The sequence below is a fragment of the Amblyomma mixtum genome, chromosome 2, assembly GCF_055824585.1.
Source record: "Amblyomma mixtum isolate Tamu chromosome 2, ASM5582458v1, whole genome shotgun sequence".
In the NCBI taxonomy this organism is placed as follows: Eukaryota; Metazoa; Arthropoda; class Arachnida; order Ixodida; family Ixodidae; genus Amblyomma; species Amblyomma mixtum.
The window spans coordinates 201,571,088-201,643,176 of NC_143013.1; the positions used below are offsets into that span (position 1 = coordinate 201,571,088).

Genomic DNA, 72,089 nt, shown 5'->3' on the forward strand with positions numbered 1-72,089 from the left:
AAGCAACTGAGGCTATGATGCGCCAAACACAAGGTTAGAGTTTTTGTTAAAGGTGAAGCTTTCTATACTTAGAGTTTGTTTAAAATGCTTGCTTCCTTGAGAAACCTAAAAATACATGAGATGTCAACCAGTGCTCGATCACCTAAAAGTAACATGGGGTGTAATGGGATGGTTTCCCTGTAAAATGTTGTAAAATATTTCTTTCTTAGTTCTTCTAGCTTTATACATGAAATTAAAATGTGGTTCACTGTGAGTTCAGCACCACACATGTCACAGAGAGGTTTGTTTTGTTTGGTTAGCAGAAAGTTGTGCGTGAGGTGGGTGTGTCCAATGCGGAGCCGACATAAAATAACTTCGGTAAAACGTTCTTGATGCCTACACGATTGCCATTCCCCTAAAATGGGCTTAACAGAATGTAATTTGTTGTTTACATGCTCTTGCCATGCAGCCTGCCACTTATTTCTGAGTTTACTGTAGATAAACTTTAAACAATCCCTGTGCGGTATGTTCACTTGCTTTATTTGGCCATTCCGGGCTTGTGCAGCACATACATCTGCTTTCTCATTACCTACAATTCCAACATGTCTAGGAACCCAGCAGAATTTAATGTTGTGCTTTTGTTTTGTGATTTTAACTATGTTATGTATGATGTTTCCTATTATGGGTTCAGTAGCATTCCTGGAGTGCAGTGCTTTGAGCATACTGAGGGAATCGGTGTAAATGATGCTATTTTTGATGTTCTCTCTTACTATTTTTTCTACAGCTACAAAGATGGCATAACACTCAGCAGTAAAAACCGATGCGCATTCTGGTAATCGCATTATCTGTTTATTTGGTGACAACTTGGTGACAACTGGATGGCAGAGATGTTTCGGAAGAGAACGGATTTTTAAGACGTATGTGCATGTTAGTGCGATTCTTCGGTCCTCGAGAGCGGGCTCATTAGTTTCAACGTATAGGCTGGCTACTGGTGATGTTCTGTATGCTCCAGATGATAGGCGGAGACCAAGATTATGAATGGGGTCTAATCTTTTCAAGTAGGATGCTCTTGCCGAGCCATATAATATGCACCCGTAGTCCAGCTTGGAGCGCACCAGAGAGCGATATATTTGTAAAAGGCTAGCTCTATCGGACCCCCACCGCTTCCGTGAGAGCACTTTTAAGACATTGAGGGCTTGAGAAGCTTTCTTTTTAAGGTTGTTAATGTGTGGTAGAAATGTGAGTTTCTTGTCGAAAGTTAGGCCTAAAAATTTGTGTTCTTGTTTAATTGGTAGCGCAGTGTGATTCAGGTATAGACTGGGATCGACCTGTAGGCCTCGTCGCAATGAGAAAAGAACAGCTACTGTTTTTTGAGGGGAAAATTTAAATCCATTTTTGTCTGCCCAAGAACCTAGTTTATTTAGTGTGATTTGTATTTGTCTCTCACAGGTTGATATGCTGGAGGACGTGCATGCTATTTGTAGGTCATCTACATAAACTGAATACATTATGGACTTGGGTATTTCTTTAGCTAAGGAATTCATTTTTATTATGAAGAGTGTCGTGCTTAGAATGCACCCCTGGGGTACGCCGTTCTCTTGGGTGAAAGTCATGGAGAGAGTTGCTCCTAGGCGGACTCGGAATGTGCGGTTAGCCAGGAAGTCGTTCAAGCAGTTCAACATCCTGCCGCGGATACCTAGCTCTGCTAGGTCACGGAGGATGCCGAACTTCCACGTAGTATCGTAGGCCTTCTCCAGGTCGAAGAAGACCCCAATACAGTGCTGCTTGTGGATGAACGCCTCCCGGATGGTGTTTTCTAGGCGGACAAGGTGATCTGTGGTGGAGCATGTTTTCTTAAACCCACATTGGTGTTTATCTAGTAGTTGCCGAGATTCAAGTACGAAGGTCAGTCTAATGTTTATTACACTTTCGAAAGATTTAGCAATGCAGCTGGTGAGGGCTATTGGTCTGTAACTGCTAGGACTTGTTGGTGGTTTTCCGGGTTTGAGAAAGGGTATTATGACGGCTTTTTTCCACTCGTCAGGTATATTTCCAGTTATCCAGATTTTATTAAAGAATTTTAACAGTGCCTCTACAGCAGCCTCGGAGAGATGTGCAAGCATAGCGTAATGCACGTTGTCTGGTCCTGGTGCTGTCTTTTTTCCAGAAGATAATACCTTATTTATTTCTTGTAGTGTGAGAGGCTGGTTGTAATCCTCATGAACACCTGCTCCAGATGGAAATTTTTGTTTTTCAGCTATTGCTTTGTGTTTTTGAAATGTGCTTGTGTAGTTGGATGAGCTTGAGATCTCAGCAAAATGCTCGCCCAGTATGTTGGCCTGTTCTTCTAAAGATGTTTGTGTCCCGGGTGCTGTCAAGAGAGGAAGTGTGAAAGGGGTATGGTCACCAGTAAATTTACGCACTTTTTCCCACATTTTCTTTGATGTTGTTGAGCTGTTTATTGAGGAGACATATTTCTGCCAAGAGGTTTTTTCTGCATTTCTTCGGACATACCGCGCTCTGGCTTTTGCCTTCTTAAAGGTAAGTAAGTTCTCTGCAGTGGGATATCGACGCAGAGCGCTCCAGGCTTTGTTTTGTTGTTTTTTTGCTAATGTGCATTCTTTTGTCCACCACACTTTGTGTTTCTTTTGTGCAAGTCCTGTTGTTTGTGGTATAGCGAGTGTTGCGGCCGATATTATGCATTCAGTAAACTTCTGATTAATTTCATCTGTGCTAAGGTCGTCACAAAATTCCTTTTCCAGAGTGGCACTTTTTGTAAAGAGTGACCAGTCGGCAAGCTGAATTTTCCAGCGCCGTGGCCTTGTGGGGATGATTGGAGTGGATGATGAGAGCCTGATGACGGTAGGTAAGTGATCGCTGCCCATGGGGTCATTTAAAACATCCCATTTAAAATCGTTAAAAAGTAATGGTGATGCGAAGGCTAAATCGAGAGAGCTCATTTTTGCTGAGCTTGGGCAGCAATATGTGGCTTTTCCCGTATTTAAAAGACAGACATTATTCGAAAGTATAAAATCTTCGATTGTTTGGCCTCTAGAGTCGCAGCGTTCGCTTCCCCAAAACGGAGAGTGAGCGTTAAAATCGCCAACTACCAGAAATGGCTCCGGCAGTTCATCGATCAGGCCTTCTAGATCTTGGCATGTTAATGTGATGTGTGGGGGAAGATATACAGAACATATTGTTATGGTTTTGTAGCTGATGACGCTAACCGCAACCGCCTCAAGTTTTGTTTTCAGTTTGATTTCTTGAGCCGGGACGCCGCTTTGGATGATGATTGCGACGCCTCCCGAGAGTCTACTTGCATGTTCGCGATCACGCCTAAAAGTTGTATAATGCTTTAAGATATTTGAATGTTGTGGACCAAGATTGGTCTCCTGGAGACATAGAGCTAGAGGCATCACGGACCCTAGAATATGTGTGATATCACTGTAGTTCCTTAACATTCCTCTACAGTTCCATTGAATCGCAAATATCATGTTTGTTTTTTTGGGTGTGAATGGAACTGAAGGAATTTACTGTTCTGGGCCCGTTACCGGGGTTTTATCTTTTCTTCGCTCGTGAGAGCCGGTCCGCCGCCGTAAAGCGGGCGGAGTGGTAGTTGTATCCATCACCTCACCAGAGGTGCTGGAGGACCGCGAAGCCGCGGATGTGTTGGTGTCAGGCCTCCCCCGACGGGGGGAAGTCCTGCGGGATGCTGGCCCATGGGCCGGCACTCCCTGGCTTGGAGTTGGCAGAGCAGCCTTGGCTGTCTCTGCCTGGGGCGTTGATGGCACTACCACAGGCGCGGTGGGAGTGGCCGCGGCAGATGCCGGAGTGCTGCGTGGTGCACCGCCCCTGCGCGCCACGTCAGCATAGTTTGGTTTGGCTGTGAAAGAGAATGTATTTGTCAGTGCAAAACGCCTTCTGGCTTCTTTGAATGAAATGTTTTCCTTGGTCTTAATGGTGATGATTTCCTTTTCCTTCTTCCAGGACGGACACGCCCTGGAGTACGCAGCATGTTCTCCTTCACAATTAGCGCAGCGTAGAGCTGCGTCGCATTCCTCAGAATGGTGTTCCTTCGACGCGCATTTCGCGCAAGTTTTGTGGCCGCGGCAACTCTGCGATCCGTGGCCAAACCGTTGACAATTAAAGCACCTTCGGGGGTTAGGGATGTAGTGTCTTACATTTACTTTGAGGTATCCAACGTCGATGGTTTCGGGCAATGTGCATGTGTTAAAAGTCAGGACTAGGTGTTTGGTATCTATTTCTTTGTTGTCCTTGCGGATCTTGATTCGATATACATCAATGACATTTTGCTCGGAAAGCCCTTCCAGCATTTCTTTCTCGGTAAGGTGTAGAAAATCATTTTCTGAGATGACGCCACGGACAGTGTTGAGGGATCGGTGTGCAGTGATCGGTGTGAGGGTGTGAGGGATCGGTGTGTCCCCAATAGACACTATGTTACAGAGTTTGGTGGTTTGGACATTTTCTCGGAGTTCCAGCAATAAATCGCCACTGGTCATTTTGGATACTTTGTAGCCGGGGCCCAAAGCTTCTGTTAAGCACTTCGATACCATGAAGGGGGATAGAATTCTGGCCTGTTTATCTTGAACTTCACTGTGGATGACATGGAATTTGGCAAATGTTGGTTTCTTTTTGGAAAAAAAGTTCTCTGCTTCGTTCCGCACTCTTTTAAGAGAGCGATCAGGTTTGGAAAGGGGGGGAGCCATAAAAAATTGATGTTTTTCGGTCATGGTGCCAGCCACCCACCATGGAGTCCAACAAGGGGACGCGACAGGAACTTGAAAGAAAGTCCTGCCCACGCCAGCTGTACACCTTAACTATAACCTAATATGACTCAACACAGGGTAGTTGGTCACACACGGTTAACCCTCGCCGCCAGGAAAAAGAGGAAAAAACCAAGAAGGGAGGATACAGGAGAGTTGTAAGAAAGGAGATAGGAAAGTGAAAGATGGAGAGGAGAACAGGAAAAGGCGACTGCCGATTTCCCCCGGTCGGGTCAGGCCGGAGGTGCCGTCTACAGGAAGCTGGGGCCAAAGTGGTGTGTTGCCTCCGCCGAGGGGCCTTAAGGGTCCAAACGCTCGGCATCAGCTCAACCACCAGGATCCCCTTTTCCCCGGACACGGCGATGCCACGCACGGCTAAGCGCGGATGCTCGGGTCCGTGGTGACGCATTGTTCACCATCATCCCCCTGCGGGGATGTCCCTGCGGATGCTCGGGTTAACCCCGTGGTGTCGCCACTCACCAACTTCTGCATGCTGCAGACGCCTCCCTGCGGGGAATGATAGACCATGTGAGAACGTATAAGTATCTAGGTGTATGGCTAAGTGAAGGAAAAAAATATCTGGAAGAGCATGAGAGGATTCTGAAGGAAAAAGGAATTCAGACATTATGAAGCATAGAGCACTATGGAACTATAATAGGTATGAAGTGGTTAGAGGGGTGTGGAAGGGAATCATGGTACCGGGCCTCACATTTGGAAATGCAGTCCTGTGCATGAAATCAGAAGTACAGTCAGGGCTAGAGGTCAGACAAAGAAGTGTAGGAAGGCTAGCCTTGGGAGCCCATGGGAACACTCCGAATGAGGGAGTCCAGGGAGATATGGGTTGGGCGTCGTTCGAGGTTCGGGAGGCCATCAGCAAACTGAAATATCATCAGAGGCTAACTCAAATGGAGGAAACAAGGTGGGCAAAAAAGGTGTACAAGTATCTGTACATGAAAAGTATTAGCACAAAATGGACTAATAGAACCCGAAAGCTAAGAACGAAGTAGTTACGGGTGAGGGATGGGACGCAACAAAAGACTAACGTGAAAGCGGAGGTAAAGGAGACGGAAAGAAAGATGTGGAAAGAAAGAATGCAGGAAAAATCGGCGCTAGGCATATATAGGACACGAAAACAGGACATCAAAAAAGAGCGATTATTCGATAATTCGCGGGGCAGTTCACTGCTTTTTGAGGCTAGGACAGGGACTCTGAGTACAAAAACGTATAGGTCCAAATTTGAAGAAGTGGATATTTTGTGCTCTGCTTGTAAAACGGAAACGGAGACCATAGAACACTTGGTTCTGAGGTGCGCAGAACTCCGCCCAGCCCTCCCAGAGGGGACAGCAACGACCATAGAGATAGCGCTGGGATTTACTGGGGAGGACGGGCGAGTGGATGGGAAAAGCGTGGCATTGACGAAGGGGAGGTTGGAGGATTGGTGGCGGAAATCAAGGGAGGCGTGAATTTCGAGGGTAAAAGGATAGACAGATTAGATATTGTAAGAGCGAAAGGGAAAAGAAAGTTAAATTAACAATGGGGTAAGTATAGGCTAGGCGGCGAAAGCTACCGCCCGGTACAAAGGGTAAAGCCATTATCATCCAGCCATCCATCCGTTCAAAAGTGAACGGCCGTATCGCCATCGACATCACCCGCCGTTGGTTCGGCGTCTCGTGGTTTTGCGTTGCACGTGCGTACGCTGATGTTTACTCTGTGCAGCCGTGCCAGCCGTGCGTTCAGACAGTTCTCTGCGTGTGACTGCAGCAATCCCGCGATCCGCAGAAATGCCCGGAAAGTGCAAATTTCAAAGCGCGTGGCTCAGTAACAGCGCCTACAAGGATTGGGTGGCACCAGATGCTACGAATCCACATCGAGCAAAATGCAAACCATGCGGGAAGTGCTTCGACCTGGTTGCTATGGGCCAGTCTGCACTGAAATGCCACATGAAGAGTGCAAAGCACAGCGCCTATATGAAGAGAGCAGCGGCAGGTTCGGTGCGCGAGTATTTTTCCGCTAGCGCGAGCGCGCGACCCGTAGATACTCCATCGCAGTCGTCTGACGTCAGTATCGCGTGCAAGGTAAACGAGCTGGTGACAGATGCCGAAATTTTATGGACGCTGAAGTTAGTCACATCCCACTGCTCCTACAGATCGTCGTCGGAAGTAGGCGAGTTGTTTAAACGCATGTTTCCTGATAGCGAGATCGCTAAAGGCTTCTCATGTGGCGAGAAGAAATGTGCTTACATAACCTGCCACGGCGAGATCGCTAAAGGCTTCTCATGTGGCGAGAAGAAATGTGCTTACATAACCTGCCACGGCCTCAGACCTTTTTTTCTGTCATCGCTGCAACGAGATATAGAGCGGTGCGAGAACTATGTCGTACTTTGTGATGAGTCTGCTAACGAATGCCTTCAAGAGAAGCAAATGGACGTGCACATAAGATTTTGGGAAACGTCCAGAAAGGTGGTAACGAAGTACAGTCTAGCCCGGTTATAATGAAGTCGGCGGGAATCGGAAATCACTTCGCTATATCCGCTACTTCGTAATATGCGGACTACGAAAAAAAACTGCAAACATCGGCATACCGATTTATTGCTGCTGAAAGAAGTCGTCCAGCGTCCCCTGAACACGTTTCGCGAGTGCGGACTTCAGGATTGCAGCTTCCATACCATCCAACTGCGAACCAAAGATCTGGTCGAACTCCGGACTCCCGAGGTACATCCGTAGCGTGTCAACAGCTGCGATGGCCGCTGCGGAGGTGACAGGCTTAGGGGCACAACTAGCATCGTCGCATTCGCTGTCGGAGGCGCTCTCCGCCAACACTCTAAGAACTGCTACTCCTGCAGTAAGAGTAAAAGAGCCTCGCTACTCCTGCAGGCCTCAATCTACTCCCTCTACATACGAGAAAGAGTGAAAGCGTCTTTTCACTCCTCTTCAAAAAAGAGTAAAATGGCTTTTGCACTCCTGCATGCCCTGAGAGAGTTCGGGGCTTGTTTTACTCCTCCACCAAAGTAACTAAACAAATGATAACGTTCATGCGGTTCTGCGGGCGGCACAATAGATAGCATCGCATACCGTAGCAAGCAACTGGTATTATTTTGCTTATGCCGCAAAGAAGAATCTACAGCGAGGCAGTTGTTCTTCTTGCTGTGAGAGCTCGCCATGCATTCCTTCAAATTTGTGTTTAACTGTATTTTCGCGGAAGTACGGACACATCTGACTGGCTTTCTATAGGATCTCTCATTAGATGCAAAGGCTTTGGGAAACAAATATAGGCTTTCTTTGGTCACTGAGTCCACCCCGAACGTCGGCAAAAGTCAGGGAACTAAATACAAACGCTATGTAAAGCAAGCTCATGCCCGATGCTTGCTGAGGGCATGCACCAACGACATCAGTTTTACTTAAGCGATTCGCACGAACGGGGAAGAATTAATGCGTCGAAAACATGCACATTTCCGTGCCGCGTGAGTTGGATATGGTTAGATATGACGGGCGGTAAGTGGATATATATGAAGCTTTATCTTGCGACTGGTTTTTTATACTGTGCATGGGTTAATCGTCTGTATACATACCTATAGCGGCAGCTTTCTAAAAGCTGCGACATCATGTATTAGCGGCAGGGCGAGGTAAATATTTTCAAAAGCCCATCAACCACGCGAATCCCAAGTATTTATGACATTTTTTTTTTCTCTTAGCGTCGAACATCATAAATTGCGCCGCAGTTGTTTTCTGAATTATTCAAAGTATTCGGCATCGAACTCATTCACTTATCTCATGAAATGTATCATTATAAGGCACGCAGAGTAATATTTTTTAGACACCTCTTCGGGTAGTTGCTCACAAAATAACATAACTAATGATTCCGCAAATTTAGTACTCATCATGCTAGTCTGACACTTAACCACTTAATTATTTACTCTTTTTTTGCATATGAGAAATTGCTTTTAGTACAATATTCTCCTGCAAATGTATTCAATTAGAGTTTGTCAGATTTTGAAATAAAGTAATAAGAATCATTTCCAATGCATTTGTGATTGCCTGATTACATCTCGCTCAGAAAACGGCTCTATTACCATAGACAATTAACCCACATAAAATGTGAGCATCATGCTCTGAGAACAGAATAAAATCTAGGTGTTCCTATGCACACAGTATGCCTGGTATAACTCACAATCCAAAGGCTTACAACAGTGTGCGTGCTGAGAAACATATTTCAAAGTGGTGATTGAGGAGGTAGCCTCGATATGCAATACATTGTGATGAGCATAGTTGCTTGTTCATACTTAAATTACAGACTATTTCGTATCTTTATTCATTAATTATTCTCATTGCTTCAAACTCAGTCTGCTCAACGTATTGTATGTAAATTTCTTTTCATGTTATGTTATTGGCTGTAATCCCATTTATATACATTTTTAAACGTTTACTTATGTGTGCACTAACATGCACATGTACGCAGTTATGAACACTACAGAGCCTAATACCCTCATCTGTTTTGTGTCTGACTTTCCTGTCAGAATGCAAAAAGCTCACTAGGGCTGCGATGTGTGTGAACTTGACTTGCCCATACATTAAAGCTTCGTCAAGCTGCCTGTATAGCACTCGTTGTGTTCATCCCCACTATTTCTCTATGTCATGCATGATGGTGCACTGGTGCAGCTCAGTCGAGCATTTCTTCTAGTTTATATGCTAACTTGAGCGCTTATGTGCATGTGTGTGAAGAGACAGAGCCTAATACCTTCATTTTTGTCTCAAATTCCATCAGCATCTAAAAAGCTCCATTTGTTCTGGCAAACTGTGTGGGTGCTTGATTGCTTAATTGCCCAAGCAAAGTTAGGGAAATATTTGCAAAGCTGCCTGTAGTGGCATTGCCTGGGCTCGTCCCAGCGACTCTTCCCCGTCTTGTCTGCTGGCATAGTTTGTATGTTTTCGAGCATATCCTCTCATTTATATGATTATTTTTATGCCGCATAAGCTTTTATGTAATTTATCTATGTTGATATATAGTCTCCCTGTCTGAATAAGAACAGTGCTGAATGATTTCTGACTCGTTAAAAAATACAAAACAGTGTTTTGCCTTTATCTCAGTAACAATGATTCACGTGCTTAAGTTTAGCAGGAAACCTTTAGCAAACCTTTTGCAGCACTTAGGAGGGCAATGATGGTTAAAAATAAATAGCTCAAAGCGTTTAGTACTACTGTCATGTTTTTTGAAGCAGTATGTGCAGCATCAACAAAAAATGTCACTGAATTGCTAGCTGTGCAAAACTCAACATGAAATTACTTCAAGTTGCAATGCTTCGACATCAAAAACACTATGTTTAATTATTTTGTTCAATGAAAACATTTTATTTCAAAAAACAAGAGTGCAAGTTCAGCAATGAAAAATGACATGTACACTTCAAGAAATTGCAATGTAGTAACTGATAATCAAGTTCAATATTTGAAAAATGTTAGTAATAAATATACAACAGCCTCTTATTTGAGTGGTGTTAACTTGTGCACGTGGCAATTACAGGCTTTTCATCTGTTCTGTACCTGTGCCATCATTAAAAGATTTCACATCGCGGCATCACTTCCGCTTGAAAATAAAGGTCCAGTCGCTGTGGTGAAACTTCTTGTCCAGAATGGCTGATGAATAATTCTTCTTTTCTAGCCACTTGATAGGAGTAGCGGTGCCGCCTAAACTGCACCACTCTCAGTGGCACCATTACAAGGAAAACTTTTTGCTAAGTCATATATATGGAGTCCACAAGGGCAAACCTAGGGGGCTCTCCTTTTGCCATGATGAGAATATCTTTTCTGTACGTTGAATTATCCAACGTGGCAGATGTTGCTTGCCAGATTTGCTCTTCCCCGACCATGTCTTGGAGCACAGCAGGGAGATCATTGTGCTGCACTTTTTTCGCACCAGTAGATGCCATGTTGCTGCCAATGCTCAGGCTGTTCAATTGATATGATTGAAAGAGCTGATGCCTGGCCGCCAGTGTCCTGCAAATATTTCTGAAATTCATGCAGCGAGAAGCCAGCTTTTTGAAGTACTGGTGCTTGGCTTCAAAACGCATGCACCAGTACTGTACGAGTGGCCCAAGCTGGCTGATCATTCTTGGGTAGTGCACCATGAAATGCATCTTGGGCGTTATGCCCGAGTTGGGATATGTGGCCACAAAATGCTGCATGAACTGTTCGATCTTTTGCTGAAGATAAGGCAGCCATGAGACTGGCACCTCTTCAGCCAACACCATATCACTGATTTCTCGAAATTCCAGATAAATTTCCCAGTGCTGGTTGCGCTCAGGTATCTGAGATGAAAAAATGAAGGGCAAAAGCCTTAGAAGGCACCATTTCTGGGCTGCTGTACCTTTCAAGCTTCCTTTTGGAGACAAAAAAGACTGCGTTACAGGTTCTGGTCGGTTCTTCCTGTCATTGTACCCGTAAGAAAATGTACTAACCTTGTCTAGGTCATCCATAGACAGCACAGAATCATTTATAAGGCCACTGACAACACTGCGAAGAACATGAGATGCAGTCCCTTCAAAGATGTCATGCATTAGATCAGGTGGCAGCTGATTGCACACTGAGAAGTACTTCAAGGACAAGAATGGTGAAGGCCCACTAACACCATACATACGCTTCAGGTCTTCATTCACGGCAATGGATGCAAGATGTTCTGCGTGAATGTCATCTGTACGCAAATTGCATGCTGACTCGTTGGTTATGCATTGTATGTCTTCAGAATGTGCCATGCAGAAACGGCAGATCCTCCCCCTTGAAAACGAACCACTAAATCCACCTATACTATGCATCGAGAGGTTGTCTCCACAAAAAGCAAGCACCACAACTTTTGCTTGAATGACACCACTTTCTGTTTGCAGTGTGAGGCCTTCACTTTCTAGCCGCTGCAGATCATTTATTAAAGGTGAGAAAACCTTGTTGTGGCCATGCCTGTTCACATCTTTGAACCGAGCTACAAGCACAAGGTGAATGGCTTTGAGTTGTGAGCGATAAGCAGCAGGAATGTTCAGAATAGTAAAGTAGACAAGAAAAAGCTTATGTAGGCCTCTCTTGGACCCTAAAGGATTACAAATTTCAACTTCATCAGCATACATAGACAAAAAAATAGTATCCGCTTCTGAAGTGGTTAGCACGTCCTTCAAGTTGTTTTTATAGATTGTTCCATCTCTGAAATCATTCAGGATTTCAGTGCCTTCCTGGTAATGTGATGCAGATGACTGCGAAGGTGAAGGGTAGAAAACTATGTTGGCAATATCCGGCACTTCAAGGACATTCTTCAGCACTCTTGTTATTGGCACATACTGAAACGTTGGTACACTTTGTGGGGTGAACTTGTGCTGTTGTGGTGCTGTGTATGGCATATTCTGCTTGGCAAACAGTTCTCGGGTGTAACTGGATCGACAGCACGAAAACATCTCGTCGACAAAGTCACAGCTGAGGAGCTTAGTAATCTCTTCATTCAAACTGAAACTTGGTGGCAAGTAGTTTTGAACTGCAATAGAGAAACCGTGCAGCGTTTCTTTCAATAGGTACCTGAAGTCGGCGAAAACATTCTCTGCTGCCGAGTACGGGATTTTGTGCTCTTCCGTGAGTTTAAAGAAATATGAGCACAGTTTCTTTGGCATTCGAGCAAGGAACTGCGCGAAAGCAGCATCTCCGCTTGCACGACGGTGGCTTTCAAGCGACGCGTCGTTATAGACTTCATCAGCAGTGACGTTACTGGTGTCTGCTGAAGGCGGAGACTGTTGAGAAGGCTCTGCTCCCACCTGGTCTTCACTGCCGATATCCGTGCGGCTACTGTAGGCATTGCCAGAGTCTTGCGGCAGCGCGTCGATGCCAACAACGCTCCGGTGACATCGGTAGACATGTTTTTTCAGGGAATCAACAATGACGTACGTTTTTGGGCACCCCTCAATACCGCACGTTACGCGGAAGTTCGGCTCCCAGCTATGCGCGTCACGAATATGCGCTAAAAGAAGCATGTACTTTGTGTCGAAAAACGCACATTTCTGACAGCGATACAGCAGCACCTGCGGCGGAGCCGCCATTTTGAACGCGTCTACAATTTCTCTCTTTCGCTTGTATCTGGCCTTGGCCAAATGGCCATGGGCGCGTGTGAAAGCTTTTCTTTTTTTTTATAACTTTCTTTCCCTTTTCCTTATGTCTAATGGCAAACAGCACGAATAATAAAAGAAAAAGCTTTTCTCCCTCTATCTATCTGTCTATCTTCTTTCTCTATCTATCTCCGGCATCCGTCGCGCTGGTAACTGTAAAACATACGAAACTGCCTACCGCTCTTTCAAACTTTATATCTGAAGTTTCAATAACCATAACCGTTTTAATTTTACTAACTGTTTATTCAATAGTTTGAACAGAAGTCTAGTAACTTGAATTGCATCATAACATTTTTTCATCATAATTTCCCATTTTGCGCGGCGTAACTGCGGCTCTGCTTACTCAACTTTGATGCCGCGCTGGTTGTGTTGGCTGGTTTCGCGCGCGTTTTTCCCCGCTCTCTCCGCTGCACCGTTACCGCTGCCGTTACCTGGCAGCGCTGGCTCGGCCATGGCTATCCAATGCCTCGTTAGCCGCGGACCTTCGAACTTTTTGATTTCCGTGTGCGGCACCAAAAGAAGTGACCTGCAAGTGGCTTTTAAGGCGCACTCGTCGTTGAAGTCCGTGGGTGACAATGCGATCATTCAGGTACGGTTCGTTGACTTTGTTTCACAACTGAAAGTTCTAAATGCGCGCGAAAGTGTATTCTGCATTCGCACGTATTTTGAAAACTCAATTTTTGCAGCGTTAGGTTTTCGTAATTGAAGCTATAGCATTGCCGCCACAGAATCCTGCGCGTTAACAAAGCGCACATTTAATTGCTAGGTATATTGCTTCGGTATACCGCAACCAGTACGCGTCACTGTTTCGAAGGAACTGTCGCAAAATTGCTAATTGTGCAAGGTAGCTTTTCTTATAAATCCAAGTGCTCTCTATTTGCTTTTTCCTGAGCATATTCACCGGCCGCTTCAATTCTGAAGCGTTGGTGCTACAAGACATGCATACGCGGAAGCTACGTTTGTGTCTAAAGCGCCTGAATTTTTGAAAGCGCAGCTCTGAGCAGTTCTCGTTGTCATAAATAAGTGCAAACAGATTTGTTCTGGAAGTGCTTTAACCACAGTTTCTTGCGCATGAATTCTTGTGCATTAATTTTGTGACAGCTGCTGATTTTTTTTATCATCGCGCACATACACCGGCCTTTACTGTCACACCCGAGGGAGTAGTGGTATGGCCAGGGCATTAGTTTTATTCTTTCCACTTTCAGGTGTACAGCAAGGCGTTCGACACGCATGTCGACGTCGACGAGAACACAGTATTAGAAGACGGCTGCAAAATCAGGGTAGTTGATATATGTTTGGTTGCTGAAGGCACCCCTTCAGACGAAGCCGCAGGAAGCTCGTAAGTGTCGCAAGTGTGTTCTCCTTCCGCAAGCGTTCTCAAAGATTGTGCTACTACCACTGATGTTATCAGCAGAAAAGTTTTGTTGAGATAAGCGCCACTTTATTTGCCTGCATATACTGTACAACCTGATGAGGCAAATAACAAGTCGTTTAGGAGCCGCTTTCTTTTTGTGATTTTTCCTGTTTCGATTACTTCGTCAGAATTTGCCTACTTATATTAAAGGGCAGAGCAACTAAATGTGCTGGACAAGTTCACACTGGGACAGAACTTGCCAGGTAGCAGGGCGGCAGAAATGTAGCGTGCCATGGGTATCACCTGAAGTGGGGCATATGTACCATTTCAGATAAACCTATGTAAGCAGCCTAAGAAAGTCATATTTGTCACCTGCACTCTTTCTTTGTGCAAAAGAGCTACTACAATTAAATGTCTATCCTGAGGTGAATGTAGTTGTGACAAGCAAAATGATAAGCTCAGTCACAGCTCCACAGGTGCATGACCTATCACTGTGTGGTTTGGCATGAATAATGCAGCTCAGCTGCTACCTTGTGTGCTGTGTGCATGTGGGTTAGTTATTGCTGTCACTTTTTAATCTTACATGAATTATTTATGCTTGCGAATGCATAATATGGTTAATTTGGTTATTGTGAGGACTGATATGTTGCTGTTGCGTTTGTGCAGCGTGTGGCTCTGGAATTCAGTGCAGACTTCTCCAACACTTCCTTCCAGCCAATGATCAGTTTGACAGCATATTGTCACTTGTTCAGCTGAAAGCGGCTGAATGTGGCTTTCTGCAAGGCACAAGCTGCAGAGAGAGTTTTCTTCTCAGCCACTCATGGGATACGGTTAATTAAGGTGCACCAACGGGGCAACTTCGTATTGTGAAGCATGAAAGAACGAAAGAAAAGGGCCATCGCTTAGTCGTTTACACTTTTTCTCAGCTTTCCTCTGGTGTCCTGCAGTCGAAATGCATAAAATTAAACATCTGATCGGGGCAGTAGAGATTTTGTTCTATCACAATCTATATTAACATGGCAAAAATGCATGGGCCCCATTAGGCTCTGTGCATTTTCCCCCTTCTATTGTACAACTGGACAGCAAGTTTCTATGTTAACAAGGCGGAAATATATTGGAAAATTTGGTTCCCAGAAAAACTGTTCGTAGTTTAAGTTGTCCATATTAATGGTGGTCGTATTAACAAGGCACGAGTGTATATGGCTGCGTGAGCGTAGCACAGCTGTGTAGCATCAGTCACTCATGTCTTACTTTGCATTGTTGTCACTACGGGTGGCCACTGCTATGAGGTTGTCATGAAGGTTAAAAATGCCTCTACCATGGCAGATGCATCATTGTGGAAGCATTTGAGAGGGCACAATAGTAAAAGTTATTTTAGTATGTTTCAAAAGTGCTGTGGAAAAAAGCTGGTATATTTGGAAGTTGTACGCACACAAGTTGAGTGGCTTGTTAATGTAGCTGCTTTGTTTTACAATTTAGAAGCACTTTTTTGTTGCAGTCATCTGCTGTTTCCTATATATTGTGCTTTGAAGCCTTTTGTATACAAGGTGTTTCACCTGAGACTGTACACAATTTTTAAAAATAGGCTTTTTGTGTTAGAAGCGCGCTTTTTTTTTCGGCATACCATTGTCAGCGGTGTAGTACATCAGAATACAGCTAGGATATGCTAACTACCTGGCTGGCTCACCCATATTGAATAGTTAACTTGTTAATTATTGCTGTTAGGCTCCTTATTTATTGACAGGCGTGTAGTCTGCTGTAAGTAATGTCCATATCAGTTTTTAGAATTTCGAAGATGCGGCTAACCTCACCGTTGTGGCCCAACAAATTTTGGATATTTCGACGAGTTAGTGCACTGCAGAGGTTGCTTTGTGTGCAAGCTTCTCAAAAGTGCATGGATTTTGAAGTGATGTAGCCAAAATGTGATGGGCAACAGCGTCAAGGGTAACTGTAGTTTCGAAATTCTAAAACTGATATGGGTATTACTTACGGTGGGCTACATGCCTGTCAATAATTAAGGACCCTAACTGTAATAGTTAAAAGATAACTATTCAATATTAGTTAACCAGCCTGCTAGTCGGCATGTCTTAGCGATATTCCAATATACTCCACCGCTGACAATGCTGTGCCGAAAAAAGCGCTCTTCTAACTCAAAAAGGCAATTTTTAAACTTTTTTGCAGTCTGAGGTGGACCACCCTGTATGCACAGTGACCAGCCCAAGTGTACAATCGTCAGCACGCTTAACACGAACGCTGGAGCACGTGCCCTCCACTGACATTAGCGCCGCTGGGCGCTGGCCACTGCGGCTGAGACAATATTAAAGTGGAAGCAGGGCACGAGCTGTCTCCAACTTCCAGAAACACACCATGCAGCATGGTCTTGGACTCAGCGCCCAGCGCTCAGGGGCTGTGATACCAGTGAAGGACACGCAATCCAACGTTCGTGTTAAGTGTGCTGACGACAGTACTCATCGATTGTGTCTAGCCAGAGTGCCTTGCTCACAAACATATACAGTAACAAGAAGGCAACTGTGATCAAGTTATATATGTCTATTGTCATAATAGCCATCATGGTCCTGTCTGTAACCTTTATTCTGTTTGCATTTTCCATTTCTGATTTTGTTTCTTTTTCCCTTCATGTGGCTTTCTGTCTAGGGTTGCCTCGTTCATTGCAGTGTCTGAATGCAATGATGAACCAGAGATAATGGCTGCATCATCAGGAAACCATTATCAGCAAAAAGCAATGGTGCCATTCACTTTTCCAAGGACACCAATTGACATTAGAGCTCAGCTGTCTCTTTGCAAGCAGGGCGACGTCCCTTATGCTCTACGAAAGCGTATCGTGGATTGGCTGTGGTTTGAGATGTCATCATATACATTGTTAGTTAGTTATATTGATTTTTTTATGGCGCAAAAGCAACTGAGGCTATGCTGCGCCAAACACAAGGTTAGAGTTTTTGTTAATGGTGAAGCTTTTTAAAAATACTTAGAGTTTGTTTAAAACGTTGGCTTCCTTGAGAAACCTAAAAATACATGAAATGTCAACGAGTGCTCGATCACCTAAGAGTAGCATGGGGTGTAATGGGATGCTTTCCCTGTAAAATGTTGTGAAATATTTCTTTCTTAGTTCTTCTAGTTTTATGCATGAAATTAAAATGTGGTTCACTGTGAGTTCAGCACCACACATTTCACACAGAGGTTTGTTTTGTTTGGCTAGCAGAAAGTTGTGCGTGAGGTGGGTGTGTCCAATGCGGAGCCGACATAAAATAACTTCGGTAAAACGTTCTTGATGCCTACATGATTGCCATTCCCCTAAAATTGGTTTCACAGAATGTAATTTGTTGTTTACGTGATCTTGCCATGCGGCCTGCCACTTATTTCTGAGTTTACTGTTGATAAACTTTAAGCAATCCCTGCGCGGTATGCTCACTTGTTTTATTTGGCCATTCCGGGCTTGTGCAGCGCATACATCTGCTTTTTCATTACCTACGATTCCAACATGGCTAGGAACCCAGCAGAATTTAATGTTATGTTTTTGTTTTGTGATTTTAACAATGTTATGTATGATGTTACCTATTATGGGTTCAGCAGCATTTCTGGAGTGCAGTGCTTTGAGCATACTCAGGGAATCGGTGTAAATGATGCTATTTTTGATATTCTCTCTTACTATTTTTTCCACAGCTACAAAGATGGCATAACACTCAGCAGTAAAAACCGATGCGCATTCTGGTAGTCGCATTTTCTGTTTGTTTTTTCCTTGGATTACTGCACTTCCAACGTGACTTTCTGTTTTTGAGCCATCGGTATAAAATTCAATGTAAGTGTCATACTTTTCTTGTAGTGCAAAGAATTCCTGTAATATGTACTCATTTGGCGTTTGCTTTTTATCTAAATGTGTCATTGTGAGGTCACATACTGAAGGCAGGCTGTACCATGGTGGTAAATATTCATTCCTTTGTGCAATATTCGGTAGGGCATCTAGTACTGTTAGCTCTTCACATTTATCTTTAAAGCGCAGCAGTAATGGTCTGATAGAATGTGGTTTGTTGATGAATAATCTTTTAGATGGGCACTTGGTGACGACTGGATGGCAGAGATGTTTCGGAAGAGAACGGATTTTTAAGACATATGAGCATGTAAGGGCGATTCTTCGATCCTCAAGAGCGGCTTCATTAGTTTCAACGTAAAGGCTAACTACTGGTGATGTTCTGTATGCTCCAGATGATAGGCGCAGACCAAGATTATGAATGGGGTCTAATCTTTTTAAGTAGGATGCTCTTGCCGAACCATATACTATGCACCCGTAGTCCAGCTTGGAGCGCACCAGAGAGCAATATATTTGTAAAAGGCTTGCTCTATCGGACCCCCACCGCTTCCGTGAGAGAACTTTTAAAATATTGAGGACTTGAGAAGCTTTCTTTTTAAGGTTGTTAATGTGTGGTAGAAATGTGAGTTTCTTGTCGAAAGTTAGGCCTAAAAATTTGTGTTCTTGTTTAATTGGTAGCGCAGTGTGATTCAGGTATAGACTGGGATCGACCTGTAGGCCTCGTCGCAATGAGAAAAGAACAGCTACTGTTTTTTGAGGAGAAAATTTAAACCCATTTATGTCTGCCCAAGCACCTAGTTTATTTAGTGTGATTTGTATTTGTCTCTCACAGGTTGATATGCTAGAGGACGTGCATGCTATTTGTAGGTCATCTACATAGACTGAATACATTATGGACTTGGGTATTACTTTAGCTAAGGAATTCATTTTTACTATGAAGAGTGTCGTGCTTAGAATGCACCCCTGGGGTACGCCGTTCTCTTGGGTGAAAGTCATGGAGAGAGTTGCTCCTAGGCGGACTCGGAATGTGCGGTTAGCCAGGAAGTCGTTCAAGCAGTTCAACATCCTGCCGCGGGTACCTAGCTCTGCTAGGTCACGGAGGATGCCGAACTTCCACGTAGTATCGTAGGCCTTCTCCAAGTCGAAGAAGACCCCCAATACAGTGCTGCTTGTGGATGAACGCCTCCCGGATGGTGTTTTCTAGACGGACAAGGTGATCTGTGGTCGAGCATGCTTTTTTGAACCCACATTGGTGTGTATCTAATAGTTGCCGAGATTCAAGTATGAAGGTCAATCTAATGTTTATTACACTTTCGAAAGATTTAGCAATGCAGCTGGTGAGGGCTATTGGTCTGTAACTGCTAGGACTTGTTGGTGGTTTTCCGGGTTTGAGAAAAGGTATTATGACTGCTTTTTTCCACTCGTCAGGTATATTTCCAGTTATCCAGATTTTATTAAAGAATTTTAACAGTGCCTCTACAGCAGCCTCAGAGAGATGTGCAAGCATAGCGTAATGCACGTTGTCTGGTCCCGGTGCTGTCTTTTTGCCAGAAGATAGTACCTTATTTAATTCTTGTAGTGTGAGAGGCTGGTTATAATCCTCATGAACACCTGCTCCAGATGGAAATTTTTGTTTTTCAGCTATTGCTTTGTGTTTCTGAAATGTGTTTGTGTAGTTGGATGAGCTTGAGATCTCAGCAAAATACTCGCCCAGTATGTTGGCCTGTTCTTCTAAAGATGTTTGTGTCCCGGGTGCTGTCAAGAGAGGAAGTGTGAAAGGGGTATGGTCACCAGTAAATTTACGAACTTTTTCCCACATTTTCTTTGATGTTATTGAACTATTTATTGAGGAGACATATTTCTGCCAAGAGGTTTTCTCTGCATTTCTTCGCACATACCGCGCTCTGGCTTTTGCCTTCTTAAAGGTGAGTAGGTTCTCTGCAGTGGGATATCGACGCAGAGCGCTCCAGGCTTTCTTTTGTTGTTTTTTTGCTAATGTGCATTCTTTTGTCCACCACACTTTGTGTTTCTTTTGTGCAAGTCCTGTTGTTTGTGGTATAGCGAGTGTTGCGGCCGATATGTTGCATTCAGTAAACTTATTATTAATTTCATCTGTGCTAAGGTCGTCACAAAATTCCTTTTCCAGAGTGGCACTTTTTGTAAAGAGTGACCAGTCGGCGAGCTGAATTTTCCAGCGCCGTGGCCTTGTGGGGATGATTGGAGTGGACGATGAGAGCCTGATGACGGTTGGTAAGTGATCGCTGCCCATGGGGTCATTTAAAACATCCCATTTAAAATCGTTAAAAAGTAATGGTGATGCGAAAGCTAAATCGAGAGAGCTCATTTTGGCTGAGCTTGGACAGCAATATGTGGCTTTTCCCGTATTTAAAAGACAGACATTATTCGAAAGTATAAAATCTTCGATTGTTTGGCCTCTAGAGTCACAGCGTTCGCTTCCCCAAAACGGAGAGTGAGCGTTAAAATCGCCAACTACCAGAAATGGCTCCGGCAGTTCATCGATCAGGCCTTCTAGATCTTGGCATGTTAATGTGATGTGTGGGGGAAGATATACAGAACATATTGTTATGGTTTTGTAGCTGATGACGCTAACCGCAACCGCCTCAAGTTTTGTTTTCAGTTTGATTTCTTGAGCCGGGACGCCGCTTTGGATGATGATTGCGACGCCTCCCGAGAGTCTATTTGCATGTTCGCGATCACGCCAAAAAGTTGTATAATGTTTTAAGATATTTGAATGTTGTGGACCAAGATTGGTCTCCTGGAGACATAGGGCTAGAGGCATCTCTGACCCTAGAATATGAGTTATATCACTGTAGTTCCTCAACATTCCTCTACAGTTCCATTGAATTATGAAAGCCATCTTAGTTTTGTGTTTGTACTGATTGAAAAGCTAGATCAAGTTGTTTATGGCCCCGTGACTCGGGGCCTGTCTTTTTTTGACCGATCCAGGGAGCTCCGCCGACCATCCGACGTGGACGGTGAGGGGCTGCCCGGGGTCGTGTCCATCGCCTCTGCAGAGGCACTGGACGACCGTGCAGGAGGCACATTGATTTTTGAGTTAGACCTCGACCTGTGGGAAGAGGTCTTTGGGCCCGCCGACCCGGGGGTCTGCGTCCCCTCCTTTGGGGTAGGCGGAGTAGCGTGAGCTACTCCACCAGACGGCGCGGATGGCCCCGCCCCAGGCTCACTATGTGTGACCTGGACAGGTGCCGAAGCCTGGTGTGGTGCGCCGCGCCCACGCACCACATCGGCGAAGTTTGTTTTTGCAGTGAAGGAGAATTTGTTTGTCTGAGCGTATTGCCTTCGTGCTTCTTTGAAAGAAATGTTTTGTGTTGTCTTGTGTTTTGTGTTGTCTTTTTCTTTTTTCCATGAAGGACAAGCTCTGGAGTAGGCAGCATGGTCTCCTTCACAGTTTGCACACCGTGGGTTAGCAACACATTCTTCGGATTGGTGGTCCTTCGAAGAGCATTTTGCGCAAGTTTTGCGGCCGCGACAACTCTGTGAGCCGTGGCCAAATCTCTGGCAGTTGAAACATCTGCGTGGGTTAGGAATATACGGTCTTACATTTATTTTCAGGTAGCCTACTTCAATGGATTCGGGCAATGTGCTCATGTTGAATGTCAGGATCAGGTGTTTGGTGTCCACTTCTTTGCCATCCTTCCGGATCTTGATCCGGTGGACGTCTATAACTTCTTGGTCAGTAAGTCCTTCGAGCATTTCCTTTTCAGAAAGGTGGACAAAATCTATTTCAGAGATGACGCCTCGTACAGTATTCAGACACCGATGTGGGGTCACAGAGACAGGGATGTCCCCAATGGATACAATTGTTGCAACTTTTGAGTGTTGTATGCTGTCGCGCAGTTCGAGAAGTAAGTCGCCACTGGCCATTTTTGACACCTTGTAGCCAAGGCCTAAGGCATCCGTCAAGCGTTTTGAGACTTGGAATGGGGATATTATCCTTGCTTGCGTTTCTTCTGTTTTGCTATGGATGACGTGAAATTTTGGAAAGGATACTTTTCTTTTTTGGAAAAAGTCATCTGCTTCGGTCCGCCCTCTCTTGAGAGAGCGATCAAGTTTTGAAAGGGGGGGAGCCATAAAAAATTGAGGTTTTTCGGTCATGGTGCCAGCCACCCACCATGGAGCCCAACAGGGGGACGCGACAGGAACTTGAAAGCAAGTCCTGCCCACGCCAGCTGTACACCTTAACTATAACCTAATATGACTCAACACAGGGTAGTTGGTCACACACGGTTAACCCTCGCCGCCAGGAAAGAAGGAAAAAACAAAGAAGAGAGGAGGATACAGGAAAGTTGTAAGAAAGGAAATAGGAAAGTTAGTTAGTTATATTGATTTTTATGGCGCAAAAGCAACTGAGGCTATGCTGCGCCAAACACAAGGTTAGAGTTTTTGTTAATGGTGAAGCTTTCTAAAAATACTTAGAGTTTGTTTAAAACGTTGGCTTCCTTGAGAAACCTAAAAATACGTGAAATATCAACCAGTGCTCGATCACCTAAGAGTAGCATGGGGTGTATGGGATGCTTTCCCTGTAAAATGTTGTGAAATATTTCTTTCTTAGTTCTTCTAGTTTTATGCATGAAATTAAAATGTGGTTCACTGTGAGTTCAGCACCACACATTTCACAGAGAGGTTTGTTTTGTTTGGCTAGCAGAAAGTTGTGCGTGAGGTGGGTGTGTCCAATGCGGAGCCGACATAAAATAACTTCGGTAAAACGTTCTTGATGCCTACATGATTGCCATTCCCCTAAAATTGGTTTCACAGAATTTAATTTGTTGTTTACGTGATCTTGCCATGCGGCCTGCCACTTATTTCTGAGTTTACTGTTGATAAACTTTAAGCAATCCCTGTGCGGTATGCTCACTTGTTTTATTTGGCCATTCCGGGCTTGTGCAGCGCATACATCTGCTTTTTCATTACCTACGATTCCAACATGGCTAGGAACCCAGCAGAATTTAATGTTATGTTTTTGTTTTGTGATTTTAACAATGCTATGTATGATGTTACCTATTATGGGTTCAGCAGCATTTCTGGAGTGCAGTGCTTTGAGCATACTCAGGGAATCGGTGTAAATGATGCTATTTTTGATATTCTCTCTTACTATTTTTTCCACAGCTACAAAGATGGCATAACACTCAGCAGTAAAAACCGATGCGAATTCTGGTAGTCGCATTATCTGTTTGTTTTTTCCTTGGATTACTGCACTTCCAACGTGACTTTCTGTTTTTGAGCCATCGGTATAAAATTCAATGTAAGTGTCATACTTTTCTTGTAGTGCAAAGAATTCCTGTAATATGTACTCATTTGGTGTTTGCTTTTTATCTAAATGTGTCATTGTGAGGTCACATACTGAAGGCAGGCTGTACCATGGTGGTAAATATTCATTCCTTTGTGCAATATTCGGTAGGGCATCTAGTACTGTTAGCTCTTCACATTTATCTTCAAAGCGCAGCAGTAATGGTCTGATAGAATGTGGTTTGTTGATGAATAATCTTTTAGATGGGCACTTGGTGACGACTGGATGGCAGAGATGTTTCGGAAGAGAACGGATTTTTAAGACATATGAGCATGTAAGGGCAATTCTTCGATCCTCAAGAGCGGCTTCATTAGTTTCAACGTAAAGGCTAACTACTGGTGATGTTCTGTATGCTCCGGATGATAGGCGCAGACCAAGATTATGAATGGGGTCTAATCTTTTTAAGTAGGATGCTCTTGCCGAACCGTATACTATGCACCCGTAGTCCAGCTTGGAGCGCACCAGAGAGCGATATATTTGCAAAAGGCTTGCTCTATCGGACCCCCACCGCTTCCGTGAGAGAACTTTTAATATATTGAGGGCTTGAGAAGCTTTCTTTTTAAGGTTGTTAATATGTGGTAGAAATGTGAGTTTCTTGTCGAAAGTTACGCCTAAAAATTTGTGTTCTAGTTTAATTGGTAGGGCAGTGTGATTCAAGTATAGATTGGGATCGACCTGTAGGCCTCGTCGCAATGAAAAAAGAACAGCTACTGTTTTTTGAGGAGAAAATTTAAACCCATTTATGTCTGCCCAAGCACCTAGTTTATTTAGTGTGATTTGTATTTGTCTCTCACAGGTTGATATGCTGGAGGACGTGCATGCTATTTGTAGGTCATCTACATAGACTGAATACATTATGGACTTGGGTATTACTTTAGCTAAGGAATTCATTTTTACTATGAAGAGTGTCGTGCTTAGAATGCACCCCTGGGGTACGCCGTTCTCTTGGGTGAAAGTCATGGAGAGAGTTGCTCCTAGGCGGACTCGGAATGTGCGGTTAGCCAGGAAGTCGTTCAAGCAGTTCAACATCCTGCCGCGGATACCTAGCTCTGCTAGGTCACGGAGGATGCCGAACTTCCACGTAGTATCGTAGGCCTTCTCCAAGTCGAAGAAGACCCCAATACAGTGCTGCTTGTGGATGAACGCCTCCCGGATGGTGTTTTCTAGACGGACAAGGTGATCTGTGGTCGAGCATGCTTTTTTAAACCCGCATTGGTGTGTATCTAATAGTTGCCGAGATTCGAGTATGAAGGTCAATCTAATGTTTATTACACTTTCGAAAGATTTAGCAATGCAGCTGGTGAGGGCTATTGGTCTGTAACTGCTAGGACTTGTTGGTGGTTTTCCGGGTTTGAGAAAAGGTATTATGACTGCTTTTTTCCACTCGTCAGGTATATTGCCAGTTATCCAGATTTTATTAAAGAATTTTAACAGTGCCTCTACAGCAGCCTCGGAGAGATGTGCAAGCATAGCGTAATGCACGTTGTCTGGTCCCGGTGCTGTCTTTTTGCCAGAAGATAGTACCTTATTTAATTCTTGTAGTGTGAGAGGCTGGTTATAATCCTCATGTACACCTGCTCCAGATGGAAATTTTTGTTTTTCAGCTATTGATTTGTGTTTCTGAAATGTGTTTGTGTAGTTAGATGAGCTTGAGATCTCAGCAAAATGCTCGCCCAGTATGTTGGCCTGTTCTTCTAAAGATGTTTGTGTCCCGGGTGCTGTCAAGAGAGGAAGTGTGAAAGGGGTATGGTCACCAGTAAATTTACGCACTTTTTCCCACATTTTCTTTGATGTTATTGAACTATTTATTGAGGAGACATATTTCTGCCAAGAGGTTTTCTCTGCATTTCTTCGCACATACCGCGCTCTGGCTTTTGCCTTCTTAAAGGTGAGTAGGTTCTCTGCAGTGGGATATCGACGCAGAGCGCTCCAGGCTTTCTTTTGTTGTTTTTTTGCTAATGTGCATTCTTTTGTCCACCACACTTTGTGTTTCTTTTGTGCAAGTCCTGTTGTTTGTGGTATAGCGAGTGTTGCGGCCGATATTATGCATTCAGTAAACTTCTCATTAATTTCATCTGTGCTAAGGTCGTCACAAAATTCCTTTTCTAGAGTGGCACTTTTTGTAAAAAGTGACCAGTCGGCGAGCTGAATTTTCCAGCGCCGTGGCCTTGTGGGGATGATTGGAGTGGACGATGAGAGCCTGATGATGGTAGGTAAGTGATCGCTGCCCATGGGGTCATTTAAAACATCCCATTTAAAATCGTTAGAGTAATGGTGATGCGAAAGCTAAATCGAGAGAGCTCATTTTTGCTGAGCTTGGACAGCAATATGTGGCTTTTCCCGTATTTAAAAGACAGACATTATTAGAAAGTATAAAATCTTCAATTGTTTGTCCTCTAGAGTCACAGCGTTCGCTTCCCCAAAACGGAGAGTGAGCGTTAAAATCGCCAACTACCAGAAATGGCTCCGGCAGTTCATCGATCAGGCCTTCTAGATCTTGGCATGTTAATGTTATATGTGGAGGAAGATATACAGAACAGATAGTTATAGTTTTGTAGCTGACAATGCTGACCGCAACTGCCTCCAGTTTTGTTGTGAGTCTGATCTCTTGAGCAGGGACGCCGCTTTGTACGACAATCGCGACGCCTCCCGAGAGTCTATTTGCCTGCTCACGATCTCGTCTAAAAGTTTTATAATGCTTCAGGATGTTCATATGTTTTGGACCTAGATTGGTTTCCTGGAGACATAAGGCTACGGGTGACATTGACCCTAAAATGTTTTTTATGTCATCGTAATTTCTCAACAATCCTCTACAGTTCCACTGAACTAGAAAAGCCATGTTTATGTTTGGGGTAGGGACAATAAAGTGTTTACTTATTTTCTGGCCCCGTTATGAGGGCCCTGTCCTTCTTCCGCTCAAGAGAGCTGTTCCGCCGCTGTAAAGCAGGCGGGCTGGGGGTTAGATCCATCACCTCGTCAGAGGTGCTGGAAGACCGCGGTGAAGCCGCGGGCGTGTGGGGTTCAGGCCTCCCCCGACGGGGGGAAGTCCTGCGGGATGCTGGCCCATGGGCCGGCATTCCCTGCTTTGGGGTTGGCAGAGCAGCTTTCGCTGTCTCTGCCTGGGGCGTGGGTGGCACTGCCACAGGCGCGGTGGAAGTGGCCGCGGCAGGTGCAGGAGTGCTGTGTGGTGCTACGCCCCTGCGCACCACATCAGCGAAGTTTGGTTTCGCTGTGAAAGAGAAAGTGTTCGTGACTGCGAATCGCTTTCTTGCTTCTCGAAATGATATATTCTCCTTTGTTTTTATGGTGATTATTTCCTTTTCCTTCTTCCAGGATGGACATGCCCTGGAGTACGCAGCATGGTCGCCTTCACAGTTAGCGCAGCGTAGAGCGGCGTCACATTCCTCAGAATGGTGGTCCTTTGACGCGCATTTCGCGCAAGTTTTGCGGCCTCGGCAACTCTGTGATCCGTGTCCAAACCGTTGACAATTAAAGCACCTTCGGGGGTTAGGGATATAGTGTCTAACATTTACTTTGAGGTATCCAACGTCGATGGTTTCTGGCAATGTGCATGTGTTGAAAGTCAGGACCAGGTGTTTGGTATCTACATCTTTGTTGTCCTTGCGGATTTTGATTCGGTACACATCAATGACGTTTTGATCGGAAAGGCCTTCCAGCATTTCTTTTTCTGTGAGATGTAGAAAATCATTTTCGGAGATGACGCCACGGACAGTGTTGAGGGATCGGTGTGCTGTGATGGAGACAGGTGTCTCCCCCATACACACTATGTTTGCAAGTTTGGAAGTTTGAACATTATCTCGGAGTTCCAGCAATAGATCGCCGCTGGCCATTTTTGATACTTTGTAGCCGGGGCCCAAAGCTTCTGTTAAGCATTTCGATACGATGAAGGGAGATAGAATTCTGGCCTGTTTATCTTGCACTTCACTGTGGACGACATGGAATTTGGCGAATGTTGGTTTCTTTTTGGAAAAAAAGTACTCTGCTTCGTTCCGCACTCTTTTAAGAGAGCGATCAGGTTTGGAAAGGGGGGGAGCCATAAAAAATTGATGTTTTTCGGTCATGGTGCCAGCCACCCACCATGGAGCCCAACAAGGGGACGCGACAGGAACTTGAAAGAAAGTCCTGCCCACGCCAGCTGTACACCTTAACTATAACCTAATATGACTCAACTCAGGGTAGTTGGTCACACACGGTTAACCCTCGCCGCCAGGAAAAAGAGGAAAAAACGAAGAAAAGAGGAGGATACAGGAGAGTTGTAAGAAAGGAGATAGGAAAGTGAAAGATGGAGAGGAGAACAGGAAAAGGCGACTGCCGATTTCCTCCGGTCGGGTCAGGCCGGAGGTGCCGTCTACAGGAAGCTGGGGCCAAAGTGGTGTGTTGCCTCCGCCGAGGGGCCTTAAGGGTCCAAACGCTCGGCATCGGCTCAACCACCAGGATCCCCTTTTCCCCGGACACGGCGATGCCACGCACGGCTAAGCGCGGATGCTCGGGTCCGTGGTGACGCATTGTTCACCATCATCCCCCTGCGGGGATGTCCCTGCGGATGCTCGGGTTAACCCCGTGGTGTCGCCACTCACCAACGTCTGCATGCTGCAGACGCCTCCCTGCGGGGAGGAAATAGGAAAGTGAAAGATAGAGGGGAGGATAGGAAAAGGCGACTGCCGATTTCCCCCGGTCGGGTCAGGCCGGAGGTGCCGTCTACAGGAAGCTGGGGCCAAAGTGGTGTGTTGCCTCCGCCGAGGGGCCTTAAGGGTCCAAACGCTCGGCATCGGCTCAACCACCAGGATCCCCTTTTCCCCGGACACGGCGATGCCACGCACGGCTAAGCGCGGATGCTCGGGTCCGTGGTGACGCATTGTTCACCATCATCCCCCTGCGAGGATGTCCCTGCGGATGCTCGGGTTAACCCCGTGGTGTCGCCACTCACCAACGTCTGCATGCTGCAGACGCCTCCCTGCGGGGACATATACATTGTAAGTGAACAATTAACTGCATGTATAATTGTGTGTGAGGGTACTTCGGCTTATCAACCTAAATATAAGGGTTATTTTATCATCTTTAAAGTGCTTATTAAAAGAATTGTTGCTCTTTATGGTATTTTTAAATTCAACACTCATATTCCAATCTGGGCTACCGCAATGCGATAAAATACCTTGATGCTGCTGCTCAAAGAATACATTCAAGACGCATTAAAGCAGCAGGTGATCATGCTTAGATATATGTATTAAATATCCAGCCTTGCATAAAAAGCTGCAGCATTAATGGAATGCACTCAATGTATGTGTGGGAACTTCAGACTTCCTATGTTCAAATGTTTTTACCACTCTGCACGCCTGTGAATAGCACACGGCATTTAAAACGTCTAGTCATTTGGTGGTAGGCTGCCATTTTTAGCTGTCATTCGCCTACTTGTTTCTAGGCAGTGGGCTATTGTCAGGACTAATTCCTCATTCTGGGTCGCAGCAGTGATTCCCCTGCTTGCTGCTTCCTTATATGCATCCAATCCATAGTTTTTACTCATGATAAGGGAATCGAGCCATTGTCATTGTTGTACAAACCTTTGGCCCAAGGCTGCGTATGAAAAGTAGGATATGTATACATTGGCTGGGTGACGAGTGTCACATTACTTGAAAAGGGGGAAGCCTCTAAAATCTTTTCATCTAAATTCAACTGCCCCATGTGCCCAGATGAGGAGGGATGAGATTGTCGCTATACTTTTGGTTGTTGCAGGTACCCAGGACCTCTGTATGCTCAGGTAGCAAAAGAACTTGTGCTGCGATATCCCCAGCTGAGGGATGCCTGTGGTGAAGGACATGTGAGTAGTTTTCTTGTTTCCTCACAGTTGTCTTTAAGTGGTTGGACAGTTTGGACCTCTATGCTGTAAATAAATTATTTTTGTGATCTGTTTTTCAAGTTTTTATAAATCACATAAGTTGCAAAAATTGTTCCCACGAATAATTCGAGGCAAAATATTGCAGACGAGATGTGTCTGAGATTGGCATGTTGTTCCTTTATTAAAAAAAATGTGGCAATAACTCCTCATGAGCTCTCTCTTTCCAAATTTCTAAAAATGGTTCCCTTCTCTCCTCATGGCTAACTTGTTCAGTCGGTGAGTGCTGACAGGTAGCAGTTGAAAAGTAATCTTACCTACTGACTGCTTAAGTTTGTTCTTTTTTTTTCCTTTGTGTTGAGTGCCTCTCCTCTCTAAAGCAGCTGCAACGAGCATAAAAGCTGTCAGCTCGTGGTGGCTTTGGCAAAACAAATTGTATTTGCTATGTGAATCAGTTTGCCATAAAAAGGAATGTTTAGGTCTTGGTTCAAGATACAGAGCTTTGCAGGCATTTGGATTACTTTGAGAAATGTCCCCTTTCAGGAATAACAGCCATTGGTGCTTTTCTCTTTATGTATTCTGCCGAATTTCTGTTACGACCACTGCAACAAGAACGAGGCATGATGCATTGCTGAGCCACTTTCCTGCCTATGCAGCATCCAAGAGCTTGCACATTTATTCTTTATCTCACAAGTTGTTTTTGCCGCACATTGAAAGTTCGAGCTCTCAGGGCTGAGGAAGGAAACCAATAGTCATTAACTATTTGAGTGGCATTGTGACTCTTTTTTCAAACAGTTATTGCAGTAATAGAAAGTGTAATTAGGGATGTTGCCTTGAAAGTACAGAGAGTGTTTCATTCACTGATTAAATTAGCAAAGAAAGTTCACACGAACGCAGCACAGCAGAGGCTGGCTGTGAAACGGTGCACTGCCGTTCGTCAGCATGGGGTCTGCCGAGTCAGCCCAGCTTCCTGCTCAGCACAGCTGGTCACTGGTGTTCTTTCCTTCCCAGTGATTGAGCCGCGAGTTGTGGGGTGAGATGCGGAGGAACATGTTTCGCAGTGCACAGCGTTCGAATTGGCTCATATTGCCACAGACTTCACAGCATTGCAAACAGCTTGTTAGGTGTAGTATGCAGGGAAGAAAGGAGCACTAAGGGGCCTGCCAGTTTTGCTTCACGAAATTTAGAACTGACACTTTAACCAAACTCATGAAATAATGAGGTGAGTAATGTAAATAAGTCATTGACAGTGTACATGTCACATAGTTATCATTACCGAAGATCTGGTTTTTTGTAAAATCAAATTACGTAGTACTGATATTATAGTGACTATGGAATTTAGCTCACTGTCATAGTCTTGAGGTTGGCTTCTTTTCAGGAGTGGAAATTATGAGTGATGCATGTAAGTGGCATCTGTGATATGTTCAAGCTGTGCATTCGTAACTGTTTTTTTCAGTCCGCAGCTTATCTAGGATTTCATCTGACTTAATTGCACAGCAGCAGTAATTTCTCTTAAGTCTGAGCTCATGAAAAGTCTGCTTGTACGCCATCCATGACCATCCAATGTGTAGATTTAACAGATGCCTGATACTAGCATACTGGCTTTGAATCTTTTACAGAAACATGTGTAAGCAATGGAAAATGCTTGTGCATTTTTAAGAAACAGTGAAGGCCAATGTTAGATAGCCTGAGTCAATTGATTTGCATATTTTAATGAGAGACAACTTTCACTGAATGCACCGCTCCCATAATCTAGGGAAGACCAAAAAATGAAATACAGACAAGTCTCAATGCCACTGGTCGCTTTCTCAAGCAACCTGCAATGACGTTAGTCTGATTATCTTACTTTTTTTCTTTCACCTCTGAAATGATAGTGCACACCCATGCATTTCCAGTCAGGGTTCATGAAGTCCGCATAATAGTCACAGTGTCATCATCACAAGTTTATGCTGAGTTGCAGTGAAAATATTTCATTTTCAAGATCGAATTTCTCTGTATTGGATATCTTTTTTGACCAAGAAATGTTAGCAGAGCCACAAGAACCAAACGTTTGAATTTTAGTTAGTTATATTGATTTTTATGGCGCAAAAGCATCTGAGGCTATGCTGCGCCAAACACAAGGTTAGAGTTTTTGTTAATGGTGAAGCTTTTTAAAAGTACTTAGAGTTTGTTTAAAACGTTGGCTTCCTTGAGAAACCTAAAAATACATGAAATGTCAACCAGTGCTCGATCACCTAAGAGTAGCATGGGGTGTAATGGGATGCTTTCCCTGTAAAATGTTGTGAAATATTTCTTTCTTAGTTCTAGTTTTATGCATGAAATTAAAATGTGGTTCACTGTGAGTTCAGCACCACACATTTCACAGAGAGGTTTGTTTTGTTTGGCTAGCAGAAAGTTGTGCGTGAGGTGGGTGTGTCCAATGCGGAGCCGACATAAAATAACTTCGGTAAAAGTTTGAATTTTACTAAGAAGAAAAATTGAATGCTGCTGCAGTTTTTCTCAATGCGACTAAGCTTGCTGAAATTGCCCTTTTTTGATTAAGACTACAACATGTTTGATTGCCTTTATCTCCTTGGAACTAGTCGGTGATAAAGAATAATAAATTGCTAGCAACTGAAAGCAATTGTGTGTTGGGTGGGTTTCCAAATCAAGCTTCTTAGTTTAAATGAATGACAGTTGAATGCAGTTACTTATGAAAAGCAAAAATGCGCTGCCTTCCATTGGCTGCAGCTCATCATTGCACATATTTTTGTTTCTTAATGTTCACTTAGTTGCACAACAAAATAATTGGACTTTCTGCGCTTCTTTTTTGTACTCTGAAATTTTCGGGCTGACTTTTCTTCACTGATGCAAGTAGCCTAAAAGAAATATCATGCAACTTTTCTTTTTCTTTGCTTCTGCATCTGTGTCTGGACGTACAAGTCCTTGGCTGCACAGAATACCTTGTTTCTCAAATATGGCATTTTACTGTGTCAATTACTGTTTGTTATATTCTTGATGTAAGCGAAAGTACTGATTTACTGATCTGTCTTCATTTAAAAAAAAAAAACAACTTTGCAGTTCACATGGCAGACTGCCCTAAAGTTCAAAGCCGAAAATACCAGAAGAAAACTCCCAGCAGGCTTCATTGAAGTGGATGCGAAAAGGCGAAAAGCAAAAGAACACAATTCTGCCAGTGGGGAGGATGTGACCAGTACTGAGGGACCACAGTTCCTTGAAAGAAAGGTAAACACACCCTCCGAATCATGCCTTTTTATTAAAATATTGGTTTCTGCTTTAGTAAAAGTATAAAAGATAAGCTTGTAGTCCGGTCTGTGCTAAGCCTGGACTACCCCACTACAGGAATGCATGAGCACTGCACCATCTTTTGTTGCCATTTCATGTGCATCATGTGTTGTCTGTAAGCAAACTTTTATGCAATTGTTTTGTTGCACTTCTCTGGTGGTGTCGCCCAGGATGGCTACCTAGTGATCTGTGTTAACGTGAAGTGAAATCTTGTCCAGCGGTAAACATTTCTTTTTTTTCTTTTCTTTTTTTTTCGTTCTCTTTTGTGCCTTTACAATTTTCACTTTTTTCCCCGGCGTTTCGCCATGATCGTTTTTACCTTCTTCAAAGTTCTTTACCTGTCACAGCCCTTTATATTGTCGATTCTTATTGCTTTTAACTTCAGTTTTGCGCCGTCCTTTATAATCTTTTCACTCTGTGACGTGACTACACTGCTTCCTGGTGACCACGCACCAATCCACATTTTTCCGCTCCTTCCTGCTGCCTATTTACTCATCTTGTACGTAAGTAAAATTTCAGTTAGCGCTCATGTGGATCTTGTGTCCTTATTCGACAAGTTGTTTTCTTTCGGTATAATATTCATAACTGGATCACCATGTCTCTAACATGGCTGCCCCCTTGTCAAAGTGGTCGATATAAATTATTGTGCATTTAATGAAATTTTATTTGGAATTCTGGACTTCTTCTCTTTGTCATGTCCATTCTATGTAGTCTAAGCTTGGCGCGGTAGGAGGACGTCGGTAATAGTCAGCAATTTCACATAAGGGCTGCAGTTGTAATGCATACTATAACAGAGAAATTGTACAGCTATTTTGAAAATTTTAGCCCAGCAGCCACACAATAGGCATGGTCTAAAGCCAATCATAAACCTCAGTGGAACTTTACTGCTGAATTAAGTCTTTTGTGATACCTTTTGTATGTAAACGCATGTGTCATGTCTGCTTTTTAATTTGCAGAGAGCGTTTTGGAATGCCCCTTTTTTGCATTCTGATGACGAAAGAAGCCTTGCAGGGCACATTGAACTGATGAAAAAAGAAATCCGCATGGCAGGTGGGAATGCCGAGAAGATCAGACAGTCAATGGACAAAACTTTTCAGATTCGAAGGGATTACATAAAAAAAAAACCAGCTTTGGAAGAACTACTTGATGTATACCCAGCCCTAGGCACTGAGCGAGAGGCGAGTGCAACATCTTTTTTGATTGCATGAATAAGCTGCTGTCACTAAGTGCCAATGCCATCTTACATTTTACTGTGCTTTAATTGATATGCTATGAATTTTTTTACAGTGATGCTAGAAAGTATAGGAAGTGTAGCTGTTTAGAGCAAAATAAATTTAAAAAAATGCCATGTTTTGCATTCTTAGAGACATTGTGCAAGGATGGAACAAAGACTAAGGTTCGATAAGAATAGAGACCAGCTTACAATGGCAGTGCTACACATGCATAGTGAAACTAAAGCCTGGCAAGGAAAATAACCATGACAAGCACCTCTTCTAAAACAAATTTAAATTCATAGTTATATCTTCTTTTGCAGTGCCATTATTTGTTTTTCATTTTTGAAATTAATTTTAAGTTTGGTTTGGGATTTGTTTTCAACACCTGCTTACTTTCTGGCTTCGGTTTTCATATGCGTGCTGCACCATGTCATTATAAGGTGGTCGCTGTTCTTATGGAGCTTTTTATTTCACTTTTAATGCATTACCTGCAATAATGAGGAAGAACATGCCATTTTTTATGTGCTTCACCTCCTACTGGCATGGTTCTTTTTCTGTTGACTTTTTTCTTTTAACTCTAATTTAACAGCCGTTGTGTATGGGCATATTTTTTGTGCAAGACTGAACTTAAAACACGTGGTAGCTTGGTGCCAGCAAGTCCCTATAACCTGTCCTTGTTGATTGTACAACTTTTTCATACCTTTTACTATTCCTGAATCAGTATGCTTATTTAAACGAAGAGAATTAAAAAGCCAGCCTTTTCATAATGGCTATATTGACAGAAACATTTTTTCTGAACTAAAACTCTTTCATGGCTGAGACGCGAACACTGGCTCCGGTCTCTGCATTCACTAATCAGCATTCACTAACTCAGTAGTTAAAGAGGGTAGCCTAAATACAAGTGTAGTTCATGCAGCTACTCAGTAATGTTTCAAGAACAACATCCAATGTAAGTAAATGCTGAACCATGGCCTCTCTTTTGTCCTTTTCAGCTCCACAGCGAGTTCCAGAGGCTGACTGGTGTGAATGGGAAACAAAAAATGTGTGAACTTGTGGAAAAATACGGCGAAACAATACTGGCTTTAGCTTGCAGAAGCAAGCATACAGTACAAGACTTCGACAATGAGTGTGAGCTTTCCATGTGGTCTGAATATCTAATTGACATTAGGAAAAACATAAAATTAGTCATGATGCCAGCCTCTCTACTGAGGTTGTTGTTGTGCTGTACTGAACATTTAATGGCATCAGTCTTTCAGTAGCAGTCTTGAAAGCTTTAGTGTTCAAAATGCATCTAATCTCATGGAACAATCGTATTAGTACGTTCAGGGAGCAAATTAGAGCCTGTCCAAACTAAAGTCTTCTGAAGCAGCCATAATAAGCATTTAGCATCACTTATGCCCAGCAAAAACTTTGAAAGGTGCCATCTCTTAAAAGCTGCGGCTACTGACACTACTGTTTTATTTTCACAGGCTGACCATGCTTCCCTGCATTCCATATCAAGTCTACTCATCACACCCTTCTACCTGTGGACCTGCGCTTTTCAGCGTGAAACACATCTGCATGCACTAACTCTGTCACTAGCTTCTTATTCTTACTTACCTCTCAAAAAGCATGTTAACAAAAGTTATCGCATGTGTTTCCAATAGCAGTTTTAATGCATGTTTCAGGCGCTTCTTAACATACAAGTTTAGAATTAAGTTTTATGCTTTTCTGTTGTCTCTTATCACTTAACCCAAGAACACAGCGGCAAATTTTCTGAAATGAGGCCTTCCAACCATTGTGGCTGGCCTACAGTCTGCAAGGAGCCAGCGCCACACTGCGGCTACATAAGACACACGGTGGGGGGCGGACGAAGAGAAAAAGGAAAGTGATACTTGGCAGAGAGAACGGGAGAGAAGAGGAAGAGGGCGGTCGGGGACGGATGTGTACGAGCTCTACCGGCTCCCCGAGTACCCAGGCTTGGGCATCAGCCGCAGCCGTCCGGGTGACCAGACCCAGACAGTCGTCATCGGGAGCCTCAGCCACCAGAACCAGGCGCCTCTCTTCCTCTCCGCTGCATACCCCGGCTACCTGACCTGGGGGCTTGCCCGGAGTACACCAGGTGCCTAAAGACTGCCCTGACGCCCAGCCACACCTCCTCACTCTATGCACCAGGCTCATCACTGGGACACAAAAGAAACGTAAGTGTGCTTTTCCTTTTTAACTCTCTTCTCGCAACTGTTTTGTTTTCCCTTTCTTTTTCCTCTTTGTTCTCTTGTCTCTTGGTTTTTTTTTCTCGTTTAATTTCAATACTTAAATAAGAGTTTCCTTTCCTGCAAATGCCGCCTCCTTTATTTCTTTCCTTTAACTCATGAATTTTAATTTTTGAGGGGAAAGACTTCAGGTCAAATTTACGCATTAAAATTCATGAGTTGAAGGAGAGAAATAAAGGAGGCGGCATTTGCAGGAAAGGAAACTCTTATTTAAGTATTGAAATGAAACGAGAAAAAAAAACCAAGAGACAAGAGAACAAAGAAGAAAAAGAAAGGGAAAACAAAACAGTTGCGAGAAGAGAGTTAAAAAGGAAAAGCACACTTACGTTTCTTTTGTGTCCCAGTGATGAGCCTGGTGCATAGAGCGAGGAGGTGTGGCTGGGCGTCAGGGCAGTCTTTAGGCACCTGGTGTACTCTGGGCACGCCCCCAGGTCAGGTAGCCGGGGTATGCAGCGGAGAGGAAGAGAGGCGCCTGGTTCTGGTGGCTGAGGCTCCCAATGACGACTGTCTGGGTCTGGTCACCCGGACGGCTGCGGCTGATGCCCAAGCCTGGGAACTCGGGGAGCCGGCAGAGCTCGTACACATCCGTCGCAGACCGCGCTCTTCCTCTACTTTGCCACGCGTTCTCTATGCCACATATCATTTTCCTTTTTCTCTTCCTCATCCGCCACCCCGTGCGTCTTATGGAGCCGCAGTGTGGCGCTGGCTTCTTACACTGTTGCAGTGCAGCATGACATCACACTCAGTCGGCTTGCACCTGCCAGCCAATAGCTTGTGGCCTGGCAGGATCAAAAAGTTGATTGCAACGTCATAACAGCGGATCACTGCCACTGGTTGGGGGGGTCTCTTGTGAGGGGATTTCCCACTCTGATCTTGAGTTGTATCGAACAGTAGTTTTCATTTTTATTGTGTTATTTTCGTTTGTTTAAATCTTAAGAAGTAAGCACCGTTAAGGCAAATGAATTATATTTGTGATCTTCATCTCCCCAGGCATTTAATACGCTTGAATTAGTGAACTCCACTTCATTTATTCATCCTCATTGTGCATCTGTGTGTGGCCACTTTCATTGACAAACTGAAAATGCAAGGAAATGCCTCATGAAAAGCCGTGCAAGTGGCTGAAAGAGCACAAATAGAGGTCGTTGTGAAGGCTAAATGCTCAACGGTGTTGGTGAGGAGGCAAAAAGAATGCTCTGATGAGTGCATCGAATGCCAGAGGCAAACAACAAATGTCTTTCAAACAGGATGGCAAGAAATGATAGGCAGATTTTGGTTATTGACAAAAGGGAAACGTGTTATGACATGCAATCCCTCAAAAAGCCTCGTCAGTCTCATCAGCCATGCAGGGAAAACAGGACAACATTTATACTCAACTAAAGGCCACACGCCCCAACTTGAGAGCTTGTAATATGGGGAAAAAAATCCACAAATAGCAACTGTGTTCAGCATGCGTAGGCACTTTCCACTGCACTCTTCCTGGGAGGCTGCCAGGTGACTACATATGCCTGTTGCTATCGTAATCTGGCTCTGTGAGAGTTTAGAGTAGAATTTGGATGCGCGTGTAATCTTGAGCCCATGGCAATCGTCGACCACAATATTACACTGACAGAACAGTACACGGGCAGCTTGACTGCAATATTTAGGGTAATATTTATAACAGGTGCAGTGAGCCTTGGAAGCATCTGTTTTGAGGGGTTAACTGCATGTCCTTTGCTGTTTGTTTTGGTAGATTTCCAAATGATGCATGCCAGTGGAGCTTGCCATACCTAGCCATGAACAGGGAGCTCTGTGTGGTTTTCAGCATTGTGGCTCATCACTCAATACTTTCTTTCAGCCATGTAAAGATCTGTACTGTTTGCATGCGGTCCACGTATATTGTTAAGTTCCTTTTTTTGCTGCAGATCACTATGCTGCAGAAGTCTTGATGGCTATACCACGACTAGTCAAGGAAAGCCCTGCTGCAATCATTGCTCAGCTGGTATGCACCTGCTTTTTTGCTTCTAAGACTTAATGTTTCAAAATAGTGACATATAAATGTAAAGTGGTTTTTTGTGCAGTGGAATATTCTTGCTGGTTCACATTTCCTTCCTTATAGGATTGCTCTGATGAGTGCTTGAGTTTCTGGCTTAAGTAAAGGCCCAGTAATTTGATTACAAATGATTCACTTGTAGCAAGTTTTCATGCCCAGATCGCATGCTGCACATGGTCTCCCAGTGTCTTCTGCACGTGGACAGAAATTAAGCTAGGGTGGGGTGGGGTATTTTCGCACAGGGTAAAGTTATGCAGAGGGTTTGGCATATTGAAACCGAGTCTTTCTGGGCTCTTATTAGACATCCCAGCACCAGGACAGTGGTTGAGGCTTTTCATCTTTGTTGTCTAGTCATTGGTTTCCATCACATAAAGTAGCCTTAATTTTAGCTATCCCGTGGCCGTCTAACAGGACGGTGCAGATATACTGAAGTGATCAGTGTTGCGTAAAAGTAGTGAGCACATTGCAAGACAGCTTCATTGGCTTGCAGTGCACTAGTGTGGCAGTCATAGGAATTACATATTACATTTGCAAATCTAAACTGTGCATAATGGTATGAACTGGCACATAATGTGCAAAGTAATCACAGTTCTCGTTCATGCCAAATGCTAGTGTCAAACAACGTCAGTATTGCGTGCTTATAAAGAGCAGACATGCTTTGTCGAAGTTGCCATTTGATAGATTTAATTATTATGAAAGCAAAAACTTTACACAAAGCTGTCGTGTTCTTGCATGGGAAGTAGTATTACCTTAAATGAGTATAAACAAATTTTTGGTTATGTGTGTTCTTTGTAGCGACGTGCTGGGCATTCGTATGCATAGAATTGTTGCATGGTATTCGCCTGTGATTACTAAATAATTACAATCAGATTTCTTTTCTTGCCTGTTTCAGTTTCAATAGCATAGCAATTGCTATTACATCAGTGTTCAGTATAGGTCATGGAAGGCACAAAAAAAGCTATGATATCGCTACTTCATCGTTTTAATTAGTTACTATGCTAAAGCCAGCCCGCCTTAAGAGTTAGAATCACAACGAATGAAGAGGCAGCAATTATATTGTAGTTTTCCTCATGCCTCACCTGGCTTATACTGATCTTTGATGCCATTGCCATTGCTCAGTTTTTAAAAGTGAAGCAGGAGAGAGGAGATATTTAATTACAAATTATTCAGCATTCATAGGCAAATGCTGTGTGGTTATCCATGGATAGTAATGCCTTATGCATCATTAAAAAGAAAAAAAATCTGCAACTGAAATTTGTTGTCTGTACCTTTAAGATGAAAATTTATAATTTTTCCTTCACAATTTTTAGAGCATGAAATTCAGTTAATGGTATCTGAGAAAGAGAAACTGCAACAGCCATTTCTCTTCAGCGAGAAAACTGTCATTGGTTAAAGTGTTTTCCAGATTCAAGGTTACTATATATTTTAAATTGCACAATGTATTATGTCACAAGCAACCATCATGCACAATAGGTGTGGTTTTAGCAATGACTGGAAGTGATAAGGGAATGCATTTACTTAGAGCAGGTAGTGACCGCTGATCCGGATCATGAGAGGGAAATAATTAGCAGAATATGAATGGAGTGGAGCGAATATGGCAGGTTCTATGAGATCATGAATGGCAGTTTTCCAATATCCCTCAAGAGAAAAGTATGCCGCACTTGTATCTTACTGGTAGTCACCTATGGAGCAGAAACGTGGAGGCTAACGAAGAGGGTTCAGCTTAAGTTAAGGACAACACAATGAGCTATGGAAAAAGAAATGATAGGTGTAACGTTAAGAGATCGGAACAGGGCGGAGTGGGTGAGGGAACAAACGCGGGTTAATGACATCCTAGTTGAAATCAAGAGGAAGAAATGTGCTTGGGCAGGGCATGTAATGCAAAGGCAAGATAATCGCTGGTCTTTAAGGATAACGGAGTGGATTCCAAGAGATGGCAAGCGTAGCAGGGGGTGGCAGAAAGTTAGGTGGGCGGATCAGATTAAGGAGTTTGCGGGGATATGGTGGCCGCAGCTGGCAAAGGACAGGGTTAATTGGTGAGACATGGGAGAGGCCTTTGCCCTGCAGTAGGCGTAGTCAGGCTGATCATGTTGATAATTGCAGAAGAGCTTGCTCATGTTGCTGTTGTTGTTGTTGTGTTGAATTTATTGGCGCATAAGCAGCTAAGGCTATCATGCGCCAAGAACAAGGTATGGAAAAATTGGCTTGGTCAGAGTTTGAAAACAAAGTGGATAAAAACGGTGGTGTAAAGGGCCTAAAAGTTATTTTTACTAACTAGCTGATGAAAGACAAGAATTTTAAAAATGTCTGAGAGCAGAAACTTTTAAAGGTTGGGTCGCCTCTGCAGACATCCTTGGCTTGGCAAGGATTTCGAGGCTCCCAACAGCTCAGATAAAGACCTCAGCCTCCCTCTCATGATTGAGAAAGTGGCTGAGGTGTATAACTGTATGTAGTGAAGCACAGGATGAGTAAATTAGAGTCTGTGAAGAATACTGGCTTCCCTTAAAAAGCTAAAAACACAGGGTATACTGACAAGTGCATCTTTGCCTAATATCAATGCTGGATGAAAAGGAATGTGTTCTTTGTAAAAGGTAGTAAAATGTTTTTTCCTTATAGATTCAAGTTCCGTACATGAGAATAATATGTGGGTTACTGTTAGTTCATCTCCGCACTTTTCACAAACAGGTTTGTCTTCTTTTGTAAGTAGGAAGTTGTGTGTGAGATGTGTGTGTCCAATACGGAGACGGCATAAAATAACTTCGATGAATCGTTTTTGGTGTGAGCATGATTTCCATTCGCCTAGGATGGGTTTTACTAAATGTAGCTTATTATTTCTTTCAATATTCCATTGCGACTGCCATTTATTTCTTAGCTTGCACTGTACCAACTTCATACAATCATTGTAGGGGATGTTCACTTTCTTGATTTCTTTGTTTCGAGCTTTTCCAGCACATTCATCTGCTTTCTCATTGCCAGCGATTCCAATGTGGCTGGGAACCCAGCAAAATTTTATGTCTTGTCCCTGTATTATCGTGCTTGTTATGTTGTGTATGATATCCCCGATTAGTGGTGTCACTGCATTGCTATGGTGAAGCGAGGTTAGTATGCTCAGAGAATCAGTGTAAATGATACTGTTCTGAATGTTCTCATTTATTATTTTTTCTACAGCCACCAAGACTGCGTAACACTCGGCGGTGAAAATGGATGTACACTCAGGTAGCCGTACTATTTTTTCCCAATTATTCTGAACTACAGCACTTCCCACGTAGTGCGCCGATTTTGATCCATCGGTATAAAATGCTTCGTATTCTCCGTATTTTTCGTTGAGTGCTAAATATTCCTGTAATATCTGTTCATGTGGAGTATGTTTTTTCTGAAATTGTGTTAATGTGAAGTCGCACACAGATGGTAGGCAGTACCAAGGCGGGAGTGGATCACGTTTGCGGGCAATATTAGGCAATGTGTCCATTATATCTAGTTCTTGGCATTTCTCTTCAAAGCGGAGAAGGAGTGGTCTGATTGCTAGAGGTTTGTTGGTAAATAGTGTTCGAGATGGACACTTTGTAACGAGTGGGTAACAGATGTGTTTAGGCTGGGAACGGATCTTTAAAATGTATGAGCATGTGAGCGTTGTTCTTCTGTCTGCAAGTGGTGGTTCATTGGTTTCTACGTACAGGCTTTTTATTGGTGACGTCCTGTATGCACCAGTTGAAAGGCGCAATCCAGAATTGTGCACAGGATCCAGTCGCTTCAAGTACGATGGCCTTGCTGATCCATACACTATGCAACCATAATCTAAAACGGAACATACTACAGAGCGATAAATGTGTAGAAGACATACCCGATCAGAACCCCAGTGTTTGCGTGATAGGACTTTCAGTATGTTCAGTGCTAGCGACGCCTTCTTTTTCAGTGCGTTTATGTGAGGCAGGAAAGTTAGTTTTTTGTCGAAGGTGATGCCTAGAAATTTGTGTTCGTTTTTTAAAGGCAGCTCGGTTTGGTTGAGGTGTAATGTTGGATTTGTGTGCAAGCCTCGTTTGAGTGAAAAAAGTAAGGCCACCGTTTTCTGTGTTGAGAACTGGAAACCATTCTTGTCTGCCCATGTTGCCATTTTGTTGATTGTAAGTTGTACTTGTCGTTCGCATGTGGATATATTGGAAGATGTACATGCTATCTGAAGATCATCAACATACATTGAATACATAATGGACCTTGGGATTATTTTTCTAATAGAATTCATCTTTACAACGAAGAGAGTTGTGCTTAAAATGCACCCTTGAGGAACTCCATTTTCCTGAATAAAATCCCTCGAAAGGGTCGAGCCTAGGCGGACATTAAATGAGCGGTTAGACAAAAAGTCTTTAATGGAGTTGAGCATTCTGCCACGGATGCCGAGCTCAGCTAAGTCCTGGAGAATCCCGAACCTCCAGGTTGTATCATATGCTTTTTCTAAATCAAAAAAGACGCTAAGACAGTGTTGTTTGTGTATAAAAGCTTCTCTGACAGTATTTTCAAGGCGGACTAAGTGATCTGTAGTGGAGCATCCTTTTTTAAATCCACACTGATGGATATCAAGCAGTTCACAGGATTGAAGAACAAAGGCTAGTCTTATATTTAGGACACTTTCGAAGGATTTGGCGAGGCAACTGGTTAAGGCTATGGGTCTATAACTGCTAGGAGAGGTTGGGGGTTTACCAGGTTTGAGAAACGGTACAATAATAGCTTTCTTCCAGGCTACAGGTATTTTCCCTGACATCCAAACTGTGTTGAAGAATCTTAAAAGTGCTGCTATGACAGGCTCAGAAAGATGTGCAAGCATTTCATAATGTATATGGTCGGGTCCTGGAGCAGTTTTTTTTCCGGCAGACAGTACTCTGTTGATTTCTTGGCGGGTAATTAGACTATTGTATTTTTCATTTGCACCTCCAGTTGTTGGCAGCCGCTGTTTTTCAGCTGTATTTTTGTATTTTAAAAAGGACTGCGTGTAGTGTGATGAACTTGAAACTGCAGTGAAATGTTCCCCCAATATGTCTGCCTGTTCCTGTATGCTTGTTTGTGTGCCAGGTGTTGTTAAAAGCGGAATTGTGAATGGTGAAAAGCTACCGTTTAATTTGCGAACCTGCTCCCACATTTTTTTAGATGTCATCTGACTGTTAATGGATGAAACATAACTCTGCCATGATGCTTTCTCGGCACCCCGACGGACGTACCGAGCTTTGGCTCTTGCCTTCTTAAAATTAACGAGATTTTCATGTGTCGGGTACCGGCGAAATTTACCCCAAGCTCTGTTTTGTAGTTTTTTTGCTTCCTTGCACTCTTTTGTCCACCATATTTTATGACTTTGTTGCACCACTCCTGACGACTGTGGAATAGCTGTGAGTGCAGCAGTTATGATACAATTAGTGAACTTTTCATTTATCTGGTCGATGGAGAGATTATCTAAAAGTATATTTTCTAAATTTGCCTTTGCTCTAAAAAGTGACCAGTCGGCGAGGTGAAGCTTCCAGCGCCGTGGCCTTGTGGGGATTATTTCCGGTGGGGATGTTAAAGTGATTAGTATAGGGAGGTGGTCACTGCCATATGGGTTGTCAATGACATCCCATTTAAAATCATTAAAAACAGAAGGTGAGCTAAAAGACAAATCTAAAAAGGTCATTTTCCCCGAGGCAGGGGAGCAGTAGGTGGCTTTTCCTGTATTTAAAAGACATACATTGTTTGTGAGGATAAAATCTTCGATTATTTGACCCCTAGAGTCACAGTGCTCGCTTCCCCAAAAAGGGGAGTGAGCGTTAAAGTCCCCAACTACTAGATACGGTTCTGGAAGTTCATTGATAAGTTCTTGTAAATCGTGGACTGTTAATGTAGAATGTCGAGGAATATATACAGAACAAAGAGAAATTGTTTTATGGCTGACGACACTGACCGCAACGGCTTCAAGTTTTGTTTTGAGTTTTATTTCTCGAGCAGGAACACCGCTTTGTACGATAATCGCGACGCCTCCAGAGAGTCTATTTGCCTGCTCACGATCGCGTCTAAAAGTTTTATAATGCTTCAGGATGTTCATATGTTGTGGACCTAGATTGGTTTCCTGGAGACATAAGGCTACGGGTGACATTGACCCTAAAATGTTTTTTATGTCATCGTAATTTCTCAATATTCCTCTACAGTTCCACTGAACTAGAAAAGCCATGTTTTATGTTTTGGGGTAGGAGCAACGAGAGGTTTACTTATGTTCTGGGGCCGTTATGGTAGCCCTGCCTTTTTTTCGCTCAAGAGAGCTGTTCCGCCGCTGTAAAGCAGACGGGCTGGGAGTTTGGTCCATCACCTCGGAAGAGGTGCTGGACGACCGCGAAGAAGCCGCGGGTGTGTGGGTGTCAGGCCTCCCCCGACGGGGGGAAGTCCTGCGGGATGCTGACCTGTGGGCCGGCACTCCCTGGCTTGTAGTTGGCAGAGCAGCTTTTGCTGTCTCGGCCTGGGGCGTGGATGGCACTGCCACAGGCGCGGTGGAAGTGGCCGCGGCAGGTGCCGGAGCGCTGTGTGGTGCTACGCCCCCGCGCACCACATCAGCGAAGTTTGGTTTTGCTGTGAAGGAGAATGAATTGGTAAGCGCAAAACGCCTCCTCGCTTCTTTGAATGAAATGTTTTCTTTAGTCTTAATGGTGATGATTTCTTTTTCCTTTTTCCAGGACGGACACGCCCTGGAGTATGCAGCGTGATCTCCTTCACAATTCGCGCAGCGTAGAGCTGCGTCGCATTCCTGAGACTGGTGGTCCTTTGATGCGCATTTCGCGCAGGTTTTGCGGCCGCGGCAGCTCTGTGAGCCATGGCCAAACTTCTGGCAATTGAAACAGCGACGGGGATTGGGTATGTAATGCCTTACGGTGATTTTCAGGTATCCAACATCGATCGTTTCGGGCAAACTGCTGGTGTTAAACGTGAGGACCATGTGTTTGGTGTCTATTTCTTTGTTGTCTTTGCGGATTTTGATTCTGTGCACTTCAATTACATTTTGATCGGAAAGTCCTTCAAGCATTTCGGTTTCTGTTAGATGGATGAAGTCAGCCTCTGAGATTACGCCTTTGACTGTGTTGAGGGATCGGTGGGGAGTTACGGAGACAGAGATGTCCCCTATGGAATCGATGTTTGAGAGTTTTGAGCATTGGATGCTCTCACGGAGTTCGAGGAGTAGGTCGCCACTGGACATTTTGGATACCTTGTAGCCAGGCCCTAAGGTATCTGTTAAACATTTGGTTACAAGGAATGGGGATATTATTCGAGCTTGCTTTTCGTCACTGTTGCTATGTATCACATGAAACTTTGTGAATGTAGGTTTCTTTTTCGAAAAAAAGTCTGCTGCCTCGTTCCGCACTCTTTTAAGAGAGCGATCAGGTTTTGAAAGGGGGGGAGCCATAAAAAATTGATGTTTTTCGGTCATGGTGCCAGCCACCCACCATGGAGTCCAACAAGGGGACGCGACAGGAACTTGAAAGAAAGTCCTGCCCACGCCAGCTGTACACCTTAACTATAACCTAATATGACTCAACACAGGGTAGTTGGTCACACACGGTTAACCCTCGCCGCCAGGAAAAAGAGGAAAAAACCAAGAAGGGAAGAGGATACAGGAAAGTTGTAAGAAAGGAGATAGGACAGTGAAAGATGGAGATAAGAACAGGAAAAGGCGACTGCCGATTTCCCCCGGTCGGGTCAGGCCGGAGGTGCCGTCTACAGGAAGCTGGGGCCAAAGTGGTGTGTTGCCTCCGCCGAGGGGCCTTAAGGGTCCAAACGCTCGGCATCGGCTCAACCACCAGGATCCCCTTTTCCCCGGACACGGCGATGCCACGCACGGCTAAGCGCGGATGCTCGGGTCCGTGGTGACGCATTGTTCACCGTCATCCCCCTGTGGGGATGTCCCTGCGGATGCTCGGGTTAACCCCGTGGTGTCGACACTCACCAACGTCTGCATGCTGCAGACGCCTCCCTGCGGGGACTTGCTCATGTTGCAATTTTCATTTGGTAAATATGTGCTTCTTTTACTTGCACACAGCTTTTGAAAGGACTAGTGCAGTGATAATTGTATTGAGCTTCATAAAATTGTAGCTGTGAATAAAGGTTTGCAATGAAAGGTGTCTGCACTTGGTCACAATATGTTACTGCCTTAGGTGCACATTAGTGGCAACATGACGCACACGATCACTACATTCTAGTTGCATTCTTTTTTCATGGGGTTATATGCAGGATAATATGAAAAGGGCATTGAATTTGACCCTTCCTTGCATTATTGTCGTTCATATTTGCAGGCACCTGGAGAAATGCATATGTACCCGAAGGTCCTTCACTCGGCCGAGCAAGCTGCAGAGTCTTCTAGCATCCTGGTTTCTTTTGAGCGATTACAGCTCACTGCGGTGGATTTAGTAGATGGGTTCGCTTTGCTTTTGGCGGTGTTCTGGGCATTCAATGTCAAGTACACCCCAAAAGCAAAGCGGACCTGTCTGCTTCTTGAAACGCTAATGGGACTTGATCCCAGTGAGCGCCTCCCGAGTGTGTTTCGGGCAGCCACAATTGCAGCAATGAGTGAAAAATAAAAAGTTATGAGTGTTGTACATTTGTGGCACTATTTATTGCAGCATTGTTATTCCCAACACAGACTGAGCACCATACTAATGTGCAAACTGTAGTGTAGCCATAAAGTAGTTGTATGAGCAAAAATTATTCTGCTCAAAGATCACAATCCATTTTGCTCATTACTCTTTTGTAGATGTAGAGCAGGTGGATCCTGCAAAAGATATGAATAACTTGCTCTGAAGAATATGTGAAATCAGAAAATTGGTAGGATACATTGAAAACAAGTGAAACTCCTTTCGAAGGAGTAAAATAACATCTGGGCTGATACTCCTTGAAGGAGTACAGTCACTCTTAATGAACGGAGTCCTGGAACTCCACCTGAAAGAGTAATAGGATGCTGCTTGAATGTGGTAGCTTTACTCCCTCGGAGGAGTGCCTGTACTCTATTGCAGGAGTAGGATAGTACTCCATGAGTAGGTGTTCAATCACTCTTTGTCCAGAGGGAGTAATTTTATTCTGGAAAAAGGAGTGGAATATGGGACAAGCGAATACTCCTCCAAAGTGTGTTCTGGGCACTCCTCTGTACTCCTTTAGTTCTAAGAGTGAAGGTCTCTTCCATGACACTCCCGCCAACTTCAGTCATCAAGTCCTCGGTGGCAACAAGGTCTTCGTCGGCGAAAACGAAGTCCATGTGGCTTAGACCCGCAGGCACAAGGTTCAAGTCGCTAGCGGAATCCCAAAGCTGCTCCAAGCAGGCCGTCGCGGCGGCAGCATCAGCGGTTGCAGCGACGTCAATCGCGGTAGCTTCGTCCCCAGCAGGCGCCGCCTCCGCGCTGCTGCTTCGGGAGAAGCCGGCTTTCTCGAAGCAATGGGCGATGGTCAGATGCTTCACCTCCAGGCTCCGCTTGCGAAGAAAATCGCCTTTACCAAAGGCACCTTCATGCCGCAGGAGAGCAGACGACGCCATGAAAAGGACGCCGTCAGCCGAATTTTGCTCTTATTTTCGCGGAAAAAATCGCCTCAAGGACGCAAAAATGTGTTGATTGGCAGATTATTTTTCGGTTGGTATTAAATCTCTTCGTTATATCCACTGACGCGCTCTTATTTGCTTCGTTAAAACCGGACCCAAAATGTATTGAAAATGCAAAAATGGGAATGGGAAATTGAAATCCCTTCGTTATAACCGCTATTTCGCTATAAGTGGCTTCTTTATAAACGGGCTAGACTGTACTACACATCTGTTTTCATGGGGCACGCAACGGCTGAGGATATTAAAGACCAACTTTTGAGTGCACTAGAACCGTTGCCACTGGCGAAGATTCTTCAAATCTCAATGGACGGACCCAACGTGAACCTGAAATTCTTCAAGATGCTGCAATCTCACCTGCAGGAGAACTTTCAAGTCCACTGTCTTGACTTGGGTACTTGCAGCCTCCACACTGTGCACAATGCTTACAAGGCAAGCATCATAGCGAGCAAGTGGGGACTCTACACCCTTTTGTCCAGTCTGAGTGCACTGTTTGAGAATGCCCCTGCAAGGAGGCATGATTTTTGAGCACTCACTGGGAAGGCAGTATTTCCTCTGAAATATGTTGCCCATCGATGGGTTGAGAATGTGGCTGTCATCGAAAGAGCTCTGGAACTCTGGAGTGATGTGAAGAAGTTTGTGGAATCCGCAAGGAAGAAGCAAGTGAGTCTGCCAAAGTGTGTGTCTTTTCAGAACATTGTTGAATTCATTCAGGACACATTAGTAGTGGCAAAGCTGAATTTTGCTCTTAGTGTTGCTGCCACACTGAAACCATTCCTAATGGAATTCCGAACTGACAAACCGATGCTATTTCTTCTGGCAAGAGACTTGGAGACGGTAGTCAGAAAGTTAATGACAAAATTTATCAAGTGTTCTACATTGTCTTCAGCAACGGGAATCACTGGCGTGCTGCAAATTGATATAGAGGACCCAAAGAATCATACACCACTGGAAAAAGTGGACGTTGGTCACACAGTCGAACAAATCCTGAAGAAGAGCTGCAAGTGCAAAGGATATATTTCAGTTCAAGATGGAGTGTAAGCAGTTCCTAGTCGCAGTGACGAAGAAGGTCCTTGAGAAGAACCCCTTAAGGTTCCCAGTGGTTAGAGGCCTTTCCTCGCTTGACCCTCGACAAATGTGCTGCAGGCCTAATGAGTGCCTGGCAGGCCTCAAGAAAGTGTTGGAAGCACTCATTGCGGCAGGCAGGCTGACAGATCAGCATCGAGACTCTGTACTTGCAGAGTACATGGAGCTGTTGCAAGAAAAACATCAACTGCAACTTTTCGAGAAAGCCACCAGTCTGGACACCTTTTTTAGTAAACTTCTGCAGTTCAATGCTTCTTATGCAGAGCTGTGGAAAGTTGTAAAATCTTTGCTTGTGCTAAGCCATGGTCAGGCAACTGTTGAGAGAGGCTTTAGCATAAACCGACAGATCTCTGTAGAGAACTTGAAAGGCCTCTCTTACATCTCGCAACGAATTGTGTGCGATGCAGTGGAAAAAGCAGGTGGTATCTTTAACATTGTCATCACAAAAGATTTGAGGAAGGCGGTATCAGCTGCAAGGCATCATTATAGTGCTTACTTGGAAGCCCAGAAAAGGCTGGAACAAGAACGTGTCAAGCAGTCAAAAAAGCGCTGTGCTGAGGACCAGCTTGACAGCCTCAATAAAAAAAGGAAGATACTGGAGGCAGCTATTAGCGATCTGAATGCATCAGCAGACGACTATGCGTAAAAGGCGGAAGCAGCCAATGACCTCACTTACATAATCAAATCAAATTCTATGAGAAAAGCAGCAGAGGCTAAGGCTGAGCAATTGTTAAACCTGAACAAAGAGATTGAGGCAAAGCTTCAGGAGGTCTCTTGAACTTTCCTTGGTGTGTCTTGACAGATATGTTATTTTACATTGAGTGCAATAAAGATATTTATTTTTTAGAATACTTTTGTGTTTCGAAACTACGAAATACAGCTTCGTAGCAAGTCCTTGAAAACCTCCTAGAAGGGCCTTGAAAGTCCTTGAATATCCTTGAATTTTTTTCTGTATAGCTTGTACGAACCCTGCAGCGATAGCGAGGAAAGCAACAGTGATGTCACATTGCAGGTAAGCATGTCTGTTCTGACAGCGCTGATATTTATTTTGCACTTGTGAATGAATAGTGATGTAATATCCATGTGGTGACATGTGCTTCTCTTTGCAGGGCCCAGCAATAATTTGCTGGAGATCCTCGCTTCAAAAAAAAAAGGAAGCTCTCCGTGCAAAAGGGGACAGATGATGCAGAGTTAAAAAGGCAGCTTGCAGCAGCCCATGAACAAGTGGCCAGCCTTAATGAAAAAATTCAGCTGAAGGAGACAGAGATCAAAGAGTTGCAAACTCTAAATAGAAAACTGCAGCGAAAGCTGTTGGACTCATTGCACTGGATGCAAGGTAAACATATTTTTCTTGTGCATGGAGAACACAGTAGAATGAGCAGTGACTAGTCTTTGAGGGCAGTATACTGGGTTTGTTGAAAATAGCCATTGATCTGATGCTTTTTCATATTGCAGTTGGTGCAGCCCATTCATCAGATGCACCGCCAGCATTGCAGACATCAGCAGCACCGTCACCTATCAAGAGTATCGCCAGAGCCATTGCCACAAGCACCAGAGCTGCCTAACACGGTACACCACTTGTAATTAATGAATTCAGGTTGGTTGAAGGATTTATCTTTCCCTTCAAGCAAGCATATATATATCGAAACGTCGAGTAGAATAAATATGTTTCCTTTAACGAAGCGTATACTTCGCTATATATATATATATATATATATATATATATATATATATATAGTAGGCATATTCAGTTCTTGGATTTGCATTATCTTTTTCAGACTGACATTGGGAATGGGCTCCAGATATCCAGCTCGGCTTGGAGGAGAATTAAAAACAACCCCAAGGACTCGATGTTCGTGAAAGATCTACTAACTGCGGTGTGGAGCCCAGTGGAGTTGCTTGGGCGGTCTTTGCAAGGTAACTGCAAGTTACGAAATTTTTACCCAATCTTATCTGTTTAATTACTTTGCATTCCTTTGTTTTCTGCTCTGCAGGAATGCACTGTCCACGCTTTCCTGACCGTCCGAGGAAAGAGCCGCTGTCACCGTGGAAAGTGTCGACGAAGCGTGGTGAGTGAAGAACAAATAAATCATCATGCCTAATGCTTCACAATGTCATTCAATGAGTTTGGGCAGGGGAATTTTGGAGTATGTGCTCATTGCAGTTTGACAGACTGCTACAAGGAGCGGCTCGAAGGGAAAGGGCTGGTGCCTGAAATGATGCCAGGGGCATTGAAACAGATGAATCGCTTCATTGTAGAGAAGATAAGCGACATCGAAAGGATGGCCAAAAGGTTTGCAGTCTGGTTAATTGCGCTGTCACATTTCAAGACGAAGAAATGAATTTGCTTGCAGAAGCATTTTGGCTGTCTGCGCCTGCCTTACTCTGTATGTGCCGTATGGTATTCTCTTACTGTGGTGCTATATCAAATCAAATTCCTGCTATATAGAGACATGCTGTTATGAAATAACCAGCACTTTTGTCATTACAGAGCTTTTTTCAAGTTTTACGCTTGCTACAAAGTAGTCCGTGTGTATATATTTTGCCTTTTATTCTTGTACTATTTCAGGGCGACCAAGGAGGTGCACTAAGAAGCGGGCCAGAGAAAGAATCAGAAGTGTCCCTGTGGCAGGATTCTTTTATTTGCATTAAATTTATCTCTACTTCCTATCTATATGCCTTTTGTGCCTTGTTACTTCCCAATTGATCACTCCAACAGAAACCAATTGTCGCATTACAGTTGGTCTAATTGGTAACATTTCAGTTGGGCCAATTGGGCACGTTCCAGTTGCGCCAATTGGGTACGTTCCAGTTGGGCCAATTGGGCACATTCCAATTGGTCCAGTTGTGTACTAATTTACGATTGGAAATTTTTCCATTTGGTACCAATTGGAATTTTTCCAATTGGAGTCAATTGTTTTTTTTGACTGGGTCACTGATCCTAAACTGTTTGTGTAGAAAGACGGGAGCGTTCCGAGAGAACAGTAAACATTTCCACGCGTCTACAGAATACCAGGTTTCTTCGTAAAGCTGTGACTGCAGGCAAGTTGCAGCTTGGCTTTAAAAAAAAAACGGATAATTGGCCCCCGGGTCACTGATCCTAAAGTGGGGATGTGGGAATTAAGAAGGGAGCGTAACAGTAAACATTTCCGTGTCTGCAGAAAGCGAGGTGAAGTCCTCTGCGCGGGCAGCTAGTCTCCAGCACAAAAGATCTGTCAAAGTCAATAATCCTGTGGTCAGAGATGAGCTCGGCCACTGCGCTTCACTCACAATTCATTTGTCTGGCGTCAGCTTTGCGGTGACCCATCCTTTTCGAAAAATTTAGTTTCCTCAGCGTACTACGCCAGGCACTCAAGGCAGAAGGTTATGGACACTGCGCCTTGGAATTTTACTATAGAATGACTCTGGTCGTTTGATGGTTGTTGTTAAAGCTCCTCTAGCTTCGGTGGTTTAAATGGTAGTCAGGGTGCTTGCTGCCGCATCCTGTCCTTTCCGAGAATACGGGCGAAGGTTTCGTTGGCGCCTCTTACGCATGGAATGCAAGCATGTTTTTGCACCTGGCGTTTACTGCGGCTAGTTTGCTTTTGGAAGGCAGAGAAACTGAAGAGATGGTGGGATTCTGTTCCCTCCCCTCTGCGGAATCGAGGAAGCGGTCCAAGTTGCGAACCGTTTGAGAATTCGACGGGCATGCAGCGACTCATGTACACTATAGCTGAATGAGGGTGGTGGGGCGAGGGGGCAGGAGGGGAGAGTACTTGTCCGAGAGTCACGCATGCACTCGCGGCCGAGCCAGAAGCTGGAACGACTGGGCTCACCACAAGGGGGCGAAACTCTCCTCTTCCCCCGCCTCCCCCCTCCATGCCCCGGGAAGCTGATGATGATGATAATAGTGTGGCATAGCTATTAGTAGCGGGTGGGCACAAAACTTGTGTCCTAGCTGAAGAAAAAATTTAAAGAAAGGAAATGAGAAAAAAATAAAACGAAGCACACAGCAAAAAAATAAGTGGTAGCGTCACCTTCCAAGCCATGGGGTTACAATGTTGGGTTGGTGGAAAAAATCTGCGCATAGGAAGCGCAGACACAAGAGGCGGAACGAAATACTTCCTGCTAATGTGTGCGCGCTTTATTTGTGCTGTAAATTTTTTCTGCGTCAAGGATAAGAACCAACTGGCTCAAATCATGCAAGTGCCCTATAAGGAGGGACAGACGTCCTTGCTTGCGACTACCGTGTTGACTCGCCACCGCACCTGACAGAGCTTCACCGGACTTTTGACCGACGTTCGCCACTGTAGCTATGCAGTTAAGGTTCGTTTGACATATTTCAACTATAAGGAAAAATTCAGTGCAGTCACTGATGCCGCTGCATGATTTTATGAAAAATTTCACTCATGCGCTGTGCCATGCTTGACATTCTCTACCTCCCCACAGGCCAATCATTTCATCAAGGGCCGGAGGCTGCGTGCGCTGTTGCAGGACGTACCTTCAACTTTGTCGAACAGGTAGGCGTGTTTTCATTTGTGTTCTTATTGTCACTTGCTGTTTAACTTACGACAACCAAATCGAACGTCGCTGCAAACTTACCCCAGTCTGGCATGGCCTGTTCCGTGCTCTCCAAAGTTCTTCATTGAACTTTTGAGAGATGTTCGCCACTGCAGATTTGCAGGTGGCTGGTTTGACCTGCTGCAACTATAACGAAAAAATTTGGTACAGTCACTGATGTCGCGTGCACATACATTTCGGACAAAACTGGCCTATTTTGAGCATTTTTACTTCCATAGCAGTGTTCTTGGGTCCGGTTAGCTCGTGTGATGCAGTATGCAAGACATACGGAAGCCTTCAAGAGTCATGTCCACAGACATCACAAAACAACAGCGTGATGAGGTAGTACCTACAACCCTCATGTGCAGTGTGCCAGAGCCAACAGACCCTCACCAGTCTGACGCCACATATGGCTGAACATTTTAGGAATGGTGTTAGTTCTGTTGTCTGTCCATTTGCAGGCTGTGCCAGTGTGATGACATCGCTCTCCCCATTCCAGACCCATGCGTGTCGTTATCATCCAATAAGAGAGGACACATCACACAACTGAGGCCGAGTTGGCTATGATGCTGAGATGATGCTGCCAGATGCTCCTGCTGATTTAGGCCTTGAGCAGCCATGTCTGTTGACTCACTTGAAGTGCCTAATGACAATCACTTTAAAAATGCTGCATTATTTGCTGAGAATGTAGCACTCTTCCTTCTGAAGCTAGAAAGCAAGCACCATGTGCCTGCGAAAACTGTGCAGTGTGTGATGGAAGGAATGAAAAATCTGCACAAATTGAGCCAGGATATGGCATTGCATGACGTGGCGAAAAGTTTATCGGGTGATGCTCTGTCAGCAGTTCAGGATTTATTGAAAATTTGCTTCATAGTGTAGCATCCGGGGCACTCACGTCTCTTCATTGCTGTCAGTAGATTTACAAAAAAAACTCTCATTTTGTTCCTGCTACTAATATGGTATTTGGTCTGGACAGGCAGAATGTGTTTTGCACATACCATTATGTCGCCATTGGAGATCTCACTGATATCCTTATGTGCCAGACATTAAACACTGCAAACAATATATCTGGGGTGTACAGGCAGGACCATCCGCACTTCACAACATCCGAGAATGAGATTCAAGTGATCTTGTACCAAGACGAGTTTGAAGTTGTAAATCCTTTGGGTTCAGCTAAGGGAATACCTATTTAAGGTGCTTGGAGTGTATGCGACACTTGGTAACCTGCCTTTGGATTGCAGGTCACGTGTCGAAACCCTGCAGCTGGTCATGCTTTGCACTAAAAAAAATGTAAAACAGTTTGGGCTACACCGCCTGCTAAAACCTATAAACAAGATTTGGCTGCCCTTGAAAAATCGGGAATAGAAATAAATGAAGAAACCGATAAGGTCCGCTTGAGCTTTATTGTTGGCAACAACTTAGGGAGTCATGCAGTTGGGAGCTTCACTCACAACTTCAGTTCTTCATTGCACTTTTGTAGATGCTGTCTGATCTCAAGAGCAGAATTTGAGCAGGAGCCGCACGTGCTTGCAGAAAGGCGAAACCTAAAGAATTATTTGAGCTCCCTAGAACAGCTGGCAAACGGGGTATGCAAAACAGCTTCGGTATTGCTGCATTCTCCCTTCCATGCCCTTGAACATTACCATGTGTGCAATGCAGACTTACCTCCATGCATTGGGCATGATGTTTTTGAGTCATTCAATATGATTTGGCCCTATATATTCGGTACTTTGTCAAGACAAAAGCTTGGTTCTCGTATGATCATTTAAACAACAGAATCTCAGGCCTAAGATATGCAGCCCATGACATGAGAAACCAACCATCTAGAGTACCAAACCAAGGTGAGAGACTAGCAGGACATGCCATCCAAAACTGCACACTTCTCAGACTACTCCCTCTCTATGTAGGAACCAAAAATTTCAGATAACGCAGACCCAGTGTGGCAACTGGTGCTTGTGTTGATGGAGATAGCGAATTTGTTAATGGCAAGAAAAGTAACGCCTGCTCAGATCGCATACATAAAGGTTCTGATCGAAGAGTACGTGATGTGCCGCAGTGAACTCTTTCCAGATGTCAAGCTTAGGCCGAAACATCACTATATGCAGCACTGTAGTAAGCTTACTCAGCAGCTTGGCCCACTTATTCATGTGTGGACCTTGCGCTTTGAGGCGAACCATCAGTATTTTAAAGAGTGTTCGCTATGCTAAAAATTTCAAAGATGTCACCAGCACTTCACCAGACATGGGATATTCTGATCGAATGCATTTGGTGGAAACCTTTAGCCACATGCCATTCCTTCAGGACACCACACTGTTAAGAAAGGCTACTATAGGGTTTTGCACCTACACCCTCGGCGATTATGTTTTCATAACAAGAACACGTTTTGATGTTATCTTTGGCAAGGTTGTTTGCATTCTTAAGGAAAAGGAAGATGTCATGCTACTGTTGCATCAGCACATAGCTGGCAAGTTCATCCGAGCCGTCTCTGTATTTATTAGAGCTGTCTACAGATACTGTAGTGTTGGTTCCTCCAAAGGACTTGATGCATTTATCACCATATCATCCTTACAAGTACGAAGGTAATTTAGTTACCAGGGTGGATACCTCTTTCCCTGAAGCACTATAACTCTGATGTCGTTTTTGAAGGATATTAGACATCAAATATTGGGTTGCATATTTCCTTTGTAGTGATGTGTAAGACAGTACAATCCCATGCAGGACTGCTGCATGGTATTTGGCTACAACCACTCCAGTAAGTTATAATTAAATTTCTCCTTTCAAGCTACGTTGATTTCGGTAAGATTAGGCAATCACTTTGACATCAAAGGTTAATATAGGTCATTTGAGGTACAAGAAACTCAATATAATAGCAGCATCATAGTCTTAAGGCGCCACAAAAAGCTACCCCTACATCAAGACTCGGAATGATAATGAATACAGGTGCTGTAGTTTTATCATGGATTTTTCGTGTTTCATGTGATCTGTACCTAGTTCTATCATGGCTTTTTTGTGTTTCATGTGACCTGTACTTAATTATGACGCTGTAGTCATCATTTAGCTGTTCAAAGTGAAACCACAACAGCATGAGAGAAATTCAGTCATAGCTTACTTAGCACTTTTACAAAGAAAACGTGCAAAACAATTTGATGTCTGTGTATATTTTCATTATAGATTTTTTTTTTCCCTGGTATTTCATTCTGCAATGCTGCTTAATTCTTTTATCAGTTTCTCAGGTCAACACAGCCAGTCATTCCAAGTCACCTGTTAGGGCTGGATACAGACTTTCAAGCCTGTGTTCCCTATCTCTCCACACTAAACACCCCTGAATTCTTTTCTGCAGAAGTGGCCTTCTCTTTTCAGTTTTGAAGGTCATCGAGTAAATCCTCATTAGGTCTTTTAACTCAACCTTGTGTTAAGAAATAGCCTGTGCAATGGCGCTCTTCGGCCAATGACGCCCTTGCATCAATAAAATCCGTCAACACCATCACCAATTAAAATGTGATCTATAGTTGAGAAAGGGGAGGCAGATAGTTTCTTCACACTCAGAACGTGAAAAAGGGAGGAGAAAGCCTAATAGCATTTTCGATAAACAGCACCGGTGCGAAGTATTATATTCGATAAATGGGGCGCACCGTCTGGGAGCACTTTTTTGTTGCCCCAAGGCGCACCAACAAAATCGGCGGTGCGCAGGGGAGCAATCCCAGCAGGCGTTGCAGCAGACAAGCAGACGACAAATGGCGTCCACACGGGAAAGGCCCGATCTGCTTGCCGAGATCATTGATGACATCGTTACAAGCTCTTCTGACAGCGAAGATGAAGAAATATTGGCATTGATAAAGGAAAATGAAGGCAATGAACGGCCAAAAGTTGTGAACTTTGTGGACAGGGTGGTAAAACGTTTTGACGAAGCCAAGGTAAGTTACCACGATTATTACTTCCATGTGACCTATAGGGGTTCATGTACAATGCTAGCCTTTATTTTAAAGTTCCGCTTATTCTGGAGAACTATTATGGATGTATGTGTGACTGCGAGATATGGCATTGAATTTTCAACACTGCTATGATGAGATGTTAATTGAGAAGCGCTCGTCGCCCTCGCTAGTTCTTTTGACAGAAAATGCGCTAGAAGCTGTTGCCATCCGGAGCACATCTCATCGGCTGCCATCACGGTTGTACATGCAGAACCTGGCGCCGCTCTCACGGCTGTTACGCCTTATCTTTCCTGGCCAGTTAGGCACACAAACATTAGCCTGGGCGAGCATTTTCGTTGCAATAGAGCAGGTGGCGTGTCATATAGCGTATTGCCCCGCGTATAAGTCTCAATTTGAACTACCCTACCAAGAAGACTATGTATCCACGGCAGCAATTCGTAAAACAGGTCTGATGGGCTTATTTGTTTCAGTTTCGAAGGCACTTTCTGATCGGAAAAGACATCTACAAATTAATTGCAGACTACGAGAACTCCAGCTTCTATGGAGAAAGCAGCGGTCGTGGTCCACACATGCGGAAAACGGCAGAAGAGCATGTTCTTTCATTCCTCTGGCAAGTGAATTGCTGCGAAATATCTGGGATTGTAACTGCATGATGTACTCGATATATATATTTTTTTTTCAGGTTTTCTGGGAACAAGACAAGTATCCGAGCTACTGCCGTGGTTTTCGGTATGGCAGACAGCACACTGCACGACAGTATCGAGCGTGTGGCAGAATTCCTCGAGAGCATCAGCACAGATGTTATTCATTTTCCCCTTTCTGATGAGGCAAAAGTGGATTGCAGTAAAAAATTCGAGAAGGTAAGGTAGCGCGCAGCCGTTACACTATACTATTTATGTTAGCATGCACTTTATTATGATCTAACTTTTTCTTGCACAAAATTGAAATGTTCATTTCAGCTGAACTTAATTTGTACCCTGGAAACGAGTTTTTTTCGCGTTCCTACATATGAAGTGGAGGCCAAGCGGTGCATGAAATATGCTTTTCATTTTTCAGATTTCCGGATTCCTAGGAACCTACGTGGAAACGAGGTGCCTCGACAATAAAATAGGGTCAACTTATGTAAACAGGCATGACAAAAAATCTCATAATGTGCAGGCTATTTGTGACAGTCAGCGTAAATTTCTCGATGTTTTTCTTGGGCACACAGGAAAATCAAATGATGGGAAAGCGTTCAGGCGGTCATTTATCGCAGATGGCTTGCCATGGATCTGTGCAGGAAAGTATCACATACTAGGGGACGCGGCATACCCCATTAGAGAGTATTTGTTGACTCCATACAGAGATTATGGCAACCTAACCCCTGAACAGACTAACTACAACTTGAGGCTCAGCCAAACACGCGTCTGCATTGAGAATACGTTTGGCCTATTGAAGGGCCGGTTCAGGCAGCTGCTTTACCTCGAGCTTCGGACAGTGGAGAAAGCAACACTGTTTATACTTGCGTGCTGTGTACTACACAATCTGTGTATCGAAGCAGGCGACACGGACATTGGTGATGACCTCGACAGCACAAGTAGCACAAGCAGCATGAACCAGCACTGTTCCGCAGTGCTGCCAGACTGCACAACGAAAGATAGGTTGCTGCGGCAGTTGGGTGAAAAGAAGCGCAAGGAGATTGCACACTACCTGTTTTCGCTCGTGTAACCAGCATGCTTTATTGAATTCTCGGTGTAACGTGTTGGTGAAACTTGTATGAAATAAAATTCTTAGCTGTTCTGTGCCTTTATGTGAGTGCTCTGAAAAGCTACGTGAATGATGCTACAGAAAACCCCATATAAGTGTCCATTTCAATATATTTTACATTATATACAACAAAATAAAACATTTGACACGCAACTGCAAAAAAAAGGTTACATGTAACAGAAATGGCATTATATATATATATATATATATATATAATGTGTGTGTGTCGGAGCATAAGTCTTAAGACCTATTAGTTTCATTGATCTGTATCCGCCAGGAGCTTGCGCAGGAGTTCCATTTTGTCTTTATGGCGGCGCTCCCACTGCTCCTCTCTGTGCATGTGGATTTTCCACATTGTTTCGGCCACTGACTCTCTCTTCCACCTCTTGGTAGCTGCTGCATCAGGCTGCTCGGTTTCATTGCGTTTGGAGTGCGCCTTGTGTTCTAAACGACCCGGTGCTCTCAGGAGCTCAGGTTCAATACTGTCGTCAATGCTCTCTATTCTTCGGAACTCTTCATCATAAGGCACTGGCGCAGGATCAGCTCCGCAGGATCAGCTCCGCAGGAGCTGTTGTGATTGCGACCTTCGGTTCGCCTTTTCTTTATTGTTTTGAACCGATTCTGACATTGCTCTGGTGTCTTTTTCTGCCCGAGTTGATTATGAATATCTGCAGATACTGCTGCCCACACTGCCTTCTTGTTTTTGAACCGCATCATGGGCCCTATCTGCTTCAGATAAGTCTTGTAGTTGTCGAGCAGGAGCTGGAGGCCCTTCCCCCCTGCTGTCAGGCCTTCCGAGGGAATCACCCTGTTCCTTCTCACCACCTGCAGACCGGAAATAATTCGCCAACACTAAAAAAATAAAAAAAAACACTGCCTCAACTGCAACAGCAGGATGGATACAGTTCGCATTGGCACCGAATTGTATATTTTCTCGTGCATTTATATTTAATACAAGAACAAATGCGCACCACATACTGTCGACACCTTTACTGCAGCAGGGAAAGCTCTAGAAGGTCCTTCGCCACCATTAAGGGTAGATCCCAAAGCTTGGAGCTTTGCCGGATCTATTCAGGAAAAAATGTTGTGAAACGATTCGTTTGTACGTGCACAGCTGACACCCTATAGCAGCAGCTTGGCTACACAGATTTTTTGAAGCCTGAGCTCGGATACCTGCACACGTAGCATCGACAGTAGGATAAGTGTCAACCATTCTTCTTCAATCGACGGGTTACTTGCAAATAACTTTTTTCAGCACCAGCATTCTAAAAAAATATGTAGCTACAAGCTTGAATTGAGAAAAAGTGTAAAGCAATCAAACGGACGAAATGGAGATATGGAGTGTAGACCATGAGATAAAAAAGTGGCATGAATTAATACCTACCAAGAGATCAAAGAACAGGCATTGCAAAAATATATTTGCACTTTGGAAAATGCAAAGGTAAGGCCTGTACTGGGTCGTGAAATGCCTGCAGACATCATTATACATTTCTCATAATTTTGATGAATGCACCTAAAATGCATGACATTATGCATTAAATGACGGTGTGCTGCAAAACAGTTCTGTGAATGAGGAAATATATCACAGACTTAACATTTTCTGCAAGCTTTGTGCTATGTTTTGAGACAAAATCGTATGTGTATTTGAATTAGTGGCGATTCTGAGCATGATTGTGGTGTGTTGGTGTCACCCATTTAGCTTTCTCTTAAGTCTTACTGGTGCAAAGTGAATGATGTGCAAGGTCATAAAAACTAGTCGAGATCTGGGAAATAGAAACTCATCTAACAGAGAAGGATGAAATGTCAATTCAGGGAAAATATGTGCTGGAGTAACTTCTTCAGAGCTAGTGCTGTTTCGCCATGCTTAGGTCTCAAACAGTAGCAACTGCTGAGTACAGAATGTGGCCTATGACTTGGTTACCAGTGCAAAGCGCCTCTTCTGTTCCAATGCAAAACACCTCTATATAGCTCTAGCTGCTAAGTTAGCATGTGTTAAAACACCCTTTGCAACTGCACAGGTGTGCTTGTGCACATAATTACTGAAGAACTTTGTGGCTTTCAATGCGTATATTGCCTCCACAGGCCTTTCTTAGAGATGGTACCGAGCTGGAAGAGGGCCTGTTTGAAGAATATCTGAGTGAACGTCCTGTGCACGAAAGAATATTTGTTGTGGGCGGAGCCTCGGCGCCTGCTAAACCTAATCTTCAAGGTGTGACGAAATTTACTGGTTCAGCAGTCCATTGTTGTCTGCTGCATAACACACCTAGCAGTCTTATCAAAATAATGGCATGCACAGTTACAATTGCTCGGTTAATATTAACACTACTGTTTACGGTTGCTTATAGAGTATAGCGTCCCTTGGCTGTAATTTGCCATCCTCTAAGTAGCATATATAGGGAGCTATAGTGACATGTAAAACACTACCTTTATCTGTGCATGTGACCTTGCATTATTTTTTGCACGACAGAACGCCGTATGCACGAAATAATGGTGCAGATGCTGAAAACTGTGCAGACACAGTAAATACAAAAGCTTCTCTGGCAACTTCCAATGAAATAAGAAGGTTAAAGATAGTCTTGAGGTAGCAACATAATCTCATTTTAATGATTACCTCATGCTAGTTTCATAATATAACACTGCATTTGGCAGGCTGTAGTGCCACTGCGAGATGCCAAAACAAGCAATCTAGAAAAAGGTTTTTGGAGTTACAATGCTGTTAAATACAGTAGATAACGTATTTCAACAAAAATTAGCACAGCTTCTTGTTTTTCATGTATTTAAGGAACATGGAACATTAAAACAAAACAAGATAAAAACTACCTGCAAGGTAGCAAAACTAAACCTTGTGTTTCTTAACCCCTTTTAGAGTGACGTGGAGCAGGAGGCATTGAAAGACTCTCAAAGGCTCAACAGGAGAGTTACATATTTGTATTGGACACGACATCTCTGCCAGAGAATGTACAAGAACGCCTCGAATGTGACACACTGCCCCTTCCACCAAGAGAAAGGAGAGAACTCGTGTGGCATGTTGTGGATCAGATGAGGTGCCGGACATCTCGTCAAAAAAGAGAATTCATAAGGACAGTGGCCGAGGACCTTGTAAACAAATTCCCGGGCTTCCTTAAGGACACTGTTCTTGATGGCAAGGTGCCTGGGAGGGGATATGACTCCCTGTTCCAACAAATGGAGAGTCGGGTGGAAAATCTTCACCGTGGGCAGTGTAGCCGCAAAAGAAGCTGTAATTATGGATGCCAGAACTGGCAGCCTCTTCTTGACGCAGAGGCAGCAAAAACCCTCGAAGAGAAAGTGTCGTTTTTGAAAAAGGAGGGGAAGAAAATGTTAGGTGAGCAAACATCAGAGTTCTACATAACTGATAACTTGTAATTAATTTTTCTGCGATTTTGTAATCAAATGATTACTTTAAGATGGTAAAGTTTTGGTAGTTCAGCTGTTTTTTGTAATTGATTACTGGTAATTCATTACTTCTTTGCAAAAAAAAGGCTAGCGGCGTGAAGCGTCTGTGACGATGTGATTGCGACAAATAGTTTGGCCACACACGAAGGTACACATGGCTACCCGACTTGTTGCGCTTTCCGTGGTATTCGTTCCTAATCTAGCTGGCGCCGTTTAAGAATCCTTCTTGCAATATGTTGTGCCTAGTTAATTCGTTATAATAAGAAAACTGCTTTTTCGTTGAACAGTTAGAAACGGCATAAAGATGGCATGGGTGATGAGAAGGAATACTAACAAGATAGGCGCTGAAAACCGATTCATTTAACTTCAAAGAGACACATTTTTAAGTACAACCATCACACAGACATGTCGCATGATCAAGCAATGAACTTAATGGTCACTAACAGCACACGCAACTATTTTGCATACCAAAAAACAAAAAAATCTACATAAAACTGGCTTATAACTTGTAATATCAACGCATCTCTTAGCCAGGCTGCGCCAGAAGAGAAAAAGGAACCAGTGGAGACAGTAAAACCATTCACAGCAAAGCAGTGTCAGAAGCACAAAGGCACGACGAATGTCAAAGAAGCAATAGTCTTAGTTCTGCCCATTACTTCAACTCCTCGCGTGAATAGAGCACACTGGTTATAGCATGCTCCCGATATTGGCGAACATGTCGGGTGGCGGAACAAAGTTGCGGCTAAATTTGTGAAGTCCTTACATCGTGTGCTGCTGAATAAAACAGCTTAGCCAAAGCTGTCCAAAATCTTCATATCTTTAAATTATGCACAGAATACAGTTTGGCAAGCCAGGCGCTGCACTTCATTTCGCGCCCGATATTAGGCACAGGCAGTGGGTTTGCTTCTGTATACATTTCATCCCCAAAGTGCACTGATGGCGCAAATATTCAAGCTTCTTGTTGGCGCAAATATTTTTTGTTCACGAACTACGTCCACTGCCAATGAAACTTGGGGCCGGTGGGAAAGCGGTGAAGAAATAGACATTGCAGATGCGCTGAGACCTTCGCATTACATGGCACTGGTGCGTACATACTGGCAGCGTTTTCTTTTTCTATTTTCGTTGACAAATGTCGCAACCAGCAATAAAACATTGATGCCTAGGTTGGCGTTCTGTACAACATTGCTGCTTTTGTTGTACAGACGCAAACACGCGCTTGACCAGTGGCTAAGCGGCCGGACGTTGCTATGCGCACCGGGTTATCAGCCCAAGGGAGGACGGCAACAGTGGGGTGTCACGCAGCGCACGTGTTTGAGAGTATTTCTCCCTCCCCTGCCCACTCCTAGTAAAATGGTGTATACACAGCGGTTTGCCACCATACAGACCAATATCAGGGATGGAATAGGGCTCGCTCTGGACGAGGTGTCGCTCTTGGAAAGCCGCTTTGTGACCACCCAAGAAGCCGCGAAGAAGAGCCCATCCGAAGTGCGCCTCTTCCACACGAACAAAGATGCTGATGCCTTTAACATCGTGACAGCCGAGGCCTGTACCGAATACGCGATTCACTGTCTGGCTGTAAACAACATTTGTGGCCATAGGTCCGACGAACAGTACGCACACGCCAAAGCCACAGTCGTCATCGTGTCCAAAGTTCAGACGGGCAACTTGGCTCATAACATCCTACTATGCCTCGAGAAGCCCTGTATGACCATATGGAACATCGACGTATCAAGACAGCCTCGTCATTGGTAGTGTGGGGATCCTCAGGTACGTTCAAAGGGACACAGACAACAATTCGCTGTGCTTATGGATCGAGTTTCCAACTGGTGCGGGTGAAGCGGCCCTGCTGAAGGGACGACGCTACCGAGCGAACAATCCTAACATCTGCGGTAATTGGGTTCCCATAGAACTCATCACCATCGGGTGCCACTTGAAGGGAAATGGGCTAGGACACATAACCGTCAGGTGCAAGCAATTCCCCGCGGTCCAGGCGAGCGCGATAACCGTTCATAAGTCCCAGCACCTATGATGAGATTGTGGTCGATTACTCCAAATAGCACATTCAGAAGCTCGTGTGCGTTGCTCTCAACAGGGTTACCACCATCGACGGGTTGTATCTGATGAACAAGGCCAACGACCATCTGTTCTATCATGTCAAGCACAACCTGGATCGCACTCTTGCCAACGAGTTGAGGAGACTTGGCAACCATCGTCTCCTAACTGTCACTGCCAAGTGCAATAGGATACTGGCAGGGTACTTCGTCACCATTGCCTGTGTCAACGTGTGCTCCCTCGGTGCGCACAGTATAAACGTTGCCAAAGATTTTGTTCTTCGCACACAATACCTTACTATGTTTCACCGAAATGTGGCTGGACACAAAGCCTCCCTACGAAGTTGATGGTATCGCTGCATCAGCGTGGTGAAGCACTGTGACAACCGCGCCGCCGGTGTGGCCATTTATGTTAAACGAGACGTGCAGGAGGAGGACGTTTCCCTGCTCCAACAGGTCTACCAGTATGGCGAAGCTTGTGCTGTGCGGCTCGGCATCATGGTGGTAGTGTGTGTATACACTGCGCCCAGAACCGGTGAGATGGCAGCGCCAGACCATATCGTGAGAGAGCTGCAGCTCTGGATTGGGAAGGAGGCGTTGGTAGTTGTCGATTTCAATCAGAACGTTCAGATGTCTAGCACATTTACATATGCTACGCATGCGGGCTGGTTTGGAGATGGCTACTCCTATGAACGCAATTTCGACCAACGCAATATGTGTATTGATTTGGCATTCCATACGGAAGTCAAGTACTCTACTTGCCGTTTCACAGACCATAAGACGATGCTTCTTGCGATCGTCTTGAAGAAACAGGCATCAGAAGAAGTTGAAGGGGAGTAAGAAGAAGGAACAGAACAACGACCACAAGCAGGAATTGATGAGTGCAGAGGAGGGAGGTGCTTATGTATACGTGGATGATGCTGATAAGGGTGGAGTTGACACCAGGGCCATTTTTTTTACCTATAATGACTACACTAGTATAGCCAGTGTAGCATGAAGTCTTTTTTTTTTCTTTGCCAGTGAAAAAATAGTGTAGCTCTGCCCACCTACAGGAACGCATTTTTCAAACGAAAAGTGTAGCTTGCAAACTACACTTCTTACACTGCGATTTTTAAGAGTGTATCTAGCAGACAACGAAAAAGAGGCAGGGGTTTTGAACATGTGACACCATATTTGAAACGGCTGCCGTGACCATGAAGGATCCTCGCCTCAACGAACCACGTCATAAATATACGTGGGAAGACGGCAGCGAACTGCAGGCGCAGCCGTGAATCACGGGAGATGGACAACTTATTTTTCACGAGAATAAGGTCATTTATATTACCGACGGTGAGTATACGACCTTTTTTTCTGCTCTATATTACAGATTGCCGGCGGTCTTAATTTGCAGCAAAACAAATTTGATGTTTTGCCCGTTTGTGCCCCGACTTCCGTGTAGTCAGCGAGCCCATCCTCGTCGCATCTGAAGACACTGGGCTTCACGTCGAGCAGAGCGCAACATCGGTAGTCTTGCAGGCATCTGCTCCGGCCCTTCCAGCCATGCCACCACCTGCAGAGGAGCTATGGACACCTGCCAAGACCTCCTTACTAATAGAGCTCGTGAAGGTCAGAGAATTTTCTGGCCGTGAGACCTATGACAGCGAACTTTTCGAACCAACGTTCGTATATGCGATATGCATGCATAATATGCGTACATGCACGTTGATCTGGTGGAAAAATTTATAATGTACTGCACCGAATAGCGAGGAAATCATGTTGTTATGATTATATCCTGCTACATAACGAGCAGCACAAGTTTGCTCTGTCATACCATTTTTGTCCTTGCCTGAACTATTTTTCAGAGGAAGAAGTGGCCGAAGAGGTCGCAGAAGGGTCCGTGTCAATAGAGTCCTCGACACCAGTGAAAGTGATGAGGATGTGCCACACGAGGTAAGTGCTTGTTCCCATGGATTATTGTAAGCATTCGAGTCTCCCACTATCTCCGGACGCCTAGCGCCAGCTAAGCGATATCACGAGAGCTAGAAGGTGAGAACCACGGCCACCTGGATCGGCGCGCGCGCGTGACCTGAGTGACCCGAGCGGCCGCGTGAAAACGGAGACGGGACTGGAGAGAGGGCGGCAGAGAGAAAGAGGGGAGCAGGAGGGAGATCGACTCGGACCGTCATGTGAAGGAGATCATGTATCCGAGATGCCTTGAATAAACGTGTTCAGTTGGAACGGGTGTGGTCGATCAAGGCGACCAGCGACTGACATGGCGACGAGGATGGGATGCCAAGCTGGGACCTCTCTACGACGGGCCATACAGAATTCTTCATGTAAACAAAGACACGTTTACCATCGCTAAGGAAGAAAACGGCTACGAAGATACCCGACTTGCCACAGCTAGACAACTGAAGCACTACTATGTGCAAGACAGCGCGGTGACACCATCGCCTGAACTACAGAAAGCACAAGAATCGTTCACGCAAGACTCGCCGCGCTCAAGAGAATTCGAAGATGCACCGGAAGACTGTTCAGATCGCCGAACGCGCCTAAGGAAACCGCCTAAGTGGCTCGAAGATTATATTACCGAATAATACGCAGCAGCGACAGGGTCTACGCCATTGCGAGGACGCAATGTTTGGGAGCCCGGTCGTGTAAGCATTTGAGTCTCCCACTATCTCCGGACGCCTAGCGCCAGCTAAGCGATATCACGAGAGCTAGAAGGTGAGAACCACGGCCACCTGGATCGGCGCGCGCGCGTGACCTGAGTGACCCGAGCGGCCGCGTGAAAACGGAGACGGGACTGGAGAGAGGGCGGCAGAGAGAAAGAGGGGAGCAGGAGGGAGATCGACTCGGACCGTCATGTGAAGGAGATCATGTATCCGAGATGCCTTGAATAAACGTGTTCAGTTGGAACGGGTGTGGTCGATCAAGGCGACCAGCGACTGACATTATGCAACAGCCCGTGATGTGCATTTTCGCTGGAGGAGTTGAGGGATTCTTTAAAATATTTACTCCCTGCTTGCCAGCAACCAAAGACCAAAAAAAAGAAAGGGCCCATGGAAAATCTTATACGCATTCTTGAAGAGAAAAGAAAGAAGCTGCACCAGCAAGATCGTGAACGTCAACAGCCTAGGAAAAAGAGGAGGCTTGAGCAGGACCCTGCTGAAGCCCGTATCACAAGCTTACAAGAAGAATTGAAGGGGAAAGACGAGTCTATAAAAAATCTCAAAACAATGATTGAGAAGCAAGATGCCGAAATCGTGCAGCTCCGTAAGCTAAATATAGGCTTGCTGGAAGCCATTTTGTCCAGACTGAGCAGCAGTGAAGGCAAGTCGATGAAAGCATTTAGCATTAATCTCAGCTGCAGTAGCTAAAATTGTGATGTTGGCTGCTTCAGATTACGCATGTATGTTACCATGTTGTTGTGTTGGGTTTTATGGCACATCGGCGGCTAAGGGCATCATACGCCAAGCTCAGGGTATAGAATAAGTTTTCTATAGAATTTTCAGAAATGTTAAAAATCATCGCTGGTGTAGATGGCCTAATAAAACTGTACTACCCAGTAATAACAGAAGAAAAACTTAGACATGCCTAATGTTAAAAGCCTTAAGAAGGTCAGGTAGTCTCAGCGCCTATCCTTGGCTGGGCAAGGATCCTGAAGGTCCCAACCAGTTAAATAAAAACCTCAGCCTTCTTCGCATGAATCAGCAAGTGGCTGAGGTGTAACCGATGTATCAAAATTTACAGTTTTTCAAGGTATGTTAACAATGGCATTATCATCAAAAAAAAAAGCAGTGCTGGGTGAAATGGAATGGATTCATTATAAAATTCAGTGAAGTACGTTTTTCTTTGGTTTTCCAGTTTAGCACAAGACAATAAAATGTGGTTAACGGTAAGTTCATCTCCGCATTCTTTGCAAACAGGTTTGTTTTGTTTTGTTAGCAGGAAGTTATGTGTAAGGTGTGTGTGGCCTATTCGAAGACGGCAGAGAAAGGCATAAGTATACACAGGTTACCATATAGTTTTGGCCTACTACTAATTAATATATAATTTTTTTTTCTTGTACTTCTTTGGATTTGTCAGCTCAACAATGGCTGCGAAGTAAAAGTTGATTGCAGGTCATGTGCAGCATGAAAAAACTGCTCTTTCATCCCTGCTTCATTTGTTCACGTTTCAGCTCTTGAGGTAGGCTGATTAAAGCATTGGCAGGACAATGAAGCACTGATTATATTAGTTTTTCATCTGTGACGTGACCTACACTGAACTTAGATGTCACAGCCAACAGTCAAGTGGTGAACCAAGACAGCATGAGATGAAAAATTGAACTAAAAATTATTGAGCAGTCACAGGTGAATACTACATAGCTACCTATGTGTACTAACAGACACCTTTAGCATACCGTGTTATCGTTACCGGAGTACCGGGAGCCCGACTGCGCATGCGCCGCCGTGTACCGTAAAAAACGCGCCCGAAAAGACTTTTAGCGTACCGTGCTCCTGTACCGTGTACTGTAGGCTCAACTGGAGCGCACCCTCGTGGCGGAAGTAAGAAAGAATGCAAAATAAAAAGCACAACACAAATAATAATGTAAGATATAATAACAACAACGCCGCAAAAAGGAATCTTGTCTTATATGGTGAATTTTTTTATATATTTTTGAGATATGCACTAACAACAAACAAAATCGGCTTCAATAGTTATGTGAGTTACGTTCTCCCTCAGTCATCATCATCAATCTACCTTCTCTCGATTCTTTTCTCGCATGGATGTTTTCTCGCGTGTTTTTGCTGGCATTTCATCATTTTGCTGGTATTGCTGCTTCGTCGTGTTTTTAATTGTGTGTGTATTGTGTGTAGCGACCGTACTCGTGCGTGAAAGGTCAAGTCGCAGCTTCAAGCATGCCGTACAGCGTCCTTGACGACCTCCTCCTGCTCGACGCGCTGTCATGGGAGGAGATCGAGGACATTTACGCTTTGAATGCCGAAGAGGAGGAGGGGCGACGATCTCTGTGAGAATATGGCTTCATAAACTTGAAGAACATGCCGGGTCGCACATTTCGCGATCTGTTCAGGTTCGCGAAGCACGATATACATGACCTCCTACGCTGCCTCAAGATGCCCGATGTGGTGGTGAGCGCGCAGCGGATGCAGGTGCCAGGAGACGAGGCGCTCTGCATGCTCCTGCGGCGTTTTGCCTACTAATGGACTGCGGATGACGGCAGCACTGAATACTACCGCGCTCGTGTTTTAATTTTGGGGGGTAAGTGTTTGCTAAGTTAATTTGCAGTAATTGCTTGTTAAACCTTGATTTTGGATGGTGCATTTTATGTTTTGTTAGTTGTAGGAATAGCCGTGCATGTCAGCGCACAAATGCTGACATTGCTTTATTCTGCTCAAAATAAATAAAATAACTACAGGCGGAAGCTAACTGTGGATAAGTTCAATAAAAATAGTCTGCATCATATTTAATGAATATAGGTTGTCAGGTTTGGAGTACCTCATATGGTTCGTGAGCTGCTTGCCTTTCGCAGGACAAAGGCGTGCACATGCTCTAACTTCGTTCCATTGTTCCTCCTTGATGACCTAATGAGAGGTGCATTCGTTCAAAGTTGATCAGATGATAGACACGGCTTATTTTGCTTTACTTTTTATTCTTTGTTTATGATACCTTCATGCCTCAGAGCTAGGCCGAACTAGTGCAACGAAAAATAGGTTTACAAGGAAACACGTTCCGACCGGTTGCTGTTTAACAGAATACCATGATGAGCTACTTCGGCAACATATTTATGTGCGTCATCCCTTTTTGTCCTTGCCTGAAATGTTTTTCAGAATCGAAAGAGGATGTAACCTCAAAGATCAGCCACAAGATCAGCCATTGTCTTGTCTTAAAATCATTATGTACAAATGTGTTGTGTTGCGTTTAATGGCACATAGGCAGCTAAGGCCATCATGCACCAAGCACAAGGTATACGAAATGTTTTCTGTGGAATTTAATAAAAATGTGAAAAGTGCATTATGTAAAAATAAACAAACAGTAGCCATTGGCTCAGACAGTGCCTCAGATGAGCTTTGGCCCAAACAAAAGACTCCGCTGCTTATCCAGATCTACAAGGAATTCAAACAGAACCCTGGGAGGCGACTGAAGGTGAGGAAACAAATGTGAGAAATGCTGGTGGAGAGGATCAACGAGGTTTTCGGAGGCAGCCTCACGCCAAGCCAAACAGAAAACAAGTGGCAAACGCTTGAGAGAGGATATAAGCGAGTGCGGGAGCACAACTCTTGTTCTGGAAATGACCGTCGGTCATGCGAGTTTGAAGAGTGAGTGTACTGTTATGATTCCCATCCGAGTTAACATATAACTAGTACTGTAATTGCTCCTTTCAATTGCTTGATGTATTTGCTTGTAGACCTAACAAACACACGCATGCTAACATGTCGGTGGGTTCATTTGTTATGCCCAGGGAGTTGAGTGAGCTGCTGGATAAGAGACACGCCATGAACTAGCCGTGTTTGCTTCGGCCTGGGGATGCGTGGACCCAAAATGAGCAAGTCTATGGCCTCTTAATTTACTGCCGCGCAGCTGGTTTTATTTAAAGTAATATATTTGCAGAAGTGGAAGCAACAGAAAGAAACTGCAGAGAAACCATGCTGGAATTATTTTGTTTTTTCTCGATCGAACGTTCCGTAGGCCGACAGTTTTCTCCTCACAGTGCTAATTTTTGGCATTCTTTTCGGCAGTTTTTGCTTGCGTGCTTTCTTTGTAATGTGCACGAATTAATTCAAGAACTTAGATCACATAGCGGTACTCGTTTGTGACTCTTGAATATTTTCTTGTGCTCTTTCAGTTTCACCAGACTTCGACATAAACGTTCAGTATAGCCTACATCAGGCATAGAAAAACTGTGATGTGGTCTGTTTCAATTCACTATAACGGTAACGCCAACCTAGCCTCAAGAGCAGGAGTGATAACCTAGGCAGAAGCAACGATCATTGCATGGCACCACTTCAGGCAGTGGTGAAGGGCGTGAAAATCAAGAATGGAATTGAATAGGGAAGGGAATTGTATTATACCAACCCAGAATGTTTACATCAGCCTGGTGAAACGTACCAAAACACCATGGGCAAAAAATCAGATATCGTAAGCGAACATCATGTGGAAACGAAGAACGCACGAACCAAATTTAGGTTGTCAATCCTCCGTTAAGGAAGTACTATGGGTTTTAAATTAAGCTGTAAAACATGTATACAGGTAGATCATGAAAAATGTCAGTTTTCTTCAAGCTGTTTTAGTTAACGCCAGCTTTACTCAAAAGATCCTTTTTCATTGGCACTGTGTATTTACAGCCCATCATGTCTGCAACCCCCTACCATCAGCGTTATGCAGAGTCCAACCAAAACAGACCAAAGCACCGGTGGCAGGGATGTACCCATTGACAATTCATTCCAAGAGCAACCAACAACCACTGCAAAGAGAGTCCGCCTGGACTCAACACGTGCTGTTGTACAGGGGTTCTTAAGCCACCTTCGCGAAGCTGAGCTGAACCGTCAAAAAAAGGCATGATGACCACATGGCTGCTCTCAGGCAGGCCCATGTTGAACGAGTTGCTGCACTCCACAGAAGATGTTGAGCCTGTTGAGTAGCTTATTATTGCAGTATCATGAGGTGAACAGCACAATCCCAGACACACAGAGGACAAAGAATGAGAATGAACACTGCGCT

The 72,089-nt window shown here is 44.2% G+C and overlaps 1 protein-coding gene and 1 pseudogene across 1 annotated transcript; both read left to right on the plus strand.

The window, feature by feature from the left end:
- The first annotated feature begins 6,515 nt into the window (after window positions 1-6,515).
- On the plus strand, window positions 6,516-49,929 carry LOC149362233 (uncharacterized; annotated as a pseudogene).
- Window positions 11,701-46,610, plus strand: LOC149362234 (uncharacterized). Its single transcript, XM_089567476.1, has 8 exons — window positions 11,701-11,756; window positions 16,898-17,122; window positions 29,149-29,233; window positions 32,309-32,473; window positions 33,490-33,711; window positions 34,740-34,875; window positions 37,901-37,977; window positions 46,326-46,610. The coding sequence occupies exons 1-8, from the start codon at window positions 11,701-11,703 to the stop codon at window positions 46,608-46,610; spliced, it is 1,251 nt and encodes a 416-aa protein (XP_089423602.1).
- Window positions 49,930-72,089: the final 22,160 nt, after the last annotated feature.

Coding starts and splice junctions, on each gene's coding strand:
- LOC149362234 (XM_089567476.1), top strand. CDS start 11,701: ATGCCTGTTCACATCTTTGAACCGAGCTACAAGCACAAGGTGAATGGC. Junction 11,757..16,897: donor AAGGTGAATGGCTTTGAGTT/GTGAGCGATAAG, acceptor CTTTCTGTCTAG/GGTTGCCTCGTTCATTGCAG. Junction 34,876..37,900: donor ACAAGACTTCGACAATGAGT/GTGAGCTTTCCA, acceptor TTTTTGCTGCAG/ATCACTATGCTGCAGAAGTC.